Source organism: Nyctereutes procyonoides, unplaced genomic scaffold (assembly GCF_905146905.1).
Source record: "Nyctereutes procyonoides isolate TBG_1078 unplaced genomic scaffold, NYPRO_anot_genome, whole genome shotgun sequence".
Classification (NCBI taxonomy): domain Eukaryota; kingdom Metazoa; phylum Chordata; class Mammalia; order Carnivora; family Canidae; genus Nyctereutes; species Nyctereutes procyonoides.
In genome coordinates, this window is record NW_026575121.1 from 20680106 (window position 1) to 20752194 (window position 72089).

General features: G+C 33.9%; 1 non-coding gene and 1 pseudogene across 1 annotated transcript; one reads left to right on the forward strand and one right to left on the reverse strand.

The window, feature by feature from the left end:
• Positions 1 to 23273: 23273 nt before the first annotated feature.
• Positions 23274 to 23376, reverse strand: LOC129516719 (U6 spliceosomal RNA). Its single transcript, XR_008665850.1, has one exon. It is a non-coding gene; the product is annotated as a U6 spliceosomal RNA (small nuclear RNA).
• An 18650-nt stretch (positions 23377 to 42026) lies between these two features.
• Positions 42027 to 42508, forward strand: LOC129516443 (ubiquitin-40S ribosomal protein S27a-like; annotated as a pseudogene).
• Positions 42509 to 72089: the final 29581 nt, after the last annotated feature.

The window sequence follows — 72089 nt, forward strand, 5'->3', positions numbered from 1 at the left end:
AATAAGTGGGCTGAAATAATGAAAAAAAAAATTCACCATTAAGACACAACTTGTAGGGACACCTGGGTGGCTCAGTGGTTGAGCATCTGCCTTTGGCTGAGGGCATGATCCTGGAGTCTTCGGATCAAGTCCCAATTGGGCTGCCTCGAGGAGCCTGTTTCTCCCTCTGCCTGTGTCTCTACCCCTCCCTCTGTGTCTCCCATGAATAAATAAATAAAATCTTCAAAAAAATTTCTTTGTTAATCATGAATAAATCACAATTCTAAGGAGTACAAAATACACACACATGCCTGCTTCTGCCCTCAAACACAATCTGGCTGGAGACTAGACAAATATATAACATATAAAATAAACACATAAGTTTAATAAAACATATTACATAATTAACATAATTTACCATAATTGCTTTTGTTCCCTAAATATCTTGATGCAGTAACTGTAAAATAATGTTCTATCCTAACTTCCTTAAAAAGAGAAGTCTCCTCCCTGCTCCTTTAATCTTATCCATCCACTCCACTCCCATCCATCATACCCTTCAATTTACAAGTTGCATCTTTTTTTTTTTTTTTTTAATCTTGTGAGGCTCCCTCCTTGGCAGAGAGTCTGCTTCTCCCTCTCCCTCTGCCTCTCCCTTTCACTTGTGCTGTCTCTCAAATAAATAAATAAAACCTTAAAAAAAAAAGAGGATAACATTTAAACCAACCTTTAGTTATGAAGAGAAAAATTAAAGAAAGTTCAAGTTGATGTAAAGTTGGAGAAATGGAAGGGGGTAAATTGCTTAAATATATAATAAAGAACATTGAAACATTTGATACACGTTCAACTATGGTAGTCAAGACAGGTAAAGTATAACTTACATAATTATCTTACTTGTTGGTAAAGTCGGTCTGATTTAATTCTAAATTTATGTTATCCTTGCTGTATTTATAGATAATACTTTCATAGTTAAATCATATTATTTCCACGATCAAGGTATATTAACCCTTTACCTTTGTTTTGTTGAGAGCTCAACGTTTACAGAACACATTGGCTTCCAAGTGAATACATTAGGGCCTCCATTATTCTGTAAAGACTATAACTACATAGGAGAAGAGATAAAATTTGTAGCAGAATTTTGAATGAGGGAAAGGCATTTACTTTGGGTTGAATAAGACCTTTTCATTTAGCATAAATAACATTGTAAACTGGTGACAAAGTGCATGTAGGGAATCCTTTATGCAGACTATCCAACTAAACACAGAAATAGAGTAAATGTGAGGACTAGTTGAGAAATGTGCATTCTTGTAGTAATAAGAACATGCATATATCCATGACCTCTATTTTTCCAGCTGTATCTCCAGTGCGATTATAAAACAAATTTGTCTTTGGAATTCTAATGTTTCATTTCTCTTATTCCCTGAGGTAGCAAACTTTTCCATTTCCAAATATTCCAAACCCATGGTGAATTGTACATTGAATAATTTGATGTTACTCTGCAGTCTACATATTTGTCTCCCTTTTATATATTCCTCAGATCATTTAATAAACAGTTACCCTCTTAATCAGAGCTAAGTCTGGACTAGCCTATCTTGCTCGACTACAGCTAAGTCTGTTATACAATGGGCTAGAATAATAATTTTGGTTTTATAGAAGACATTCTTAGAAATGAAGCATTGTAAATATTTTTGACATCTGTGTAGGAAAACGAGCTGCTTTTCTGTATCAGTAACTTTGATGAAATTGAATTAGTGCAATATTGCATTAGTCCTCTTTCCCACTATTATAAGATGTGAGTTCTTAATAAGATAATTTTGTACTGTATTAGATAAATTTAATATTCATGCATTATGAAGAAACATTGCTAATATGATAGAAAACTGCTAGGAGGAGCAAATGATTTCATTAAACTTAAATAAAGCTCACTTTGCATTTTTCCCCTCCTTGAATACCTGTCTATACTAATCAGATGGTAGGAAAGGCAGATTGGGCCCTGGAGAGTAAATTGTACATAATCTATATTCTCGTCACAATCAGATGTCACCTTTCAGGCACAAAATCTTTCCACTGGATTGTAGCTGGAAATTTTTAGTGCAGAAATATTTAGGATGTTTTAATTTAAAATGATCATGACTTGCTCTACTTTGTCCTGGCCTTGCTAATTTATGTCTGTCATAACTGCAGAAAGAAGACATTTGTGAGCAATACAATAACTCGCTGAATCTTCATAAGCTCTGAGTCAATAAAATGATGACACAAATTTCACATTCTTTTAATGCGACATCTGCTTCATCAGTTGAAAGAATTACACCCTTGCTTTGAAGGAGCCTTAATGACACAGACCAAATCTTAATGGATAAGTAACTAAGATGAACACACTCTTTTCTTCCATGCATAAAGAGAACACTGATTTAATTGGAACTGAATCAGAGTGTATGCTGGATTTTGTAGATAATCAAATATTTTATTTAATTTAGGTTTAATAAGATCTAAAAGTGAAAAAAAATAAGGCAAATTTTTGGAAAATTAAAATGAGTAAGAATATTAATTTGTTTCAGATTTTTTTTAAGAAAATCAAAGATTAAATAACTTTTCTATCCACAATATCTCAAAGGTTATTTAGCTTGTGTGATTTAGCTACCCACAGTCAAAATGCAGAAAAAAAATATATCAAAATAAGCTTTAGTTACTGTGTTTCTTTTTTTTAAAGATTTTATTTATTTATTCATGAAAGACACACAGAGAGAGGCAGAGACATAGGCAGAGGGAGAAGCAGGCTTCCTGCAGGGATCCCGATGTAGGACTTGATCTCAGGACCCCAGGATCACCACTTGAACCCAAGGCAGACGCTCAACCACTGAGCCACCCAGGTACTCCTAGTTACTGTGTTTCACACAGGTAATAAAACAATAACACAACTGGGAGTACATACAAAAGACCAATTGGTTATTTGTCCTTTGGAATATAGAAAACTTTTAGTACAGAATAAATTAGAAAGTAGTAGACATGTGTTAATTCTGGGAACAGTGCCTAATAGACTTTGTGGAAAGTTATTTTTTTAATTTGTGTGTATATTTTGTAAAACCATCAATGCAGTGTTTTTCCAAAATTTAAAGCTATTTAAGTTTATTTCTTAACTATAATTTTGTATAAACATAACCATAGGGCTGAGGTTACCAATCAATAAACAACAGAGAAAATGATAGACTATGTTGCATTCACAATGGTTCTTACAATTTTTAGGTCCTTAGAAAGTCATTGAAGATATGTTTTACTATTCTTTAAGGCTTAGCCTCTCAAAATTATTTACCTAAAAAAAAAAAAAAGGAAAACAAAACAAGCACATAAGCACAACATAAGGCTTAGAGGTGACAAATATATATATATAATGCCTATTAAGTACTGGTGCCAAATATTTACCAATTATACATATATATGATATATACAATATAGTCACACTTGTTTGTATGTTGATGGCCAAACACACAAGTGAAAAAAAATCTGCTGATAATGGAAATCAAAAATAGCAACAACCACCACAACAAAAATTTCTGTTGTCATTTTATTGCTACTCTAAGTCTTGGACATTTCTTCATGCATTCCAGCCAAGGGAAAGTTTATCTCATTACACTGAAAACCCTAATTATATTTTTAAGAACTTCTCAAGTGGTATTTGAGCTTTTTAGATCTCAAATGTTATTATTCTAAAAGATTCTAGATTTAAGCAAATTAGGTATTATCTATAACCTAAATATTTTCAAACACCAAGTTTTTCTCACACACAAAAACTTAACTCATCATTGATACATGATATCCGAGCTGCTTACTATTTACTCTTATTGCCTTTATGCTTCTAAACAAACAGACAGGTTATGTAAGCAAAGAATGAAAAAAAATATTTATTTTAAGCTCTAGAAGAACTTTCTAAACAAAATACAGGATCAATTTTATTTATCTGTTGTAATGTTTAGCTCAACAAAATAAAATTTGATTAGTTTTTAGGAGTACAAAATCAATACAAAAAAAAGAAATGTATGTAGGTATAGAAGACAATACCATATCCAGGAATAAGTTTAACACATATATAAAATAGAAACATGGCAAACCATTAAATTGTTGTGAAGTCAAATTATAAATTTGATATGTGATAAATCAGACAGATGTGATAAGTTAGTCAGCTGACAGTCACATAAAAGAGGTTGCTACACTTCCAGATCTGTTGTAATTTCATTGTTGGGATAAATTTCGAAATAAATTCTATAGTTTAAAAAATAATGAGATTCAGATCAAAAATCCAGTCTATCTTCCTATTTCTTAAAGAATAAATTTGATAGGCATGGTATTTAGGTAATCATTTTGTAATTTTTTTCAATCCAACCTTTAAAACTTGCATATATTTTATGCATATATTGTTATTTTGATTATTTATTTATAGTAAGCTGCTCCAATTAGAGCAAATTGTAGCATCTGTGGTTTCATTTATGGTGCCTAAGGAAAGTGATTACTGTATTATGAGGCAGCCATACTCTAGAGTATAACAAAACATGAAATACGACTAGGCTGAGCAAGTTCTTATTTTCCAGCGATGTGGTTTTCTCTGAGGAGCCACATCTTGTAGTTACCAGATGTTCCACAATAACAGTAACTCTGGAGTTTCTTCGTTGTTATAACAAGACGATTTTACTACATAGGAAAAGATTGGCATTTTCTCTGCTGGAAGAAAATGAAATTGGCAATTTGAAAGGCAGTTTTAACTGAGCTGTGTGGTTTACATTGATTAATCTATCTCATTAGAATATTAGCCAGCCAATCAGAACACACTTCTATCCATTTTCTAATCTATACCATATGTCTAGGTCATAAAAAAGCATTTTCTTTAATTCTGGCTACTATGGAATCTGCATTAGAAAAGAAGCTGACCTTTTCCTCTCAGCCACCAAAAGTTTGGAAAATTAGCTTTATTATTTTAGGAAAGGTTTTTGTTCTGATTTGAGGTGCTTAGCAAGCACAGGAATAAAGACAATTGTGGAAAATCATTTGATTTCTCTATCTTGCTTCTACTAACATCTCTTCTTTTCCTTGGTGGCAGCTGAAATGACAGAAATTGTTTATCAACATGTATGGCTGGTTTTAACATACACTCATCATACAAATGTAAATGCCTACCCCCTCCAAAACCATGGGTAAAGGAGACTATGAATCAATTCATCTGGAGAAAAAGCATGTTATGTTATTTACAGAATAGACAAATGTCAGAGACACAAAAAGGAAGAGTTCTCACATTTCATTCTTGTAAATATGGATGGTTTCTTTTAATGCCATTGTAGTGTGACAACATTAGGTGTCTTATTAATCTGAGACAAAATAGACTAAAAAAGGCCAGTAAAGATTTTTCTTAAAGATGTTCAGGGATGGTTATCCTACTGGAGAACACATGTCATGTCCCAGCTCTTTCATAAGGGACATTGGCCAAATCTATTTAAATCACAAAAACATGTACACATTGATTCATCAAGAGCTTCTGCAATAGATCTCAAAATAAAAGCACTAATACATAAGCTTGATTATAAATATGTTTGATACAGCATTTTTTCTTATTCACAAAAACTGAAAATTTGTGCTCAACAGGTTTTTTTTTCACCCCACGGAATATTGCACAATCTTTAAAATGCATAGGTTAGAATTATGCCATTTAAGTTAGACAGGTTTTTCCAAGTTATTTTTTAAACAAGATTTAGACAAGTGAAAATAATATGATAAATATTTTTTAAAAGCAGTGATAGAGGGGCGCCTGGGCAGTTCAGTTGGTTAAGTGTGTGACTCTTGATTTTGGCTCAATCCTGATTTTAGGGTTGTGAGATCCATCACCCCTTGGAATCTGCACTGGGCATGGAGCCTGCTTAAGATTCTCTCTCTCTCTGCCCCTTCCTCCATCTCCCCCCAAAAATAATAATAAATTAAACAAATAAAAGCAGTGATACATAAATGTATATATTGTAAAGGCACAAACAAAAATGTGAAAGGATATACTAGGTCATAGATGAAGGAGAAATGATAACCAAAGTGAAGGAAGTGTAGGAGAATAGCAGGAAGAAACTAATGAAAACTAAATGTTTTAAAAAGACTACATAAATTTGGGGCACCTGGGTGATTGAGTCGATTAAGCATCAAATTCGACCTTGCCTCAGGTCTTGATCTCAGGGCTGAGAGTTCGAGCCACATGTTAGGCTCCATGTGGAGCCTAAAATTCTCTCTCCCCAACCCTCTGCCCCTCCCCCCTCACATGCGTGTGCGCACGCGCACACACACACACTCTCTCTCTTTCTCTTTCAAGTAAATAAATAAAATCTTAAAAAAACCGACTACATAAGTATTAAAAAAATCCACATGATATGATCATGTAATGCATTGTTTATGTCACAACTATAAATGTCAGAGCATATGCATGTAGAAATGAATTAAGTAAAATATTGAGGTCAAAAATAACTTAAAAATTGAGTCCATTATTGACTCCTACCTAAAATTGTCTCTTTCAATTCATACCTTTCACAGAATCCAGATCTTCTCCTTTACAGTAGACATCACAATTTTTATGTTATCATTGTCCTTCTTCCTCAGGGTATCCTCAGACTGAAAGGAGCAGTGACAATTTTGTCTAGTTCAGCACCTGGTGCAGCTTATAAATACTTGTTTCATGAATATTGTATGTATGAATGAAAGGAAATGTAGCTGTTATGTATATTATGAATGGCAGATAAATAGTTAATAATATTAATGTATGTCATGAGGGAACTCAAAAGTTTGGAGATCAAGAAAAAGAGAAGCTACTGAAAGTCTCAAAGGAAACTCAGAAGGATGTGGTGTAATAGACCTTGGAAAGCAGAGACCCTCCAGACAGAGGGGGAAGCCACTTGTGATACTATTGTAAGGGAAGGTTGAGGAGGGGGAACAAAATGACCTATAAATTTGGCATCATGGACACAGCTGGTGACATGGATATATGCGGAAATAATATTCAGTATAATTAGCAACCAGACTAGCCATATTACCAGTTGATCAGAATAGACATTGTTCTAGTCCCAAACAGGGTCAAGAAGATCACGTCTTATGCCAAGTATTAACCCTTTAAGTGCTAGATCTGGAAGGGATCTGGTATCTTGAGAGAGGGGGTAGGACAGCCACATGGTGAGAAGGAACTCAAAAGCTCAGGGTGGCAAAAATGCACCAGAATGGGAGTTGCTTTGTGGCTTAGCAAACGGTAAGGGTTTAGGTATGCACAGCAGCTGAATAACAATCTGAAATGAAGCAAGCACAGCAGAATGAAGGAGGCTGAGGCCACACTGAAGTCAGTTGTAGAGTGAACGTGGGACTCCCTGTTTGACATTGCAGCTGCCTAGATGGCATAAAGATTGATAATGAAATGAACAACATGTAACCATCTGCAGATGAAGAAATAGAACATTACTAGTAGTTTCGAAACTATCTGCTTGGCTACAAATATCTCACATTCCTTCCCTTTTCCACTGCCCTTTATTGTATTTTGTTTCTTTTTCCTTTTTATTTGTTTATTTATTTATTTATTCATGAGAGATTCACACACACACACACAGAGAGAGAGAGAGAGAGAGAAAGGCAGAGACACAGGCAGAGGGAGAAGCAGGCTCCATGCAGGGAGCCCAACGTGGGACTCGATCCCGGGTCTCCAGGATCATGCTCTGGGCCAAAGGCCGGCACTAAACCTCTGAGCCACCCAGGCTACCCTTCCTTTTTTTTTTTTTTAAAGACTTTCTTATTTTGTTCTGATAGTTGAATAAAAGTTTCTTTTTTTTTAATCTTTTTCCTGGGAGTGGAAGGAGTAGGGATTTTTGAACTTTTGATTCTATTTGATACAAATAGAATCATAATATATCATTGTTTTTTTAATGTATTAATCGTTAACTAATTCTTCCTTTCTCAGGAAGGTTCTGGATTTCTTGTTCTGTAACAAAGTAGACAATGCATTTTCAGTGAGACAATCATTTTCAAGGGGGTGAAAATTAGTTCTTGGGGTAGGAAAAAAATTAGCATTATAATTTAAACACACTGTATCTGTAGTATTAGAATTCTGTATGGGAGGGAGATTGAGGTAGAAGATGTAAAAAAAGGTTTTTTGGGTGGGCAATAATGAAAACAAGGTCTAAAAACTCAAGTAGATGTGTAAGAATGGGTAAACCAAGAAAGAAAACCAAACACTTTCTTTATATAAAAACGAAAGGAAGGAGGAAGGAGGGAGGGAGGAGGGAGGGAGGGAGGAAGGAGGAGGAGGGAGGAAAGTAAGAAAGAAAGGAGAAAGAAAGAAAGAAGAAAGAAAAGAAAGAAAGAAAAGAAAAAGAAAGAAAGAGAAAGAAAGAAAGAAAGAAGAAAGAAAGAAGAAAGAAAGAAGAAAGAAGAAGAAAGAAAGAAAGAAAGAAAGAAAGAAAGAAAGAAAGAAAGAAAGAAAGAAAATAAGGAAAAACAGGAATGACAGCCTGCCCACAGGCTCAGAACCCTGCCAGTTTGGATCCAGTGAGGTGAGCAGCCTCAAGACATCCACTGCTGAGAAAAATGCCATCTGTTGCTGAGAAAAATAAACGCAAATGATTTCTTGATGTCAAAACGTATTGCAAGAAAGGAGGTGGGAAAAATTAATGTCTATGGGAAAATGTGCACGTGAACATATGATGACAAAGTAAGACAGGCTGAAGCATATGGGTAGTTGAGGAATGACAGCACCCAGAAAATTTCTTGGAAGAAAGCACAACACAACACAACACAACTCAGTGATGCTATCCAGACAAAAAGTCATAATCAAAATAAAGAATTGCTTAATATGCCAGCACTGGTAAAAAAAAAAATGTGATCTTTGTATTTATTTAAATATACAACTGACGGCTAAACGGGATTAATAAGGGGAAGCCCCAGAAAGTGTATGTTGTTAAGCTTAAAAAGATACACAGATACATTTTTTAACAAATATCCAATGTTGGAAAAAGTGAGACAGCAAGAGGCATATCTTTACTATCTCCTAAATTTTCAATTAAGAAGGGACCTGATATGATTTTGAAAAGAAAACAAATCACATATTTTCAGTAAAAAAGTCAAATTTCCCTTATCTCTCTCCATATGACAAGTTGTGGTGAAGGTTGGAAATCAAGATTCAGTATGATCTCTTGCCTTGACATCTGCAACCTGGAGAGCCTTGAATGGCAGAGCACATGTTCCCCTCCCACTGAACTCTCGTGGATAAGGACCTCTAGCCAAATAACCCTTCTCATGAAGGGCATCAGGCATGACACCTGCTGACTGCTGAATAGCAGGCTTTGGTTCCCAGCCAGACTGCTGAATTATTCAAAGGCACGGCATCTTCCTGTGGGAACCAGAAATCACCTCACTCTTGTTCCTGTGCTCCCACAGCTCCTGCTTGTTCACTCTGTTCCAGAGTACATGGTAGACAGTGTCCTCCACCCTGGGCTGTGAGAATGGGTGGACTGCTGTCACTCTCCTCTGACCAGAGCTGGGTGTCATATGTTTGGCCATGCCCTAATTCTAGGACAGGAATCTCTCCTTCATCAACAGAGTGAAAGGGAAGTAATCAAAACACCAAGCTCAAGCCAGTCAGATTGTTCTGTTAATTTTATAGAGTTGAGACAAAAAAACAAAAGCAACCCCCCCAACACCTGTTTTCTTTATTTGCAAGACTTAAGGCATATGTCATAGAACTTTTTCCATAAAAATTTGGGATATTGATTAATTTCTCTATGAGAAAATAATTTATTCTCTTTGCATTTAAGAATTGAATGTGAATAGGTGAGTAACTAAAAATATGATCTCATAATAACCATAAAGGACTTTTAAAACTTTGAGTTTTTTTTTTAATTTTTATTTATTTATGATAGTCACACAGTGAGAGAAAGAGAGAGGCAGAGACATAGGCAGAGGGAGAAGCAGGCTCCATGCACCGGGAGCCTGACGTGGGATTCGATCCCGGGTCTCCAGGATCGCGCCCTGGGCCAAAGGCAAGCGCCAAACCGCTGCGCCACCCAGGGATCCCAAAACTTTGAGTTTTTAAGGTATTAAGAGGTTGTTTATTTTTGTTGTATATTCACATCAGATTTAAATACAAGTAATCACCAGATAAATAACTGTAAACCATCATCTTGGCCGTTTACCCGTATAAATGGAATTTATGTACAAAATATTTATTGCCATAGCCTATATTTTTAAATTACCATAAAGTTCTATATTATCTCAAAATCTTGAATGTATAGTTTTGATTTGAAATAAAAAGAAAAGAAATGCTGTGTTAATAACCGTGATCATATATTTTCCATTTTGTTTAAAAAGAATAACTATCTCATTTCACCCTTTAGAGAGAGTAAGGAGGACAAGAGAGGGGAGAGGAAGGGAGGGGACAGGAAACAAGATTCTGGGAGTTGGGGGGACAGAGCAAAGATTCCATCTATTGCAATTTTATGCATATATTTCAAAATAAAAATAATGGAAAAAATCACAGTGATTTATTTCTAATAATAAGACTTTCTTTTAGTGAGAGTCGCTAGAAAATATGCTTTCAATCCTAAGTAAGGGCATTTTACAAAGACTACGGAATTGATTTACTATTTCCCATTGATCTTCCTGTCAGTCAATCCTTGCCCTAAACACAGAAGAAACAGGCCTTATGAGACAGGCCAGTGGCAACTAAATTGATAATTAAAGTGTGGTTGTACACGTATGACCTGAAAATGTAAGCAGAGTCACCAGGGGAACAATAGAGGCTGATTGATATGGTTTACATTAGCATGCAATTTGAAAGTAAGAGGTTTGAATTAGGGCATGCCCACAAGGATATGAGTAGACAGATGTTAAAAAGGAGACACAAATCTCACAGAGCCCAAGGATGCAAGAATTCAGATGAAGGACAAATTCATGATATTGATATAGAAACCACATTTTCCAAGAAGAAATAAAATGCTGTGGAAATCTAATCTGAACATAGCAGACAACTGGCATTATACTTAGCATCCAAAGCCACAGAACTCCCTTCACTACAATCAGCTAGTGAGTTGAGATTTGTCAGAGCATTTCATTCCTGGGATATTTCCATACATTAGCCATTGAATTTATGAGGAAACAGGCACTTGTTCTGCCTGTAAGGTCAGAATGATGTTCTAGTCATGTAATATAGTAAGTTGGGACACCCCAACATGCATTACACCTAAGATAAAACTTGAAGACTGTTAGGAGAGAAGACACCTCTAATCGTAAAAAAACGTTCCATTAATTTGTATTTAGGCAGTCACACAGAAAAAAAGATGTAATTTTATTTACTCATCTTTTACCATGGTTAAGGAAATGACATTTCTTTGATGTCCACTTTATAGTTAAATTTAACCTTTTTGCCTGAAAAATCCCAAAAAACTTTGTAATTTAAGTTTTAAATTACAATGTAAATTACTAAAAATCTCTTTCCATGCTAACAAAGAAAGGAAAACAAAAAATGCCAACATTAGGAATGAAACAAAAGGCATTGCATCACTACTGCTTCCCCAGATATTAGTAGTATAGAAATATGTTGTGAGCGACTTTTTATCCACGTAGAACAGAGGGACCAATTCCTTGAAAGTGACACACTAACAGAACGAACCCAAGAATAATTAAATAATCTGAATTGTTCAATATTTCTTACAGAAATTACATGTGTAGTTCAAAAGCTTTCTGAAAAAGAAAACTTGGAGCCAAGATTCTTTTACTAGTAGATTTTACCAAACAGTTAAGGAAGAAAAGATCGCACTTCTGTAGAAACACTTCCAGAAAATAGAAGAGGAAATATTTCCTAACTCATGCTATGAGGTCAGTGTATCCTAATACCAAACCTAAACACACACACACACACATACACACACACACACACACACAAGTTGATCCATTCACAAACCACTGGTAGAAGTGCTGATGCAATCTTGATAAATGGCCTAAGTGTCTGGTCTACTTGTCTATACTGCTGGCATGCAATACTTGCTGCTCATGCCTGATCCTGATATATCACTTCTATTTTCCTATTGAGTGCTGCTGGGCTAGTCCAATTTTATGACTCTACGGTCTAAGACAGCCCTGTTCATCATAGGCAGTTTGGGATGCATGAATATTTGATGTCCTCCAGTCAAGTTCACCCTCTCTACCAGAACCCAATATCAGGCCAACTAGTGTTTTTAAGAGGTGCTTAGCTTTACTCAAATAGCAATGCCTAGCTCTGTAAGCCTAAGGTTTTGCACCGTGATTTTTCTACTGGGGCTTGCCATACATTTTACAAGTTACCTTACCATTCATACTAGAAGGTTATGTCCTAACCTTTTAGGTGCTTTATACTTTAAGTCACCTAACCTTAAACTGTGCCAGGTTATAGAGCTCAGGTGGACTGGTTGCTTGTATCACAACACAGTCTTCCTCCAGCACGCTTTGCTGGAATAGGTGGAACTCAGTTGGCAGTTTTGCTTGTCACTTTGTAGAGAGGTCAGAACAGTTTCCCTGTGTGTGGAGTACACTAGCTTTAGAGATCAAAGAGGATGCCCAGGTTTGTGCTCAATTCTTACTGATTGAAGGAAATTATTTTTATTCAAATAAAAATATTTTAAAATGATAATTTGACTTTTTTGATGTATATTTCTATAAATTTTAATATTTGTGCAATAGACCTCAAAGTCAGGATACACAAAAGTTCCATTGATCAATCAAAATTCCTTCATGCTGTATTTCTTTACAACACACTCCCCTGATCCATAATCTCTAGCAACCACTGATATATTCTCCATCGCCATAGTTTTATCTTTTTGATGGTGTCCTATAAATGGAATCATACAATATATAACTTCTTGAAATTGCTTTCCTTCACTCAGGAAAATGCCTTTGAGATTACCCAAGTTGTTGCATAGTCTATTTTATTAAATGCCAAGAAAATTTCTCTTGTGTGTTGTTTAAAGTTTCCTGGACCAATTCCAACACAGTAGTCAGGGGGTGGGGGATCCATCCATACACACACAAAACAATTCTTAAATACCAGCAGGATGTCCAAGAATTCAACCCAATTTGGCCACTATCTACCCAGAGATAGTATCAGATTCCATAGGTCAAAATTTGAGACCTACAAGACTGTTCCCCCATTCTCCACTTCAGACATTGATTACACACTCCTGACTCTTTCCAGTGCTTATGATTGACTGGCTACGGATTGGAGTTTCCACCAACCTCTTCCTTAGATTTATTTAATTAATTTACTAGAGCAGCTCATAGAACTCAGGATAACATTTACATTTACCAATGTATTAAAAGATATGATAAAGATGATGGCTCAACAGCCAATGTGGAGATACACAGGGCAAGGTATGGAGGAAAGCCCTGGAGCTACTTAGCCTTCTCCAAGTGTATCAATCTTCCTAATCTCCACATGTTTACCAACCTGGAAGCTCTCTGAACCCGGTCCTTTTGCATTTTTATGGGGACTTTATTATGTAGGTATGATTCACTAAGTTGTTGGCCATTGGCTGATTGAATTGAACTTCCAGACCTACTTTCCTCCCTAGAGATCAGAAGGTAGAACTGAAAGTTCCAATCATCTAAATACATGTTTGGTCTTGGAAATCAGCCTCTGCCTTTGTGGGGGGTGTTCAAAGCCACCTCCTTTAATAAACAAAAGACTCCTTTATGGCCCTTATCATAGGAAATTTCAAGGGTTTTAGGAACTGTGAGACAAGAACCATGGACAAAGACAAATACTTATGAAAAAATATATTTTGATCATTTGAATGACCAAATATAGATTTCTTATAAACCATAATATTGCCGGTGGATATATCAGTTTGTTTATCCATTCACCAATGAAAGACATTTGGGCAACTTCCAGTGTATTTTATTATAGTTATGAAAGAGTTGCACTAAATATTTGTGTATAGGTCTTTATATAAATATGTATTTCCATTTCTCTAGAGTGAATACCTAGCAGTGAGAGTTCTGTGTCACACAGTAAGCATATTTATCTTTATAAGAAACTTTAACCATTTTTCAGGGTGGTTGCACCAATTTTGCATTCTCACCAACAATGTGTAATATTCCTAATTCTATAACCTCACCAACAGTGAGTGCCTGGCATGGCCTAAACCACTAAACTCTAAATACTTCACTGATGTGACATTATCCTAAATCTTTTCGTTTTTATTTCTTATTCTATAGAGCACATGTTTTTTAACAAGGCTTCCAAGGCTACTTTTCACTTTCACTTATTGCCAATTAACATGGTGCCATCAGTACATCCAGATGGTTTACATCCCTTTGGATGATGATTTGCAGAGGATAGGGCAATAACATAGCCCTTGGGCATGACTATCAACAAATCCTATTGTCTGTCTTTTGTTAATGAAAACTGCTCTTATCCTACTGCATGGAATATCAGAGAACAAGTTTGTTTGATTAATGGTCTCTTACCTGCACCTGCAGCCATGTTATTCTTTTGTAGAAAAGATAATATATTTATCACTGCAACTGCAATTAGAATTACTACTTGGTTGACTTTCCTGAAATCCACTGTTTTTTTCTAGTATCCATCTTGTTTTCTGGGGGGACAATGATTAAATTAAATGAGGTCCTGATTGGGAACATGGACCCTGCATCCAGCTGGTATTCAAGGATGGCAATAATTACTATATATATATATATATATATATATATATATATATATATATACACCCACACACACACCATCCTAGGATTCAAATATATATATTTGATATATATTTGAATATATATATATTAATACTGATATATATATATATATATATTTGAATATTCTGACCGGAGTGAGAGAATTATCATAGACTTCCAAGTTGCCTTCCCTATTGCAAAAATCCTTACGCCATTGACCAAGTGATCAATGTAGGAAGTCAGCCAACTCCCAACTATTTCCATTATGTTTATACATTTGGCAACCAGGGAAATGAATAATGGATAGATCTGTGGACCCAGAGATTCACCGTGAGCTGTACCTCAGCCAAGTTCTGCCTTTTCTATAACAAGTATATTTAATAATCTTTATAAAATTAGAATAGTGAAGGCAACATAGTAGGTGCTTAATACATGTGTATTATTTCAGTGACATTGTTACAAGGTATTCTATGCACATCTTCGATTCTTATTGAAGAGTTAAAATGACAGCTTGAAAAAAAGATGACTTCAGATGTGTATAAAATCACTTGCCATTGTGCAATTTAAATTAGCCAATAAATGCTCCAATTGTAGTCTTCCATTTGGTTTTTTTTTAATATTTATTTATTTATTTGAGAGACAGAGAGACAGCACGAGTGAGTGCAGGGAGGGGGAAAGGGAGAGAATCTTCAAACACTACCAGCTGAGCACAGAGCCATTGTGAGACTTTATCTCACTACACATGAGATCACAACCTGTGAACCTCAGAAACCAAGAGTCCGACGTTTAACTGAATGAGCCCCCAGCCACCCCCCATTTACTTGTAGTAATTGTTGCTATTTTATGCCCAAATTTTAAGTTTATGTCCATTTTTTTTTACTCTCTGTGTTTTCTGTCTAGTTTTGCTTTATACTCTTTACTTTCATTTTAAGCTTATTTCAAAACCATGAGTAATCAAAATTTAAAGGATGTCACTTGCTAGTGGTGTAATTATGAGAATACACAGATGGCTTGTTAAGAGAGGAGGAAAAAAAAAAAAAGCCTGAGCAAAGCTGCAAATGCTAACTTTCAACCTGGGAATCTTACTCTCTGTAGCATAAGTTCACTGCCAGCAAGTTACATGTATAGAAACCACACTGACAGCTCTAAATAAGAATCTGGATTTTAATAAGACCAATATCCAAAATGCATTGATTCTCAAGTACAATTATCTATTGCTTCTCTACTAATTTTGAAGTTTTCATTTTCCTTTGAAGTATGTTTAATAGAAATCAGTGTAGTAAACAGCAAACCCCAAACTAAGTAGTCCTGACTTTAGCAGATGTTCTTAAGAAATTTGGGGGGAAAATATGGCACAAAAATATTTTATCCTTAATTCTGAAATAAGGGTGACAGTGACTGTGGACCCATTGTCATAGTATTTAATATACATAATTCTTCAAAAGGCTTTAATCTTACTTCAGAAGCTGCTCATTGTCTAAATAGGAAGGCATGAGACTAAAGTTCCATTTTTTTTTCACTTTCTATCAAATTTGATCAAGTATATACAAACAAAGTCAGTCAATTTGGCTCTCATTTGCCTCATTTTCTGCTAACACAATCACACCCCCAAACAACAAATGACTGTCACAGGGGTAAATGTTATTTTAAAAAATAAATATTACTCTTGAAAATTTAAGGCACTGTCTTCCTCTTTTTGTCTCTGGAATCTTTTAAAATTAAATAGAAAGAAGAAAGGAGATGCATTTTCAAGTGATATATAAGGCAAGAAGTTCTGATGTATTTGGGAGTAAGGAAATGAACATAAAGAATATGACTATAGAGCATTATATTTTATCGGTTTGTAATTGATAAAATACTTTCATAAAATGCTTTAATTATTTTTACTTATGTATCCTCTGAGTGGATATTTCATTTTGTGTGTTCATTTTCATGATAATCTGAATACATCAATAGTCTATGTGATCCTTCAGATGACTGCCTCATCGCTGGGGACTGCCATGAAATTTCATCACCAAAGTTTACATTTCTATTTATCATGGCTTGGTTTATACTATATTAATTTTTTAGATTATTAGAAAGAAAATAAAATTGTTCTAAACAAGCTACCCAGAAATAACCTAAGAATACTTCATCCATGCCTTTGCTCATGACATCTCAAGTGAGATGATCTGATCATGCAAATATATATCAATTAGAAAACTGAGGTTTCAAGGCAGATTCAAGAAAGTTTTTGTTTTGTTTTTCCTTCTGCTAACTTGGCCACAACTTCTACTGGCTGCCATTAGGTGTTTGTGATACTTATCAGAGTAAGATCAACCAAATCCTCAACAAATTTTCGACTTTCTCAGAAAAAAAAAAAAAAAAAGATGCTCTTCTCAATGCTCTTCTCTCTCTAGATATTTTTTGAACATTGAGAACAATGTAAAGTATTTCAAACCCAGCAAAGTAAGGATTAAAGAAGAATGGTTATCTTCTGTGTTTTCACATGCTGTTGGAAATATCCATGAAGATTGAGAAAGAAAGAAAAAAATACTTGTCTCAGGCTTCTTGAAAGGCCAACCAAATTTTCTTTGATAAGTCAAATGACTTTCAATTGAATGACTTCAATATAAAGAGCGTGTTCTGTTTTGTTTTGTTTTGTTTTGTTTAGAGGTGAGGGAAGGGAATGAGCAAAGGAAGAGAGAGAGAATCATAAGCAGGTTCCTCATCCAATGCAGAGCACGACTTAGGGCTTGTTCTCAAAAACCTGAGATTGTGACCTAAGCCAAAATCTAGAGTTGGATGTTTAACCTACTGAATCACCCTGGTGCCCCAAAAGTCATTTTTTTTAAAATAAAAAAAATCCATTTAAAATCATATAAATCCTTTTGAAAGTAAATTTTTTGATCTTGATTAGCTGTGATCACTTAGAAAAACAACCATCTAATGATAATAGTACACAAAGAATTAAAATTAAAAAAAAAACCAAAGAGTTAAAATTTGCCAACTTCATGAGTAAATCCAAATCCATATATTTGAAGAGTTTTAATGATCTTTATAAATGATACTTTTAGAAACCCCATACACATTCTTTAATTGAAAATATATCAATTTTAATAAATGTAAATAATCCTTATTTTTATAAGTGTTATTTGCAATGTAGTTCTCCCTTATGTTTTAGTTCACATGGAACTTTTAAACACTTCATTTTTTATTCAATTATCACTGTAATTTTTCCCAGATCCTCTCTAGCATTTCTCACTTCTTTCTGTGCTTTCTAACTTTGTTTAGCCTGATGCTATGAATGTCTCAACATTTTCTCTAGCTTTGTTATTATTCTTCACCTTTCTTTATGCTAAAATCACACATCCTTTCCAATTGTTCTATTTCATATGATAGCCTTTCCACTTTCTTCCATTGTCCTCCAGCATACTTTTCTTTGCAATTATTCATTTGCTTTGCCAGCTACTATCTCCAAGAAAAGATTTAGGTTGTGGTGTCCTACATTTTTAGAAAGCTTTTTCCAATCATTGGTTCTTCTGATAATTAGTACAAAAAAACTTACTAGCAACTTTCTTTGCTTTTTAAAGTCCTGATAATGAATTATTTATGCAGCATATGTAGGATGATTTTTGGTATCCATCTCATTCTTTTATGAAGCAGGGCTGCTATTCAGATACTATATTAAATACTTCATTCAAAATTACCACATAATTAAAAGGTGAAATGGAATCTAGAGGAGAAAAATATTTTTTCCCAAGAATATAGCATGATCTAGTAGAATTAGAAAAGGGAAAAATCACAGGTGTAACAAAACTAGATTCATATTTTCCAAAGCACATTACTACTCCTCATTTAGGAAGAGTTGTTGCTTAAACTAATTCTGTCTCTGAATAAAAACTGTTATACATTTATATCTGGCAGATATACTCTACATTATGTTACATATATATTTATTTCTGTTATATCTGATGTTATACCTATGTTTGTTTCCTCTGCAAGATATTCCTTTCTTTTTAAAGTCAGGTTCTAAATTCCATAGGAACATTCCTGAAAAGAGCATCTGTTCAGAAGAATTAAGCATGACTGTACAATGACAACTAAGGACTGAAGAACATAAATAGAGGACAAAAAAAAGGGTACAACTATTCTACCCCCACTACCACAGTCACCCTGTGCATACACATGCACTGCTACTACTGCTACTACTACTAACAAAAACTAATTAAATACACAAAATGTAAGAAACAGCCCAGCCACAATCATCTCAGTACTTAGCAAGTAGACACTAACATAACGATTAGCAATTGAGTTTTAATCAAATATTTTGTAGGTATATATATGCTAGGATAGTTAGGATAAAATATCTAAAAGAACAGGAGATAAAAATAAAATAAATAAGAGAGAGAGAAAATACAGATAAATTTCTTGCAAGGCTCATGTTTCATTCCTAGAAGTTTTATTTGACTTTATATCACTCAGCTCCTCATTCTAGAAATTGATTAAAGGTAGTATTATCATATTATACATCCTTAATTTTATACAACTATATATGACAGTGGCATACATTTCAAAAAATAGTCTTATACATACATTTAAAGGAACCATTAATATTAAAACAATAAACTGATAGTGTCTGACAGATTGAACACAAGGATATAGAAACAATTGAAAGCAGTTGTTTAGATAGAATATGAATTTTCTAATCAAAATAATGTTGTTTTTCAGCTATGAGTCATTTAGTGAATTTACATTGAGCATATGACATAAATTAATATTTACTATTTTCATCTTTATTTTATTTATTTATTTTTCCAAATGACAAAAATTTATTCTCTCATAGTTCTGGATGTTGGAAAACATCTTTAAAATGGTGATTAAAAAGTAGCACCTGACTCATACTGCCATTATGAACATGATGCTTTTGTCATAAAAAGTAAAAGTATTTAGCCTTGGTGACTAGGACCTGATAAGAACTGAAAAAAAGACAAAACTATTTTATTATTAATAATGGCTCTAGGACCTTCTCTAAACTGTCAGTCAAAAATCCAACCATGATATAAAATTGGAATAAAGCACTTTGAGTTCTTTCAAAGAAAAAAAGGTTTTAAAGATGAGGCACATTACATGGTAAGGTCTTTCACCTCAGGGCAGTACCTTTGTCTTTTCCATCAGCTGGTTGAAGCTAACACAATGCTTAACATGCAGTAAGTACTGTCCTTTCTTGGAGGATGAATGAGCTCTTTCATAAGAAAGGCAACCCAAGTTACAAAGAATTATACTTAATAGGATATGCTTTGAATAGTAGCTTATCTGGAACAAAACAATACAACAAAACAATGCATATTTTAAAAGGTAGGACATTTTATTGAAAACTGTGAATTAAGAGAGAAGTGAACTAATGTTAATGGAAAAATATGCAGTTCAACTCACATTTTGCCCTCTGTTAAAAAATATGACTGAAAACAATGTTTTCTCTAAGTTTTTCAATTGTGGATGGAAAATCTTGACAAACTGACTAGCAAACTTGGTAAAATGAGCAAAGTATGCTTTTTATTCAACTATAACTTAAAACCTGACACATATTGATAGATATTCATAGCTCTAAATACATTACAGAGTATTAGAAAAAAATAAGCTCTTCAAACAAGTGATTATTATCTATGTTTGCTTTATACAACTAGAGCAAAATTTCAATTTTTCTTATCCTGTTTTATTTAATTTTTAGCATTCCAGTTCTGGGGAGGAGAAGATGGACATTCTAGCTCAGGTGGAAAGAGACAGAAGAAAGATTTTGTCCTTCCTCCCCTTCTGCTTTTTTTTCAGCCTCCAGTGGACTGGAGATGCTTATATTGGTAAAGGCAGACCTTCTTGACTCAGTCTACTAGTACAAATGCTTATTATCTTTTTCACAAACGTTTTCACAGACACACCCAGAAGTAATGTTTTACTGGCTATTCTTTTTTTTTTTTTAAGACTTTATTTATTTACTCATGAAAGACACACAGAGAGTGGCAGAGACATAGGCAGAAGGAGAAGCAGTCTCCCTACAAGTAGCCCAATACGGGACTTGATCCTGGACTTCGAGATCACACCTCATGCCAAAAGCAGACACTCAACCGCTGAGCCACCCAGGAGTCCCAATTTGCACATCCCTTAATCCAGTCAAGTTAACATATAAAATTAAGCATACAAGGTAATTATCATCATATTCTTACTATTACTCCTTTGTAATCCAAACATTCATTCACAGATGAACTACTTTTGGGGACCAATCAATGTGAGGCCCAGGGGAAGAAAAAGAGTATTAGACTGCAGAAAGTAGGCTCATTTTTGTCCACATATCTGGGTGTTGTATTATGGTGACAAATACTAGACATGATTTTATGTTAGCCAACATGGAGACCTTTCACCATCACCTATCTATCCTTACAGATACATCCTCTTACTTGCTCTTGGCTAATATTTCTGAAAACTTTTAAAGGTTTATTTTCTAAATTAGAAAAGAGGATTAAAGTGAAAATTTCTATCATCATTAACATGTTGAAGTTACTTTTGTTTTTTAAAACGTAAATCATATCTGATTGAAAATTTTTATTTTTACATAACAGCTTTATTGAAATATTCACAATCACACTACATACATTTCAAGTGAAGAACCTATTATTTTATTAGGTCTGCTATCTTCAGGTTTTGTTTGCTCCTCTTTTTTTGTTGGTATAAGGTTAAGACACCGATTTGGTATTTAAGAGGCAAAAACATCATCTGCTTTGATTGAGAGTCAGAGATTGTATAAAATTAAGAGAGAACTTTGGATCCCTGGAATCCTACTAGCAAGAAGGACTCTGAGAGATCTATCAGTTCTGTCCTTGGCTAATCCCATTCCCTGGCTTCAATTCTTGAGATCAACCAAGAAAGAATTCAGAACCAAACTCTTAAGCAAGCAAGCAAAGAAGCATGTATAGCTGTTAAAGCAAAAGTACACTCTGGAGGTTGGAGAGCGGGCAGGCCCAGAGGTGACGACTACATGGGGGCCTGGGTCATCTTTTCTTTTTATGTTTGAATAGATTATGGGTTATAGCCAGGGTAGTCTCTGACTAAGGTTGCCTCCAATCATTTTAGGGACTCTTCCTACTGGTTGGTATAGGAAGTTTTCGGCCTTATACAGTGCGTGTTGGAATGGTCATGGCAGCCATCCTCCACAATGGAGGTCAGAACTTCGAAGTAAATGTATTACCATGAAACTATAGATTACTGTAGGGCCACAGTCATAAAAGAGAGTGCATGCATATTCCCCACATTGTCTCACAGCTGTTTGAAACTTCTTAACAGTCACAAAACCCATGTTCCCTGCTCACATCTAGTTAACTGCCTACTCTATCAGTTGCAGATGTGTGTTATGTTTTATGAAAATAAGAAAAGAAAAAAGGAAACATGACTAAGAGGATGGTACCCAGAACCTTGAGGGCTGAATTGAAATTCATAAAAAATTATTCCCTGGCCTGAAACCTACTCTAAGAGCTGCCTATATTTGTCTGATTGGATGTTACAATTTCTATGAACTAGTTTCTCCCTTTGTCTTCCCAATGGGAATCCTTTTTTGTTTCTCTCTTGCTCTCACTTTAGTTGTCTCTATCTCTTACTCTGCTTTGGAGAAAGAAAGGTTGTCACAGTGTCTGTATTCCCATGGAACTGACCACATGGCAAGAACCTGTTGTCTTAAGCCAACAGCCATGTGAGTGTCCTTAGAAGCAGCTCCTCCTCCATATGAGCCTAAAATCAATGCAGTCTCAATAACATCTTGATTGCAGTTTTGTGAAATACCCTTAGTTAAATTCATTCAACTACATTGTTCCCAAATTGTTGCCCTACAGAAACAGTAAGATAATAGGTGGTCTGTGCTTGCAGCTGCTAAGTTTTGGGCTAATTTGTTACACAGCAATGAATTATGAATACATTGGGTTATGAAATATCTTACTAAACCTCAGTTCTGGCTTCTGTAAATTATTTTAAATAACAAAAGAGAGAGAAAATGGCATGTTATGCCTCCCGGAAATTATGGTTCTCTTTAACTGTAATGCATTTCTTTTGCTAAAACATAGAAAGTGGGTATATTCATTCATTACCCATGACACATATACTAAAGCAATATTTTTATTTGTAAATACTGCAACAAGTTTTAAACATATTATCTAAGAATCTGTTCAGTGTTGATAAAGCTGGTCTTCAGTTGTCCCAGAGGGGATTTAAGAAAAGAATAAGATTCAAACACAAATAAATTACTTAGTAATAATATATATTACTTAATCTTATGTATATATATATATATGTATATAATATATCAACATATATACTTTATGAGATCAAAATAATAAGATAATCAAATCCTCAGCCTGAATTCATTGGTCATTTGAGAGACTGAATTTCATTGTTCTGTCTCGAAATTTAGAATACTATTTTTTCACTGTGAAGTTACACATAAAAAATGGATCAATTATACCAATGATATTTTAAAATCATTGTAGCCTTGGCTACAAAATAAAATGCCACCCCCAAATCTGATTAAATTAATATAAAAGTTTAATTGACATTTCTTATGTTATTTTTTTAATATGAAACACTTCTTGGATTTGTGTGTCATCCTTGTTCAAGGCCCTTACAAATCTTCTCTGTCTAATTCCAGTGTTAGTGTATGTGCTGCTATAACAAGATGTTAATTTTTGTTCCAACAGAATCTTTATTCCTAAAGGAATTAATAAAGAATATAATAAAAATATACTATCACTAATTTGAAATTGAATTATTTGCTACTTCGGTTTTTATAGCTACAGTGCTAAATGGGAATATTAGTAATGTATGTATTATTTGCCTATTTACTATTTTATAATTTGTTTTTCCACTCTTCTTATTTTTTGTGTGCCTGGAACTTAGAAGATAGATATGTGTATATATTTTATTTATTTATTTATTTATTTATTTATTTATTTATTTATTTATTTATGTTTTTTGGTCCCAGAATGTGTTCTTAAATTATTGTTTCTTATTATAATACTCTGCTTCTTATTGATTTAATATTTTTTACTGGGCAAGTTGGCTATATCAATAAATCTTTAGACTGAGTTATAACATTAATAGAAAGATATAAGTATAAATACAGTTAGTGCCTTCTTAGTGCTAAGTAAATAACCATCATATAAATAGGCAATATCCTTGAGGCCAAGGATCATAGAGTCAAGGAAATTAAACAATTAAGCAAAGATTGTGATTAAGTGTCAGGGGAATAAGTTAAATAGAAAGGATTTAACACTATTTGATGATGGATTATAAAATTTAAGTGAGTTATGGAAAGAAGTGAAGACAGGATGTGAGAAGACAGAACAATGGTGAGGTAAATGGATTAGAGAGATTGACAGAGTCAAAATATTGTGAGTAAGGATCTTGATTTTAGCACAAATTTGCTATGGTAACTGTGTAACTGGAAGAGGTACCCAAATAAGGAAAGGCTTCTTATTTATGAAAGAGGGCTTCTTCGTCATGCTAATACCTATAGGGTGATTTAGAATTGCTCTGTGAGTCAGAGAAGGGGAGTGTGTGTTTGTTTCAACATTCTAGGAAAAATCAGAGCATATATCACTATATCATACCCCCACTAGCTTGCAGTAGTGAAAGACAGAATGTGTGGCCATGATACCATATGATTTATGTATATGATACCATCTTTCTAGAACTAAATTCCCTTGATTTAAAAAATATATATATATATATATTTTTTTGCTTTTTGTCAATTAGCCTTCTATTTTCATTTCAGTATTCTGAATTGTATACTCTCATGTTCCATGGTCCTTCTCACAACTTCCATTATGCTCTCTAAAGCTCTTGATCAGTAACCACCTAGTTCTCATTAGCTTAGAATAAAGTGGACAATAGGGCCAATTCTTGTCTGGCCTTCTTCTGCACCTCTAATGTTATTTCACTCTCTCCCCAGCTCATTATGTCCCCATCATTGGTTCTCTGCCTGACTCTATATCATACTGTCTTCTTTCCTACTTCAGGTACTTTTCATTTGATTTCCCTTATGCCTAAAAACGCATCTCCTGGCTCTTTGGTGATCAACTCCTTCCATTCCTTTGGGTCATGATTTAGGTTATCTCTACAGAAAGTCATTCCTTACCTCTTGTCACCTTAATTTGCAGCCTGTCATACTCAATATTATTATCTATTGAATTTTCTTAATAATTCCCATTTGACAGGGATCCCTGGGTGGCGCAGCGGTTTAGCGCCTGCCTTTGGCCCAGGGTGTGATCCTGGAGACCCGGGATCGAATCCCACGTCTGGCTCCCGGTGCATGGAGCCTGCTTCTCCCTCTGCCTGTGTCTCTGCCTCTCTCTCTCTGTCTCTCATGAATAAATAAAATCTTAAAAAAAAAAAATTTAAAAAAAAAATAATTCCCATTTGACAGACTTGGCTTTGTTGTGTAGTGTGTGTCTTGTTAATTGTTTGTCTCATTGATAATGAGTATAAAACTTAAATGTTTAATGCAAAAATTGCTTTCAATATACCATTAGCAAACATTTCTGTATTGTCCATTCTGTGTGAAGTAGTAGCCATTGAATAGTATAAGATATTCAATTTCTTCTCCCACAGTTAGTCACCAAAAAAGAAAAACAAAGTAAAAACAATTTAATACATGAAAAGCAATATTGCATTAAACATTTCTTAATGGTTCTGAGACAGCTAATATATTCCTGAAACTTAGATTATTATAAATGAGTCATTTTCAGCAGGGGAACATTCTTATTTTTCTGCAAATTAAAGTCTTTTATTCATGATACCATTATTTTTAGGATTCTTAACATTGTGTATTTTGTTCTTCTCTTTCTACAAAGGCAAAGAAATGGGCACTATAAAAGGAACAATAGTATGTTCTGATCCCTTATAATCATTCAAACAAGCTAATCATTAACATGTGCCTTTTCAAGCCTTGAATCTCCAAACCCACAAACTTTGAGGTAGAAAAATGAAATAATTAGACGTGGTTTCTGTAAATATTCCCACTTATGGAATACATATTATGGGTTACATTGCTCAGTGCTTTGTACTATCTCATTCTATGCCATTTAATTCTTGGTTTGAACTAACAATGTTGTAATTACTAATAATGATAAGAAGATAAAGAAAACATGAAGATAAAGTAAAAGATGAAGAAACAACTTTAACTGTAGTTTGAGAGATAGGATGTGCCTGGAAGCTTATACCTGCCTGGGGTATTGTTAGCTGAGGACTAACTGGTGCAGTAGGGTGAAAATTCAGCTCATTTGCCTTCAGGACAATATATAAGGCCTAATTTATATTCTAGAACTTTCCTCTGGGATAAGGCCATGCTTAGCCAGAAATTACACCTTACTTGGTTTCTTTACCTTCCCAACCTGCTTCCTCCATTTCCTTCTGGTTTCTCCTGGGAACACTTTCTAGATAAATCATTTGCTTAATAATCCTCATCCTAGTCTCCTTTGTGGAAAATTGAATAAAGACATTAAGTTTCTCATCTCTATAGTCTTTAATTCAAAGGCTGTTGTGAGGGTTAAGTGAATTAGTACATAAAAAACACTTTTAACAATAACACATATAATGTGATAAAGATGTATTAGTATATATATTATAAAATAGTGAAAAATACATGTTCAATTAATACAACAAATAACTTGTTGAATGCTTACTGCATAGTGTATACATCCTATGCATCAGAAAACAAGTAATCAATTATCCCATATTTACTCTCACATATGTTTAATCTATATATAGAGATAATTAAGCCAGTATTAAGAAGTGAAATCTAGTCAATATGATGACATTAGCACATAGTATGTGCTAATGGTTTTCTATAAAGTAATATAGAAGAGGCTTCTTGGACACAAATCTCAGTCCAGCTAGTCAAAGAAGAGATTTGTCAAAAAGACTAAGTAGGGAGTATGTAATCCAAAATGCGTGAAAGATGCGATGCTGAGTGGCTCATTGGGTTAAGTGTCAGTTCAGCTTAGGTCATGACCTCAGGGTCCTGGATGGAGCCCCACATTGGGCTTCAAGCTCTGAGCGTTGTCTGCTTCTTCCTTCCCCTCTCCCTCTGCCCATCGCTCCCACAGCTTGTGCTGTCTCTCTGTCAAATAAATAAAATCTTTAAAAAAAGCATGAAGGATAATGGGGAGTGAAATAGAGACAATATATACAACTTTTGAAAGATTTGGAGGAGTTTTACAAATTATTAATTTTAATTTTATGTACTAAATGTACTAAATTTTAATTAAGTACAGATGTGTGTCTGTGTGTTTGTCTATAAATGTACGTTAAAGTATATGTGTGTGTCTACTGGGGAGTGTATTGTGTGTGTGTGTGAGAGAGAGAGAGTGAGAAAGGGAGAAGGTATACACATATGTCTGTGTTGACATGTATTTTGGGGACTAGAATGGCATTGAGGCTGAAGAGATAGGCAGAAGCTGTGTTAGCATTCTGTGCTATATTCAAGAGCTCGTACTTCATCTTAAAGGCAATGTCAAGTCAACGATGGATTTTAGTAGGGGAATGGAATGTTAGAAAGATAGGTTTGGCAACTGTGTTAAGAATGGAATTGAGGGCAAAGATGGTAAATAGGTTTTCAACTCATATGCCAACTCTGATCAATTGGTAGTGGCTGCCTGGAGTACTTCTTGAGGATTTTTGAGGTCTTGTCCATGCTAAGTAAGAAAGAACTCCATGATTGATTATCAATGTCTTTCATTTATTTCTCACGTCCTAACCCTTTCTTTATTGAACCGATCCTTACCGTGCATATCTGTTATAAATATCAGATGTAGATCAGCTGATATCAATCCAAAAAAAATGCTTCCAACCTCGGAAATACAGTAACTTTTTTACTTGTCTTAGAAAAAAGTATATGGGTTGGCACAGACATTAACATATAGATATATTAAAATTATTAACTTACTGATTTCAATTAATTTGCAAAAATATTTGGAAACAGAGCTCTAGTAATCTATATTTGTAGAATCAGAATAAAAAGAAAACCAAACACATAAATAAAAGGAAAGTTTTAAGACTGAAAACTATGAGATTATTGTGGTTTAAGTATAGAGACTTTGCCAAAACTTTCTCCCCTTCTACTTCAGTTAGACTAAATACCTCTCTCTCTCTCTCTCTCTCTCGCTCTCTCTTTTTTTTTTTAAGATTTTATTTATTTAATCATGAGAGACAGAGAGAGGCAGAGATACAGGCAGAGGGAGAAGCAGGCTCCATGTAGGGAGCACGATGTGGGACTCCATCCTGGGACTCCAGGATCACGCCCTGGTCAGAAGGCAGATGCTAAACTGCTGAACCACCCAGGGATCCCTGACCCCTCTTGCAATGTGTTTTACATATTACCCTACTGATTTAGACTAAATGGATTAAATGTTATAAAAGATTCCAGAGCCAGCTTTAAATAATAAATACTCTCTCATAGTGCAAGGAATAAAGCATTTGGAACCAGAACCAGACAATTCTGCTTTAGAATTCTGACTTTGTCATTTACCAACATTTGGATCTCAGGCAAGTTTTCTTTGGTGTGTCTCCTCTCTAAACATATAGTACTAACTTAATAAAGTTTTTATGGGGCTCAAATTCAATATTATGTATGCACAAAAAATGCAATTGATGGAATAGTGTAATAACACGTGACGAACTTTTAAAATATAGTTCTTATATTACATTATATTATTTTAAAAAAGCCTAAATTAATTTTTAAATCATTCACATGCTAAGAAATGTTTAAAAACAAAAAAAATCCATAAAATGCTCATTTATTTTTAGTCCATCATATAGCAAAATGTTAGATATTGGGGTCACAAATTTAAAAATTTATGGTTCACCTAATAATAAGCTAGTAGTACAAACAGATATATGTGTGCCTCACTCTCCATTAAACAAATTGCAACTGGAGTAAGATTTCAGAAGAACTTCATAAGAGAAAATCACATAGTGAATATTAAATATAAATTTAACTGTAAATTGATTTTTATAGAACTATTCTGAATTGCTTTTATAGCACATGGTTATTGATACATGAATTCTGAGTTGAAACATGGCTTCAAATACTATTACAATTTCCAAGATGCCCACACAGGAGATCATATGTGGGAATAAATAGCTCTTTTCACTTTTTAATGGCTAATAATCATCCTTCTAAATGACATCTTCATTGATGGTATCATTTTAATTATGAATCGTGTTTGATTCTTTTAAAAAGGATAATGTTGGGAATGGAAATAATGATCTCACATACATTAACGATTTTCATCATGCTTCATGTAACTTAAGAGAACACTGAGTTGAAGTGTAGTCAATTTGAAGTATGTTCAGTTTCTTTCTACTCCATCAGGTACTGCATTCACATGACCCCAGGGTCTGGAGTTTTAAAACCTGAGAAATAGAACAAAACTTGTCAAGAAAATGGCCCCTATAGCAGTCAAAGACTTGGAAAAATATTGCTCTAAAAACTGGTGTTCTTGGCCCAACAATAAATATACAGTGATTTTAATAGAAATAATCCAATATGAAATAATTCTTCTAATATGGATGCTCATGTTATAAAAAATTCAATTTTTCAGGAAGCGTTTCTTTTCATTTTAAAGAATATCACACTTAATGGATCACCATTTAATACACCATCAGTGCATCATTGTTCAATTATGAAGACCAAACTACTAGAGAAATGATCCATTTTATAAATTCTTACTATATTTAGAATTAAAATCTGTTGTTTTGTGATCTCTCACAACTTTATGTCACACATTATCATCTTCTTTTCATTTAGTAGAAGCATGGGGAAAGAAAATGTACTATCCAGTCATGGTTGAGTTTCTTTATGTTTCACTTCAGTTTTCTGGGCATTACTAGTAGCTTTTATTTCACAGTTGTTTCTTGTTTAAGTCTCACGCAAGATGACAACAGCATGGGGCAAATCATTTTTGGCTTAATTTGAAATGCTGTTTTCAGGGTATTTTAACAGCGGCAATTCTCATATGAGCAAGTAAAGATCATAAATGTTATCTGTATCTCCCCAGATAAACTACAAATAGAAAAACAAACACACAACAGAATTTGTAAAGTGATAAAAGAATTTAGTATGTCTTAGCCATGCCAGTAGAGCTTGAACATGGATAAAATCTATATATATGAAATTTAACATACTCTTAAAAAGAACAAAGTAAAAACAAAGAAAATAAAAATGCTTACAAATCAGACAAACTCTACAATGGAAATCCGATCTAAACTTATGTTATTCAGGTGAAATATTTGCTAACTGTCAAAAAGTTAACAATTTCAAACTCATTGCTCTATGCCTGTGTCCATGTGTGTGCATGTGTATGCATTTGTGTATGTGTGTTGGAGAAGGAGTATTCTTAAAAAGAAACAATGAAAAACAAAGAAACAATGAAAGTCATCTGGTTAACTTACTGAAAAAGGTACTAAAATTATTTCAATAAAAATAGATTGATGTAAAAAAAATAGATTGATGTAAACTGGGGAACAGCAATTGTGCCTTATAGCTTCTTATATCTTTTACCTCAAGCAAATGACCATCCCTCTGGTGGCTAACAGTGAGAATGAACTGATAGGATGGCCAATCCACTCTCATTTAACCACAGTCTACCACAAAGATTGTCAATCTTAATTTTAATATTGTTTTAAATATTTGAAAAAGGTTATATTGAGCAGATATCATTTTTTCTAATATCATTTGAGATAATAATTAACCTCCCATTTGTCATGTTTTAGGTGCAAATCCTTATTCATTTCATCACTATTTATATATTGTTATAACATTTTACATCTGGTATAATCTCTAAGATCTGTCTATTTACTGATATCTGATTTAGAGTGAGTACTTGAAGGTCACAAGCAAAAGTATTTTCATCTCTTCACCATCTCAAATTAACATTGTTAGTGAACTCTTTGCCTGTGGAATTATAATGAGACTGCATGCGGGCTTTTCTATATCATCTCTAGATAAATTCTAACCATCAAACTTTAAATGAGGCTATCTTTTCACTAGATCTATATCCTATTCTTATATAACTTAAGTCTGAGATTACATCTACTTTTCTAAGAAGCCATCAAATTATACTGACAATTCATATTGTTTGTTTTAAATAAAAAAAAACCAACCTTTTCACATGAAGAAATCAGGTTACATTTTCTTTTCTGTATATATGAAGTTGATGTTTCTGAAACTCATTGCAAAAAATTACGTTTAAGTCAAATGAAAATTAAAATTTTGTTTGAGAAGATAACCCAAGGCACATAAGTATTTAAAATTCATTTATTTATAAAAACAAGGGGTACTATTTTCTAACTTTATGTATTAATGAAATTATTCTGCTGAGACAGAAGTGAATGAATTTGCAAGAGTTACAGTACTTTCAGAGATATTGTTTGAGAGTCAGGCACGCATAAAAAAGTGATAAGGAACCACCAGCTGAAGTATAACAGCTCCTATTAATTCTTACTAAATTTTCTTTTATTTGTTTGGGTTTTTTTGGTGTTGACTTTATAAATACTTCTCTTAATCCATCATTCGCCTTAATGCATACTACTTCACTCCTATACATTCTATACATTTTCTTCCAACAAAAGTGGGACCGACTATTGTCCATATCAGTAAAAGTGGGACCGGCTATTGTCCATATCAGTATGGTAGTTAAGTGAACAAATATAAGCTCAGATAAATTAGATTTGATTTCCATGAATTTGCCATTATAATGATATAGTGAATATTTGCAGTCAAAACAGTTATTTCTAAAAATCAAATGGAGTATAAATTCTTTAATAAAAGTAAGTTTTAAAAACAGTAATGTTTTGTGGGGAAGTAAAGAAGAAACAGATCTAAATTAATCATGCAAAAAAAAAAATCTATTCCAAAAAGTTTGGTTGTGATTGGGTGGCGTTAAGATTTAAATGCTTAAAATGGAGTTTTGTTTTGTTGTGTTTGTTTTTTCCTTATGAAAATAGTTCTTAATTTGTATTTCTATATCTAAATATAACTTTTGAAACTTATTGTAACAAGTTATTTTGAAGAAGGATTTGTATCCTGTCCTCTCTTACTTTTTGCGGATCCAGTAATGCATCTTACCTTAAGACAGATCTAATCAACAATGTTATTGTATCTCCTCTGACTTCTCATTTGAACTTAACATTTTTTTCCCCAAGATTCACAGATATTAGTTTTTGTTTTTCTACATGTCTCATATAGCTTTTTCAGTATTTATCTATTTTTATAGTGTTCTCAGCTTACTTTGCCAATCCCCTTAAATCTATTAATAGATTGTTTCTATATTAATTCTTTCTCTAATAACCATGTTTCCAGAAACAATGCATGTTTCTGAAATATATCTTACTCATTAATAAATGCTTTGTTGTGCTTAAATCAATATTAAAATAAAGATAGATATGTCTAGGAGAATAAAAGAAGCCTGCTTAGGGCAGCATTCCAAAATCAAATTCTAAGTTCACTTCCTTTACTTATTAAGAGTAAAAAGAATAAACTCTCTAAAAGAGAGAATTAAATGATATAACTAAATACAAATGCAAATTAAAGCTTTGCTTATACACCATATCTTATCTATATGATTGGCAAACATTCAAGAGTTTGCAAAAATACTTTGTTGCCAAGGCTACGGAAAAGCAAGAACTCATACATTTTTGTTGGGAAAGCAAAATGGTACAACCTTATGGAAGGGATTTGGCAAATTACATATGCGTTTCCCCTTTTACACTGAGATCTCATTTTGAGAAATCTATTCTAAAATACACTGGCAAAAATCCAAATATATACATATGCAAGTATATCTTAATGCAATACTGTCTGCAATTTTAAATAGTGCATTGTGGATACAACTTACTGTCCATCAATGGACTGAATAAATGATGGCACCACACAACAGTGGGGTCCCACATGGGGACTTTATCATTGTAAAGAGTAATAATTTATATTTCTATATGCTTTCATGATATAATATCTGGGATTAGTCATTTTAGAAATAAAAAATAGAGTAATAAAAGTGTGCATAAGATGTGGGCAAGGTTATCAATTTATTGTCTCTCAGCTCCTAATCAATACTTCTTTGTCTAGAGCAATATCCTCTTCCTAAAAATCTCTTCTCTATAGCTTGCCAAAATGTTCAGCTTTGTCAAGAGAAAGCACTAGAGTGACACTCTAAGGAGACAGAGGTAGGATGCCATTTCTTTTCCCAGTTCTGGTCCTGCTTCCAGTTTTCCTTGTGTTAAGTATGGTTGCTGAGGTCCATTGATGCTCATCTTGTAAGAATAAATTCAGATTAAAAATGGGGCTTAATTCTCCTTGCTAAAAATAAAGAAAGAGACTCCCATCCTCCCTCTCTTTTAGAATATGTTTATTTTTGAAGACTTGTACATTTTTTCTTTGCCCCTTTAAATTGTATTCAAAGGGTGAGAGTATCCCAGGAAACTGGGAACCATCAGGTCAACGTCCGGGAGCCATCTTTGGAAATCCAAGACGTCAGCCATATCTCCCAGTTTCCTGGCTCTAAGTTGTAAACCTAACCTTTCTCCTCTCATAAAGATACAAGAAATTACTTTTTTTCTTTTAAAAGCATTTAGCAAAACAAGTGACTTCTCCAATTACAACTGATTTAGAATAAGCTATATTTAACAAATAGTGGGGTCGAGTCCTCTTAATCAAGAATTTTTTTTCTGAAAAAAAATATATTTACAATATAATGTATCAATTGGCTATATACAAGGGTAAGATTTTCTAGCGTTGTTGCAATCTCTTTAGGAAATGCTGTGATGCACATAACATTATGGCTTAATATTCTTTCAATAATAAAACTGTTTTTTTCCCTTCTACTTGTCTTGGGTGGCAGGAGATTTTGTTTTCAGTTAGATTTCCCCAAGAATATAAGTTGGCCTCACAGACTTTCTCGACACAAAGGTGCTTTTATGGGTAGATTTTATTCAAGTTCAAGGGACATTTTTCTACCTACCCCTAGGGCCCCATGTAAAAAACCTTTCTGCCTACAACCTCAGGCCACAGTCTCCCAGTCGGTGGGCCCTTTCTTTGAGCAAGCTCCTACCACCACTGAGACAATGACTTCCCTACCTAACAACTGCTTCTTATTATGTGCATTAACTCTTTCCCTAGCGAGTAGCCCCATTCATGGCAGCCATGGCCGTACTCTCCATCAACTCTCCCAATCTAGTGACCACATCTTGAGACCTGGTATGTCCATCCTACGCCTTGTGACAACTGGGGGTGACTCCAACAGCGTAGCTCCAGCTTGTACTCTCAGGCAACTTGCTTTGAGACATCAGTAGGGCTATTGGCTTCTGAGTTGGTCTAATCCTCTTCAAAGAGATTTAAGTCGGTCTTTGGGTGGGTTTCTTTTTCTCATCACTCTCCCTTACTCTACAGATAGTAGCTTTTTGTTTGTATTCACTAATTTTAAATCTCTTTGAGTATTGCCTTACCTCTTTACGTAGTCCTCCACCTCTGTCTAATTGAAAACTCTTTATATTAAAAATTCCTTTCTCAAAGTAAGAGCTTTTTCCAACCCGTGATTAGATCTGACTGATAGAGTTGACACAGGGAAAGATTCTGGCAGACAGCCTCTCTATGACGGGTTGGATTGGGTTTCAGTATAGTGTTGTGCTCCTTGTAAATTATTACTGGGAAGCTGGTAATGCATAGCATGCAATGGCTTCTCATTTGTCAAGTCATCACATGTGGTCAATCATGATAAAATTCTAACTGAAGCAGGTACCTTGAGAGCTCAAGAGGCTGCTCCACTTGACTGTTATGGAGGTAATTATAGATCACTGTCTGACTGTGGTGTTACATCCATCCCTTTGAATTCACTGCTTACAGAAAGAAAATGACCAGCTCAAGTCTTATCTCTCAGTTTAAATCCAGTCTGAAAAATAAAGAACTTCTGTGATAGCCATAAAATGATGTTATTTCTTGTAACATCAGAACCAATATTGCTAAAAAGAAATCCAGTATTTAATTGTGTGCAGCAGAAATACAACATCAGCTGGATTCATAGCCTCAACAAGTTTCCCATGTGACAAAGTAGGGTGTAGGTTAGGAAAAATAAGGGGCCCTGAAACTTGGAATGGAAACTTTGGACTCAGATGAAACTGATGATTTTGGACCCTAGTTTACACAGCCTTCCTTGCTACTGGGAGTATCATCATGCCCTCTCATTTCTTCTCTGCAACTTACCTTTCTATACTTGAAAACCTGCAACATGTGTCCCCACCTCCCCCCAACCCCCCACCCTGGGGAGATGCCTTGCAACAACATGTTCATTCTTCTCAAGCCTCTCACAGTCATATTCTATTACCATGAGACTCTTCCTCCTGCCCCTCCCTACCAGATAAACAGAAGCACTGCCGTGTCCTTGGTGAAACTGCAGGTGTTAATGTCATGATAAATGTATTTTAAAAATCATTGGTAGTAATATTTACTAAACTCAATGTATGTCATCTGTTTAGTCCACACATAAGTCAGAGAATGAGTAAAACTGAATTATTTCAGACTTAATCTGGTTTTAACTCTTGTTGCAACTGCTGTTTTGATGTAGTATCTTTATTGGGCAATTCATCACTCCTGGCATTTGGTATGCAGCTATTGGTTTGGCTAATACTGGCTTCCCCATATCAGTATGTAAAAATTATGAGATGCAATTTTCCCTTACCTAATAGGGCCAACAGTGCTGCTTCACAACAGTCTCAGGGAAATGTCAATTCTGTTCTCTGCCATATTGTTGTCTGTAAATCATTTGATTTTTTTTTCACTTTCCACTGCTCATTACTGATTGCATAATTTTGATTGGATCTAATGAGATTAGGAAGTACTTGAATATCTTAGTATGACATACTCCAACTATAGGAGAGATTGACAAACTCAATCTTTTATAAATAAAGTTTTATTGGAACAAAACTATAATCATTTGTTTATATAATGTCTTTGGTTATTTTTATACTAAAACAATGGAGTAGTTGTGACAGATGTCATATCTACCACATATTTTAAAATATTTATTAATATGTCCTTTACAGAAAAAGGTTTCCAGCCCTTGAAATAGAGGGTAGGAGATAAACACAACAAAATCTTAGGGGCTTGCTACCTAAATTAAGCCTTTTTACCTAAATGAACCCTTTTGGGGGTTCAGTGGTCTGCAACATGCCAAGACATTCCCTCTAAGGTGAAGAAAAGTTGCTGTACCTCGCAGCATAATACGTGGTAAGCTTTTTTGGATTGAAGGCAACCTCTGCCACATTTGAATGTGAGAAGAGATATGTGGGTGAATCTCTTAGAATAGTCACAGACTTTAAAGATATTTGAATGCCCACCAAAGAGCATCCACTGAATCAGAGAATTTTAGTAATCATAAAGACAAATAATATGCTCTGGGATGTGAGTCATACTTTTTCCCCAAATATCTTGAGTGCTTGTTCAGTTGGCTCATAAACAAAGTGGTCATGTTGGCAGAAAGGAGTCTAGTAATGGTTTTCACAACATAGACTTACCTCTTACCACTACTGCTCAGCTACAGATCTACCAAGAGCAGAGTCCAACATTGAGCCCATTATATGGAACTATTACCCGGAAAACTAGCCAGCAACCTAGTGGCTGATTGCATTGAATCTCTTCCACTATTAAGAAACAGATTTATCTTCACTAGAATAGATGCATATTCTAGATTTGGTTTTGCCTTCTTTGCCTGTAATGGTTCTGCTGGCACTGCCATCCATGCAAATCCAAAGTGATTATCTATCATTATGATACTATACAGAACATAGTTTCTGGTTAAGAAATTACTTTTATAGAAAAGAAAGAAAAGCAATGAGGTTACATCCATTAAATTAATTGATATTAATACAGATCCCATTAATTAGAACTATCTGAGTGAATGTCTTAATTCAGACTCAGTTATGACACCTCTCAGGACACAACACTGAATCGATGGGGCTTTGACTCACAAATAAGGATATGCTTTCAATGAAGGACTGCAATATGGTGCAGTCTTCCTCACAGTCTGAATGTGTGGGTCTGAGAATCAAGGAATAGAAGTATATGAAGATCTTCCATTATTCCTAATAACCCATTCAGAAAGGTTTTGCTTCCCATACCAATGACTTTTACCGCTGATAGTTTGGAAATCTTAGTTCTCACTTGGGCAATGTTTCCACTAATGAATACAAGGATGGTACCATTGAACTGGAAGATGAGATCAGTACCTAGTCATTTTGAGGTCCTTACACCACTAAATAAACATGTCTAAAAAAGGTGTCTATACTGGTCGGAATAATTAATTTTGACTATCCAGGAAAAATTGGATTACTGCTGTATGATGAACACAGGAAAGAATATGTCTGGAGACCAGGGGATTCTCTGAGGAACATCCTAGTACTTCCATTCCCATAGGAAAAATCAGCAGGAAGCTACAGAATCCAAAGTAAGGCAGAAATTCTAAAGCCAGACCATTCAAAAATGAAGATTTATGTAACTTTACAGAGTAAAGAACTCAGACCATTTGAAGATTTTACCAATGTCAAGGGAAATATGGAATGGGTGGTAGAAGAAAGAAGTCATAGCTATAGACTATGGCCTCAAAATGATGACCTTAGGGGCTTTGTATATTTTCTCCTTGCTTGTTATGTGTATATGTATGTGCGTGCATATATAAAATTTTATTCCTTCTGCTTTTTTCCATGTTTACTTTATATATAATTTTTGTTAGCTTCCACAATTAAATCTTATCAATTTCTCCTAAATTTCTGATGAAGTACTAATGAACATTTGGATATCCATGTTCAATAATACTTTGACAGGGATGCCTGGGTGGCTCTGTGGTTGGGTGCCTGCCTTCGGCTCAGGTCATGATCCCAGAACCTGGGATCGAGTCCCACATCAGGCTCCCTGCAAGGAGCGTACTTCTCCCTCTACCTACATCTCTGCCTCTCTCGCTCATTCTGTTTCCCATGAATAAATAAATAAATCTTTAAAAAAATAATACTTTGACAGAAATTGAATAATGTAACTGGAGATGAATAGAATTACTACTGAGACTTTTTTGTCTCCATATTTTGGGAAGAAAGTGAAATTATCTATACTTGAAAGAGAAATGGCTACATCTAGGTTTCAAGAATATATATGTGGAAGGTGAATGGCCAAAAGAGTGGACCATGTCAGTTTCTATTTGTTTCAAATCCATCATTTTCCCATGTTTTATGATACTGATGCTGGACCTACAAATAAATTTTCTTTGTTAGGCTTTGTTATTAGAGTGCTGTTTTGTTTATTGGGATGCTACTGTAACTCAAAAGCCTTGATAAAGAGAGAATAGTAAGGAACTACTCTTCTCTGCAACCCTGACCTCTTCCTCTCTCTCTGACCCTGATGTATATCCAACCTGCTTTAAGATGATTAGAAGTAAACCAAAGATACATTGCCCACAATCAGAACTGAAAACCATATATATTGGTCCATGAGTAACTCTGAGTAACTTTGGAGAGGAGAAGAAATAAAACTTTCATGTCTGTTTTAGATGCAGGCAACAAAGTTACAATCCTGCCTTGTACCATGGGTGCCCAGATTCAGTGGATGAAGTTTGGGTAAATTTCACAGTGGGGAAGGGTGACTAAGATGACCTGGTATGGGAGATCCTTTAGGATATACTATTGTTGCTTCTACATCTGAGTGCATAATAGAAATTAATGGGTAACATGTTTGAACTTCACTCTACCATGAGTACCCGAGAGTATTATTATTTTTTAAGACTTTTATTTATTTATTCATGACGGGGGGGGGGGGGAGCAGGCTCCATGCAGGGAGCGTGACATGGGACTCGATCCCGGTTCTCCAGGATCACACCCTGGGCTGAAGGTGGCGCTAAACCTCTGAGCCACCGAGGCTACCCATATTATCTTGATAATGAAGAGTTTCATAGAGAAGTGTTAGTAAAACAAATCTTTTTGGCATTTTCTCCCCAGTGGGCCAGTCAGAATTTAGCATGAGTGCTTCTATCTCTGATGTCATTAACATCTCACTCTATAGATGATGTCCTGTTAGTTGACAAGTCAGAAGCTTCAGCTGCATCAGTCCTTACTGCATTGTTATCAGATCTCTACTAGCAGAGGTAAGTAATAATCCCTGACACAATTCAGAGGCCTGAGCACTAAATATAATTCCTTGGGATTATGCGGGCATATTTACAATACTTGATTTTTCTGGCAGTCCAAAAAACCCTGTTACAATCTGAATGGTATTTTCTTTAACTTTTGAAGCATCTATCAGAAACAAAAGGATGGCCGTGGATCCTGTATGTCCTCCACAAAATACCTGTCAACGCCTCAGGATGTTTTTCTCACTCTCATCCTCTTGGCTGTTTCTCTGTCTTTTCATGGGAAAATGAATGCCATTTAGTTGGTGGTTTGGGTGAGTTAGGCAGCTTGGAATAATTATCCCTCCAAAAATAAGAACTAAACTCAATTATTCAATTGAGCTGGAAACCCTAAGATCTACCATTTGTGAGGTTATGTTGGACGTACTCTTGACTTGTGCCTCTTAGCAGATATAAGTACAACTTTCAAGGCCCCAACAGTTGTAACCAACACTTTCTTTTTCTGGGCCTCTGGAACTGTGCTTCTTCTCTGGAATCAACCCTAGGAATTAGTTTATTTCCTTCCTAAGATTGTGACATACACTTACAAGTGATTATGAAACATTTGCAAATATTTAAACATTACTAGTAGGTCATGTGGCCCTTACATGACTAGGATGATTTCTCTGAAATGAGCCTAAACACGGTTCCTGGTGAACTTCTCTTTGAGAAATTCTGGTGCTTGGAGTCCTGTAGAAGACAGCCTTAATTAATTAAGTTCTCTGTGAGATATATAGAACAGATTTGATCTCAACCACTGTTGATCATATTATTCAGAATGCCCAACAGCAGTTTACACATGAGAAAATTCAACTGAAGCCAAGAGTTGTAAAAGCAATAGGCGATTTTTATGGGGAGACACTTGGGCCTCTTACATTTCTGCATGTCTTGTGAACAAAGACACAAACTTCTGTTTTGCTTGTTTTGTTTTACTATCTTTCTGTTGTATTTGTATGATGAACAATCTTGGAAAATATAGTGTCTCTTTCAGAACAAATAACACATCTTCTTACTCTCTATTATAGAGGATTCAGAATCTTTATGCTCTGAGTTCGTCTTCCGTAATGTAACAACCTGTGGGTAAAACTATCTTTCTTGGCTGATCACTGTTGCCCCTGCAGGACTCAGCTTCAAGCAGAACTGAGGCAAATATGCTAATGTTCATGGTTTTTTGCTATGCCATCAGTAATAATGTCATTTACCTTTGACTCAGGCGTCATCTCTTTAATCAACATCCATAATATTGTGGTAAGCTAATGCATTGGTTTGCAAGCAGGATAAATATTTGGACCCATTACATTTCTTGAAATTCCTATTCCTTTTCCCTATCTTACTTATTTTTTTCTCTTAGATTTTATCATACAACATATTTTGCTTCTTTATCTTGCTTTCCCCTCCCAAATTTCTTCCTGGAATATGCAATCCATTAAATTAGGGATTTTTACCTGTTTGATTCACTGATGTAGTCTTAGTTCTTAGAAAAGTATCTGATACATACTGGGTGATGTATAAATATTTATTCATTGAGTGAATAAACTCTGTAATAACACATATAATAATAAATAATCTTCTCAATAACAATTAAATTTTTTTAAACTACCAGAACAAACTAATATGATCTACACACAAAGAGTAAAAAAAGAAATAGCCTTTTTTGAACAGAAAAATAAAAAAATACATAGTCTACAATAGAAATCAAAATACTTTTGAAGCAGAACTGAATTTCAGTGAAGTACTATCAGTTTTTGTTCCCATTTAAGGTTCCCATAATAAAACCTGCTAGATAAAGCAAGTGTAAATTACAAATAAATCAGGGACTTCCATTCTCATAAAGATATATTTATTTATTGAAATATGTAGATACATAAATAAATGTGACAATAATGGACATAGAAAGTCAAATCAGAAATCTAATGAAAGGCACACGTGGGTGGCTCAGCCATTGAGCGTCTGCCTTGGGCTCAGGGTGTGATCCTGGGGTCCCAGGATTGAGTCCTGCCTGTATCGGGCCTCCCACAGGGAGCTTGCTTCTCCCTCTGCCTGTGTCTCTGCCTCTCTGTCTGCGTCTCTCATAAATAAATAAATAAAATCTTAAAAAAGAAAACAGGGGGAATCCAAAATTACCTACCATGACAGAATCTTAATGGAAAGACCTGGAATTTTCTAACAATATATATGACCCCAAGAGGAAATCTGTCTAATTTTGAACAGGAGAATTAGCAAGTCTACGTGAGTAAGAAAAATAAGCCAAGTATCCTATCACAGTCTTCTTTGGTAATATAAATAATAATTTGATTTCCTTTGATCTGCATTCTTAATTGATCAACCAAAATTATTTTTTCCAAGTTTTTAGGTGAGAGAATTATTATTTATTAACTTTCAAATATTCTACCCATATCACATTCAGCAGTGTTTTTCCTAAGAACCTAAGGATAGGTAAACATGAGAACATTTATTAATAAACTCTACCTCATAATTGGTTAAATATAAAACATAAAGGTAAAATCAAGGCAAAAATAACTAAAGCTTGTATAAAAATGATTTTAAATATGTATATCTTTATTTTTAATTCTTTAAAAAGACTTTATTTATTTGGGAGAGAGAGAAAGAGAACACAGGAGCTGGATGGAGAGGGAGAGAGAATCTGAAGCAGACCCTGCACTGAACATAGAGCCCCACTAGGGGTTTGATCTTAGGACTGTGAGATCATGACCTGAGCTGAAACCAAGAGTCCAATGTTTAACTGACTGAGCCACTCAGACACCCCAAAAGACATACACAGTTAAAAACTAAGAATAGAAGGGAACTCCTTTAGCTTAGTAAAGGGGATCTTAAAAATGTAGAGCTAAGGTCATCCAGAGTGATCAAACTTTAAAAACATTTCCATTCAGCTTAGTGGGAACAAAAACTGATATTCCTTAGTCATTTCACATTACAGTAGAAGTCAGCTAATTCCATAAGACAAGAAAAGGGAAATTAGGATCATGATTATTGGCAAGACAGAAATGAAAACGTCATTTGCAGAATATATAACTGCCTAAATTTATAAAATTGCAATTACTAAATAAAAAATATAATAGAATCCCTTTTTGATTCATCATCTGTGGTGGAACCTCTGCCAAGATGCAGATTTTCATGAAAAATCTTATGGGGAAGACCATCATTCTTAAGGTTGAACCCCCAAATACAATAGAAAATGTAAAGGCCAAGATCCAGGACAAGGAAGGAATTTCTCTTGATTAGCAGACACTGATTTTTGCAAGCAACTGGAAGATGGATGTATTTGACTGCAATATTCCATAGGAATCCACTCTTCATCTTGTGTTGAGACTTCCTGGTGGTGCTAAGAAAAGGAAGAATAAGTCTTACTCCAATCCCAAGAAGAATGAGGCTAAGAAGAAGGTTAAGCTGGCTGTTCTGAAATACTTAAAGTGGACAAGAATGGCAAAATCAGTTGCCTTTGTGGGGAGAGCCCTTCAAATGAATGTGGTGTTAGAGATTTTATGGCTCATGGCTTTGACAGACATTATTGTGGTGAATGTCTGACCTATTGTTTAAACAAACTGGAAGACAAGGAATTTATACAGATTAATAAAAGACATTAACTAAAAAATATGCAATACAATAAATTTTCCATCAACAATAACACAAGCTTCTTAGAAAAAAATCAAATTAGGAGACATTGATGGAGAAATTGCAAATAACACTTTAAAAAGAATCTTAGAGGAGAGATTGTCCATATAAAGGATGACAATATTCAAAGTTATGAACAGATCAGTATATCCAAACTTTTAAAAACATTCCAATAAAAACTCCAATGCTACTTTTCCACAACACTTAGAGAAAAATGTATCTTAAAATAAGTAAAGGACATACAAACCTGAGAGAAACAAGATAATTTTTTTAAAAATTTAAAAATTTTAAAACATGCGGATATTTTCCACATCTAATAGCAAGATATCATAATGCTATGATACTTTGACTTCAAAAATATAATAAACTACGTGTCTGAAAACCCTCCTGCTACTAAAACCTAGTAATACTGGCATAAGAAATACTGGACAGAGCAAATATCCTTCAAAGTGCATATCTAAACAAATTAGAAGGTAAGAGATATATAGATATAGGAACCTAAAATAAAGCTTTACTTAATCCAGAGGGTTAGGGAGCACTGGGGACATGATTTGTATTGTTGAAAGTGATGGAGGAGAAAGTGAAGCCTCTGGCCCACATCGGGTAAAACATGAAGACTTACAAAAAGTCTAGTGTGTTTGAAAGGTTACATTTTGAAAGAAAAGGTAAACTTGGAAGGGAAAAAAATATCACATTTTCAAAGGAAAATTTTGAAATAAGCTAGTATGTACCAGACTGTATGTATGTGTGTGTGTGTGTGTATATATATATATACACACATATATGTTAAATTATATATAATTATTATAATATAATTTAATTATATATAACATACATGTTTAATATATAGTATGAAGATATTTATTTCATTTATTTAATTATATATTTAATTATGTACTTAATGTAGTATATATTTAATATATTTAATATACTAGATATACTGTCTATTTTCACAATCATTGTGACAATTCACAATCATAATACTCCCTCCACGTTTTTATTTTTCCACTTGCATTTCTTTTGGATCCCCAAAAATCTTAAAGTTGTTGTCAAGGTTGATAGGACACACTAGATACTTAGTAGAAGGAAATACATTTTTTTTTTTGTCAGGAGAGTTTTCTGAATAGAGTCTATCTTATACTAGGACATGAGACTTCATGAGAAGCTGAGAAATTAGTGTAAGGACAAGATATAAAAGAATTTGTCAGTTACGGCTGAATGTTCACTATATTCAAGGAAAATATAAATTTCGTTTTGCAAATAATTAAATCAAAATTACATACACATAAAATATTTGTTATTCAAAATGGTATTTACACTAATTTTTAATTCCTCAGTACTAACTAGCCAAGTATGTTTAAGAGATGTTCAATTCTTTGTTGTTTGTAACTGATCTGTTTTGTTCAGTTTATGAGTGGATATTGTCATACTTTGTGAGTACCCAAACTGAAAAGCACTTCTCCCTTTGGATAGAAACATAGGCATCCTGATAGGTAATTTTATTCAGTGTTACTCCTTTACCCATCAGCTCTCTCTGCTAAAAAGTTTATGGATGTACTTACAAAAAAATATAAAAAACTCACCATAAAATGCATTATTTAAGGCAGTAGCATTATAGTTTATAGTTTATTGTAGAAAATGAAAATAATAAATAGAAATAAATAAAATAAAATATATTTTGGAAAATAAAAACAAAAGCTCATTTTTCATTTTCTCAAAGTTTTCCTAATCAAACTAAAGCATCATTGTATTCTTAATTATTTTACACTGTTTATATAACTAATTTACTGTCTGAGGCAGAAGGCAAGACACATGCAAAGTCTTCACTATGTTAAGGTCAGGTAATCAATTTCCTATCCCCAAAGACAAAGCTAATAGTACAGAGGATTATCACTAAATACAAGCAGCTGCTTTTGTAAGACTGGAGCTTTTCTAGGGAATCCTGCAATAATGGAGTGGGTAGGAAATAGAATCCCATGTATGTCTATCTTTGAATTCTGCGAAAACTGCCAAGGTGTTTTTTAAATACAGATAAAACAGGGATTAATTTTGCTTTGATTCAAGTAATTGCTATTAAACATCAATGCATTTGAAGCGAACATGGAATGTAATGGAGAAAAGAATGTTTCTCTTTGTTCTGAATGTCATGAAGATTTTATTCTTAATAAATATAACTCTAATTCTTCCACATTGAAGAATTTCAGCTTACCTGATATAAACCATTTAGTGTATGTATTAACTCTTGTACTTGCTATCTCTAAATATTATCACTTAAGCTAACAGAGTTTTTATGCCATATTTGATAGAACTGATAACAATCCCAAGTAGTATTTTCTTTTTATAAGTTCATAAAATGTTGTAACACTATGTAAAGACTGATTAAATATAAACAATTCCTAAATTTAATTAATGCTATAGATCAATTTCATTTCATAAGAAAACACATATGCGATTTTATTAGTCTCTAAGGGTTTTATCTAAAAATCTACTGATGCAATGTTACTCATTAATATTTCAAATCCCCCTTAGTTTTAATTCGAGGCATGATACATGGAGGCAAATCGTATAAGTCTTTGTCTAGAATATAAACAAAGTAATCAGTAATCTTAATATTGAAATTATTTCTTTGGATATTTAGCCAATTAGTTTGACATCTTAACAACATTCAACACAGCTGAATGAACATTTCTTTTGAAATATTCTCTTTCCTTAATCTCCATCAGATTACGTTTTTTTTTACCTCAGTTTTCTTTCATAACTCTTACTATTCAACCTGATGTGTCAATACTGGAATTCCTTAATACGTAGACTCTTATCCACTCTATTTCTAGGTGAATTTATTTATTTATGCATTTTAAAAATCATCTGGTATCATCTCTTAATTTATATTTTTCATCTATGAAATTCCAGACCCATATATTCAACTATATTCTTGATAATTTCAGTGGTACATATATTTCTTAGCCACTTTAAAATTAATGTGTTCAGAACTGAATGCCTGATTTACTTCTCACTCTACTACTTTCTCATCCCTACTCTGCACCTGGCCCCCCACCAATTTAGTCAAGCAATTCAGTCTACCTGTGGTCTCCATTTCAATAAGTTTTATTTTATCTAATAGGTCGATTCTTCCGAAAAGCTAGGGATTATCTTTGACATAATGTTATATGTTCACTTCCTTCCTATTTTGGTCTTTAAAATATCACCAGTCTGTGAATATCTAACATCTAAAATAGGTGTACCTTCTCTGTCCTCCATGGCTCCTGCCATCATTATAGTACAATCAACATCATCCTGAATTACGTGTGGCTTTAACATGTTTCTTTCATTCTATTCTTAGAGTGGAAAGCCCACTTCCAATTTATTCTCCATATAGTGGAGAGATTTTTCAATAAGCATAATGCTTCAACCTGTCTGTGATTCAGACAATTCAATATTTCTCAGAGTAATTAAGCTATTCACAAAGCCTACATGTTTGCTCCCTACTTCTGTGCCATTTTCTATTTATGCCTGATTTACCAATCTTGTCTCTCTTGCCGTGGCTTTCCCCTTCATATGTCAGTTCTACTTACTGTGGACTTTTTTTTTTTTCAATTTATTGAACAGAATGAAGTATGTATGGAAGCAAAGTAAACATTCTTCTCTTTTCATAAACTATTCATTGTTTAGCTACTTCCTATTAGTGTTTCATTTTCAAATAGTCTTAATTTGACTCTCAAATGCCAAGGAAGTATTCCTGTTATACTCACTTAAATTTATCTTCAATGTGTATTCATATTGATTGATCTATCTAACTACATATCTATGTCTGCCTATCAATCTATCTATCCATATATCAGTCTGTTCATCCATCATGTAGGTAGCTATGATCTAGCGCTGTAATCATTTGTTCAGATTCTTGATTAACTTTTTAAAAAGATTTTATTTATTTATATGAGAGAGTGAGAACACAGAGGAAGAGTGAGAGGGAGAAGCAAGTTCCCTGCTGAGCAGGGAGCCTGATTTAAGGACTCAATGCCAGGACCCTGAGATCATGACCTGAGCCAAAGGCAGAGGACTAACTGACTGAGCCACCCAGGTGCCCTAGGATTCTTTATTAATTTTAAGCATCATGAAAGGGTGTTTGTATTTGTTTTGTTTAACATTGTTTTTTAGTGTTTTCCATACCGTTGGAAAGTCAATATATATTAAGTATTTGTTGAATGAGTGAAAAATTGACAAACTAATGAGCAAATTCATGATAGATACATATATAAATTGCCAAATTTCCTAATATGAGCACATTTACACTTACTAATATTATGCTTAAGTTTTCAGAAATTGATTCAATGCAAAAAATTAATTTACTTAACATCAGCTCCATATTTAATGCAAAAATATGATTGCAAAGGTTCAAAATAAAATAAAAATCACACATAAAAGAATAATATTATCTTGGGCAGCCCAGGTAGCTCAGCGGTATAGTGCGGCCTTCAGCCCAGGGCGTGATCCTGGAGACCCGGGACCGAGTCCCACGTCAGGCTCCCTGCGTGGAGCCTGCTTCTCCCTCTGCCTGTGTCTCTGCCTCTCTCTCTCTCTCTCTCTCTCTCTCTCTCTCTCTCTCGGTTTCTCTCATGAATAAATATTAAATAAATAAATAAAATCTTTAAAAAATAATATTATCTTAAATCACAAGCTTTTGTTTTACTTAAATTTGTGAACATTATACTCTCATATATTGTTAGTAAAAACTATATTATCTAGCCAATTTTGCATTTTTACTTGATAAATTATTACCTAGTGAGAATAATAATTTTTCAAAATGTCTTTGGGTCTGAAATTTTCAACATTCATCTTCACATAACTATGGATGAACATTTTGCAATATAAGAGAATAAGAGAAAATATACATAAATGAATATTTTTGTGCAATCTCAATTTTAAGAATATTTTTAACACTTACCATGCTTTTGTAATTAGTAGAATCTGTTGTAGAACTAAATGATTACACTTACTTTACTCACCAAAAGTAGCAACAATCCTACACACTTACAGTAAAATGCTTTTATCCTCTTAAGGTTTTGGTTTATTCAATATTTTAATAAATATTTACTAATTTAATAATCATTGATAACAAATAAGCCCTAAGTACCCACTAACCTGTTTGAAAGTCTTTTCAGTGTTCACTAAGTCAGCAGGAGACTTTGAAGATGTTTTGCCTCTCTCTTGGAGCAGCCACTTCTGTAAAAGTTGATAGCAGAGAAGCATCAAATATGCCTTACAAAACATCAGGAATGCAAATAGGACCAGTGATGCACTCTGTTTATGATACTGAATCCCCCCAAAAAAGAAAAAGAAAAATAAATTGTAATATTCAATAATAAAGTATGATTGATTTATTATCATTATGATTTTATCATATTCTCCTCAACATAAAACTGTGCATTAATTCAAATTCAATAAAGAAACGATGAAACCTATTAAGCTTGGTACCATGGTTCACAAAATTATGTAATGTAATCTCTAGCTTCAAGGGGCTTAAAATCAGAAATGAGCCAGAGTCACATAGAGTTACAATCAATGTATATTGACTGCTCTCAGATATTTCAACACACAAAAACAAGGCACAGAAGGAAAAAAATATACATATAGAGTGCCCTCAGGTTCTAGCAAATTTAGAAGAACTAGTTTTTGAGCAAAATTTTAATAATGAATGTTGTATGAGTAGAAATGGTGAATTAGGATATTTTTAGAAATGCAGAACTATAGACAAAGGTCTGAAAGAGTAAAAAAAGTAATAGCAAGTGGTCGAATGTAGTTTTAATTTGAGGATCCAGAAATTGTTAGTAGACAATGAAAACAAAAGGAAATATTAAAGCTTGATCTTAAGCTTATATTTTATAATAAAGTTTTTGAGTTTTATTTTAGGGGAAATAAAAAGTTATTAAATGCTTTAAAACAAAAATGTTTTAATCAGTTCTTGTTTTATAAAGTGACTTTATCCAAACATGACTCTCCTGCAAAAGAAAATAGGCTCATTCCCACGGAATTTCACTGGCCTTATTATTCTACATCATCCAGGGGCAGCTGGCATTGGTGAAATGGCCAGACAATATTAATTTACAAAAACTATGCAAATGAGTTGCTGTCCCACATGATAGAGTGTATTTTTTATGTATTTTATTTTTTAATTTTTTTTACTTCAATTCCAGTTAGTTAACATGCAGTGTAATGTTATTTTCAGGTGTAGGGTTTAGTGATTCAACTCTTACATATAATGCCCAGAGCAGTTTGTTCTCTATCATTTAGAGTCTATTTCTTGATTTTCCTCCCCCGCTCCGTTCATTTGTGTTATTAAACTCCACATGACTTCACTCTTGATTTTCTCTGACTTATTCTGCTTAGCAAAATACTCTCTAGTTCTGTTCACGTCATTGGAAATTGCAAGATTTCATTCATTTTTTTGTGACTAATTTTCTATTATGTATATATTATCTATACCTCTCTATCTATCTATCTATATGTCTCACCTCTTTATCTATTCATCAGTTGATGGACATTTGGGTTCTTTCCATAATTTGGCTATTGTTGATAATGCTGCTATAAACATTGGGGAGTAGGTGTCCCTTCAGTTCAGCATTTTTGAATTATTTGGGTAAATAGATAGTAGTTCAATTACTGGATCATAGGATAATTCTATTTTCAACTTTTTGAGGAACTTCCGTAATGTTTTCCAGAGTGGCTGCACCAGTTTGCATTCCCACCAATAGTATATTTTTAAAATTACAGATATCTTTATGTTGATGTCTATCCCACAGACAGAATATATAAAGACCGAGGGAGATAAAAGGATTGGCTCATTACACTATTAAAATATCAACTGACTAAAGGAAATATTTTTTTTTGTCCCTACAATCTTGATGGGAGGAGGTTCTAGTGCCAGAATGATGAATTCTTCTCTGAGAGAAGTCACATTTCTGACAAAATAGAAGCTAAGGTTGTCATATTGGGCACTTGGGAGTCCTTGTCCACTGAGCCTACAGCATAGGAGAAGGTTGTGTATTAACTGTACTTAGAAAAAGTTGAGGGCAGCCTGGGTGGCTCAGCGGTTTAGCGTTGCCTTCAGCCCAGGGTGTGATCCTAGAGACCTGGGATCAAGTCCCACGTCAGGCTCCCTGCTTTGAGCTTGCTTCTCCCTCTGCCTATGTCTCTGTGTCTCTCTCTGTGTTTGTGTATGTCTCTCATGAATAAATAAATAAAATCTTTAAAAAACCCCCACTAATCCTGTAACAGGGTTTTGTATAAAAAAAAAAAAAGAAAAAGTTTACTGTTTCACAATAAGAACAGTGAAGATTTTTTTCTAGCCAGTATGACTCACTATGATGCTTTTTAATTCTTCCTATTAGTCCTGATAAAATGCAACTCAATAAATATAGAGTTATCAAGGACTCAAATAATGCAGGAGTGGAGATTTGGTGGGTAGAAGACCCTATCCAGCTAAAGTTAAAGGAAATATAGAGGAGTTAGATGGTGAATATGATCACAATATTAGGCCTATGACCAAATATAAAAGAGAGGATTATGGCAATATTCTTTATGTTTATAAATTATTTCATTTTATTAACCCCTCTCCTGCTACCTCATATGAAGAACCCTGGAGCTAATATTTTAGGTTTCTGGAATAAGTATGTTCAAATTAATATCACCTATGATTATACAATAGAGGTGAAGACTGAACTGGGAACACAGTATTTCACCTGAGGTAAAAAAAAGAAAAAGAAAGAAAAAAGAAGAAAGAAAGAAAAGAAAGAAGAAAGAAAGAAAGAAGAAAGAGAAAGAAAGAAGAAAGAAAGAAAGAAAGAAAGAAAAGAAAAGAAAGAAAAGAAAAGAAAGAAAAGAAAAGAAAAGAAAAGAAAAGAAAAGGAAAGGAGAGGAAAGGAAAAAAAAAAGGAGATGCCTAAGGTATAAAGGATGAAGGCTATGGGATATCATTCACTTGCCAACCCGAATTCACTCTCCATCCTGCTATATCTTACTTGGTGCCCAAGGATGTTGGCTGTTTATTGTATTTAATTTGGCTCCAATGCTTTCTTGCTTCCAATTGATTGAAACCAATGAGTGAGACCAGAAATCAAGCAGGAGATCAGAGGGTGGGAGGAGTGGGAGGTGGGATTATTACTTTCATCTGTTTCCTGTCTTTGGGTTCAACTTATTTAAGCAGAACCCCTCCACCAAAGGCTGTAATCACTGCATGAAGATCTTCCCACCTTTCTCTTTCTAGATTTCGTTAACCAAACCCTCTTCTTGACCTTTCAGACCTCATAATGGTAAGAGCTCTTCCCCCATTCAACATTTCTCCTCACTGCTACTGTCCCTGTGGCTTCCCTATATTTGTCTGTAAACCTTGTGTGCTCTGTTTGTCCAAGGCACTAATCTTGCTGGATTTTGGTTTGTCTCTTTGTAAAATGATAAAATTGATTATTGTGATAACTAAATTGACAGAGTCAGGGTCTTTAGGATTTATTTTGTCTTGGTAGCAGTTAATTAGAAGGCTGACAATCTGTTGGACCTCAATATACAACAAATGGATTTTTTTTTAAATCATACAATCTACTGCATCCTTCATTTAAAATTGGAAATGTGGGGATCCCTGGGTGGTGCAGCAGTTTGGCGCCTGCCTTTGACCCAGGGCGCGATCCTGGAGACCCGGGATCAAATCCCACGTCGGGCTCCCAGTGCATGGAGCCTGCTTCTCCCTCTGCCTGTGTCTCTGCCTCTCTCTCTCTCTCTGTCTGTGGCTATCATAAATAAATAAAAATTTATAAAAAAAAATTGGAAATGTGACAAATGGATCTGTGAGTTTTATCTTATAATATACTAATCAGTATTAGAAAACATGTTTATTTGCACAGGCTAATTATTTTTGTATTTATTATGCTGATAGTTTATCATAAGGTGTATGGAGAAACTTTTTGTGATTTGTCAGTATTTCTTTTTTTTAAAGCTTTTTTTTCCTAAAGATTTTATTTATTTATTCATGAGAGACAGAGAGAGAGAGGCAGAGACATAGGCAGAGGAAGAAGCAGGCTCCCTGTGGGGAGTCCAACATGGGACTTGATCCCAGATCTCCAGAATCATGATCTGAGACAAAGGCAGACATTCAACTACTGAGCCACCCAGATGTCCCTCTTTTTTTTTTTTTATTTTTTTGAAGACTTATTTATTTATTAGCACAGAGAGAGAAGGAGAGTGCAAGAGAGTGTAGGGCTGGGATGGGCAGAGGGAAAGAGAGAGAATCTCAAGCAGTCCCTGCTGAGCATAAGCCCAGATGAAGTAGTGGGACTTGATCTCATGATTCTAAGATCATAACCCTGAGATCATGACCCTGAGATTATGACCTGAGCTGCAATGAAGAGTTGGATGCTTAACCGACTGAGCCACCCAGGAACCCTGATTTGTCAGTATTTTAAATGCTGCTACTCTCTCGCTAAAGATCCACAAAAATTATTCAGTGTGTTTGTGCTTTCATTTTTGCTTTCAACCTGATATTATATTAATATATCAGAACTTATAGCATGTGTCATTTCATCAAAAACTATTAAAAAGAATCTTCAAAAGAAATAAAAATAAAATAAAGTGGACGTAATAATTTGTAGGATCAACATTGTTATAAAATAAAGCCCGTCCCTCATGACAGCAATATTACACTATATGTTAACTAACTAGAATTTAAACAAAAAGTTGAAACAAAAAAAAAACTAAAATAAAACAAAATAAAGCCTACCCAATATCAGATTCTTAAAGTTCTAGATATGATATATATTTGGGTTGTTTTAATTTAATTTCTAATTAATCATTGTATTGATTTAATTAAGTATATTTATAAACACAAATGAAGACATAAAAAGATGCAGATACATAATGAAAGAATATTTTGGAGTATAGATTTGGTTTTGACCTTAGTTGAAGCACAGCCCTTTTTGTGGAAAAGTAAGGCCCCATCATAAATTATTTCTTTTAATTTTAAATTTATTTCAATGTTATTCCTCACAAGTTCAATATTTAATTAAAGCAGTTGATCATTAGTGTTTACTCATTATTGTAATTTGTATATATTTGTAAATATTTTGAATTTATATACGTATATTCACTTTTAACATGGTTATCTATAATTTCTCATATCTGAATGTTACTGTTTATATTCATATATACATACTCTGACAAGTTTTTAAAACGTGTGCAAAATTTCCTGGCATCCTTCAGTATCTATGACTGAATATATTTGTTAAACTAGGAATAAATACGTAGTCCAAAAATCCACCTGATTCTTCTAAGAAGTACATGGGAGAAACAATCTACTAGGGTCCTATTAGTTGGAACAATCACAAGCTTATAAATTCTTATTTTTCACTTTTCTCTATTATTTCCCCAATGTGTAGTATATGAAATGTACTGATCTCACATGAGAAATAGAAAAATCTGGGCTGATATAATAAAGACATCTGGTGAAAATATAAATTATTTTATTATTAAGTGGGGATATAAAATATACATGAAAAAACATTTTATTATTTGATTTGAAAATAACTTTTTGATGGTGTATATTGTGTATTTCCTTATAATCTCAAAGGCATTTACTTAAAAACAAATTCCAGGAGTGCCGTTCTGGCATATGCAACTCAGAAAACTAATTTCCAGAACAACAGTCTAGCGAAATCCCCCTCAGAAATATCTCTGAATAAAAGCAAATTGATGGATGTATAGTTTCTATGCAATTCAAAATCAAATGAATCTGTCACCGAGAATTGGAGGAACTTGGCTGTAGTCATTTTTTTTTCCTGTTTATATTATTCTACATTGATAAGTTCTTTCCTCTTTCTGGTATGTCAGTTTCTTAGCAAATTACAGAATCAGTTCTCTTGTTTCCCTTTTATCTGCATTATTTGAAAGTGAGAGTCGGTCGCTTTTGCTTTTTAATATTTTTAGCTATTTCATGCAACTTTTACTTTGTGCCAAATGGGCCATATTTTTAACATTTTTCACCTGTATGCTTGTTAGCTTAACAATATAACCTTGCAATTTCAACAGTATCTGGCACACAGTAGACCATCAATACATTTAATGGGTGAGTAAATGACATAATTCTGCATAAAGCTAATTGTCAAATCACTTACATTATGAACTGACTTTACATCTGTCCAAAATCTTGATGTCCTAATATCAATACTCTGATATCCCAGAAACAAAACAAAAACAAGCTATCAAAAACAATTCTATTATACACCAGAAGATCATTTGTAACATTTTTAAACTATACATATGTCCCTTTGTAATTATTTTGAATTCCTTTAAAATTTTACATTCTGTCGGTTTTAATCCATTCTCTTCAGGATGAGGGAGATACTTAAATATATATATATTTATATATATATAAATATATATATATATATAATAGTGAAAGGGAATATAAGGGAAGGGAGAAGAAATGTGTGGGGAATATCAGAAAGGGAGACAGAACATAAAGACTCCTAACTCTGGGAAATGAACTAGGGGTGATGGAAGGGGAGGAGGGCCGGGGGGTGGGAGTGAATGGGTGACGGGCACTGAGGGGGGCACTTGATGGGCTGAGCACTGGGTGTTATTCTGTATGTTGGTAAATTGAACACCAATAAAAAATAAATTTATTATTTAAAAAAATAATAAAAAATAAAGGGTTAAAAAATGAAAAAAAAATCAAAATGATTCTATCATGTTTTATACATCAAGTATCAATCTGCAACTACTCTGGGACCCAGCTTTATTTTAAAATAACATTAGCAAGATATGAGCAAATTAAGAAAAAAATGTCTTAAGTGTGATTATTACCAATATATATTTTTGCAAATATGGAATGAAACACTGAGTTATTCATTTCAACACCCCCCCTTTATGTCCCATATGATGATCGAGGCCTGGATTTAATTTTGAAATCAATAGAAAATATATAGATGGAGTTTAGTGGCATGAGCAAAAACGTAGATGCACAGTAACTGTGACCTTCGATCTTTAAGGCTAAAATATGAGAAAAAGGCAATAGATAGACAAACGATAATGGTTTTCTGCAATAATTCAACTTCAAAGTGACCTAAATTCATAAGCTTAGAAAGAGAAATCTCCTCAAAACAAAAGACTGCCTTATGAACCAAATATGCAAAGTTTTTAGCATTTCTGTCTTAAAAAGCATGTTGCACATTTATAGAAAAACAATGAAGACCTAAAATAGATCTCTAACACATGTACAAATGAGCAAAATAGCATCTCAGTTTTTATGCTAACTGCAAAGTGTGGCAGCATTACCACTGAGTCTGAAGAGCAGAGTGACAAAGCCTCCATTTCCTAAATGCCTTTTTCAGTTGCTTGTTAAAAAAGTATTCCTTACCCTATCTCATTCATATGTACATCTTTACAACCACAACTCTGCCTGGAGCACTTTGTGGTGTCAGAGGCTACCATCTGGAAGATGGTTGTGTATAGTAAATGAGTTTTAACAGAACCAATTGTGTTGGTTTCCTCCAGAGGGAAGAACCCCTAACTGCAAAAATTCTGAGTACAGCATTGAATTTTGCAGAAGGAGAGTCTGTCCTACCTATTTGCTATATACACACTTGCCACCAGCTGTTTTATGCACTCTTGGCTCCCCAGCTGAGACAATTAAGGGAACAGGATTTGGCATTCTGTATAAATATGAGATAAGACTCTGGAGCAGTTTCCAAGTTGGCAGAGCATGGGGTAAAAAACAAGGCTTTGCTCCAGAATAAAGACTTTTTAATCTTATAGGCAATGATCGAGGAATGAAAAAGGCAGATGCTAAGAGGATAATGTGGGAAAATATGGAAGCCTGGCCATCAGCAAAATATTGTAAATTAAATTAAGTACAGAAGAGTAGCTGCATCCTACAAAACAGTATAGAAAGGAGAAAAAATGCTAAATATTTGGGTAGGGGGAACATATTGGGATATTTTGCTCTATGTGATGCTTTTCCTCAGCACTGCATCTAGCTAAACATTATCCATAGTAGCAACATGTCACTTCTGCTTCTATCATGTACTGGGCTGTTGAGTCTGAAGTCCTATAAAGAAAATAGCATGGGGGATAGGATTTTGGAAATGATGAGTGAGGTAAATATACACTCTTGAATAGAACTTCTATTGGAGTTACAGGAAAAAATAACTTCCTAATTAAATTAAAGTTGTTTGGTGATATTTAGTTGCAACAATGTTACTCAGTTGAACATTCTCGCCTTTATAATTTGTTTTCTACATAGAAAATCTATAAATAAATACAACAAATTGCTAACTATTATGCTCATTCGTGGTGAGATTGTTGCTTTTTTCTTTGCTTTAAAATTTCCTATAACAATATACTATAATTAAATAGAAAAAATAAAAAAATAGGATTTTTTTTCTCATCTCTTATAAAACCATGATTGAACCTATTTTAAGTAGACTTATAGATTTGTTTCTTGGAAGAAAAAAGTGCATGCATGTTAAGATGATTCCAAAAGATATTCCAAAAGATATATTTCCTACCTTTACTTCTAGTCCAAATGTTAGATACATATCAATAATTACTTGACACCTCAACAAGGCAAACATCTCAAAACTGAAAAAGCCAAAACAGACATCTTGATTCTGCTATCACTTAAATCTCATGCTTACCAATCTCTAGATTTTTTTAAAAGGCAACATTAGCATCCAATTATTAAGGAAACACTAGTACCCAATTGTCAAGACTAAAATAGTTGTGTTCCCCTTGACACGTTTCTTTTCCCAGCTACACGCTCTGAAATTTATTTTGTCAAAAAATCCCATTTATACTACTTACAAACACATATGGACTCTGCCCCTGTTTTTATATATGTTTTACCATGATCCTAATAAAAGCCACTGTCAACTCCCACTGGGATTATTGTAGTAAGCTAAAAAAGAGAGAAGAAAGGGAAGAAGAGAGGGAGGGAGGAAACAAGGAAGAAAGATTAAAATTCCTTCCCCAAGATTAGAAAGCTTTATGAGGTCTGGTCCCAGTCAAATACCTCATCATTTTTCATCTTACCTACTACATTCAACTCACACTGTAGTTTTTCAAATATAATAAATTTTTAGCCAATTAAGAGTCTTTTAAAGAGGTGTTCTGATTTCCTGAAATATTCTTCCTTTTCTTTTTACTATGGTTGATTCCTTAACCTTCAAATTTCTTCTTAAATGTCACTCCTTTGCCCATCCAATCTAAGAAAATAAAAAAAAAAATTACTATCACATCACTTAAATTTCCTGTACAGCACTTAAGAATATCTCACATGTGTTACACACATACATGCATGCACACCAGTTTGTATCCCTCTACTGGCATAGAAGCTCTTTAAGATAAGAGACTTCAACTGCATTGAGTACCACCAAATTCTGCTCATTTACAACAATGGCAAATAATGTTTATTCAATAATTAGTAGTTGGGTAAGTGAATGAGTAAGACCAAAGATTAATTATTCTAACACTTAAAAATTTTACATAATTTTGATAACCAAACTAAAACCATTTTTAAATTTTATTTATTTATTTATTAAAATGTTATTTATTTATCCATGAGAGACACAAAGGGAGAGGCAGAGACATAGACAGAGGGAGAAGCAGGCTCCTCACAGGGAGCCCAATGTTGGACTTGATCCCGGGATTGGGATCATGCCCTGAGCTACAGTCTCAACCACTGAGCCACCCTGGTGTCCCAACACCATTATATTTAATTCCAAGTTTCAATTCAAGCCAAGTATATTAGGAATTTTTTTTTCAATGAGAAACTTGTAAAATGCACTCATTTTAACAAATATTATGCAACTTCTAATACTGATGGATTATTTTAGACCCATTTTATTTCATTTATCTAACATAAGGTAACCTAATTATGTGGTTATAAATATATTAAAATATTTTTATATTTGCTTGAGTTATTACTAACTCTTTAAACCTTAGTATTGAAATTCCAGTTACTTTAATGTTTTTCCAAACTAACATGCATCAAGTGTTTTTATACAATATATTACACTAGTGTAGATGTTGCATTTATCAGAATTCTGTGCTTTCTCCTAGATAGATTTGCTGGGATGGGAAGGCATAAATCAAATGGTAACTTGCAGCTATTGTAAAGGATATTGAAGAGTGTCAACCTCAAGCAGAATAGATAAATTTAAAATGGTGGCACAGAAAAGCAAACTTCTAGGAAATATCAAATAACCTAATGTATCATAATCAGAAATTGATCAAAATACTCCCTTCTAGAGGTATTTGTTAAAAAATAGATATTATTTTCCCATGATTAACTGTGTTTATCAGCTAAGTATAAGTCAACATATTGACTTAAACTACAAATTTTGTTTCCCTACTTTATATGTGACTTTGCTTTTTCTCAAGGCAAGGACAATAACTTGTATTTCATGACATAAAGTAAGTCTTAATAAATTATTTTTACAAAGTGCCTTCAATCTCCATTTATAAAAAATACATTAGTTCTAAAGATTATCAGCAACTGAAGAGCAATTAAGTGAAATGTTCCCACTTAAATGAAGCACTTCTGGCAATTAGCACAAAGAAAATGATTTCTTAAGACATAGTGACAGCACAAAAAGACAAATCCCTAATGCTATGAGAAAGCAACAGTGTGCATAAAGTAATTTTTTTTAAATGACATTAATACTTGTAGTCATTTTGACCTATCTTCATAGACCTTCATAGCTATACTGTCTAAAATTGTCATTACCAGTTGTTATAAAAGATAAATTTCATCATGTGAATTGCTCAAAAAGTAAGCTAGATGGTGCTAAAGAACATCATTCTATTTATTATGTGATCATATTTACAACATAATTGTTGGTAAGACTGAATAAAAAGGTTGAGACCCATTACATTGATCTGCAATTTGATATTGTACTGAGTTAAACACAAAGGTCCACAAAGAAGACAGACTTAATAATGGAGTGAGAGTAAGAGGTAGTCCCTATCCATAAGCTTACATTTAAGTAAACACCTCACAACCCACGATCACAAAATAATAATCGTCATTGTGTAACAAGTCTATGCCAGATTTCTACTGCAGATATGTTAACTATTTTTCTGAAATCTGTGGTACATGAATATTTTCATTCTTTTGGATTAACTTTTTTTTTCTTACACATTATTTAAAAATTGAGCAGTAGGGTTTAAGGTTACAACTGGGATATGCCAAATGTTTAGTTATTACCTGTAGCTTACCTTGGTATGGCTTTTAACTTCATTTATATTTATGTCTGAAGGAACATTGATGTTCCACTAAAAGTAACTCCTCATTTTCTCAAAGAGTCACTTTTGGGTGAAATTGGCCTCCCTGAGGCTGCTTCACAAGTACCGCCTGCTAGTTTGAATAAATGCTATAGTGTGAGAAGGGTTTGAGAGTAGTTGGCTGCTTGGGCTTTAACTTTAGCTTTCTGGGGTTCAGAGTCTTTAAACCCAAAAAACCTCGGTGTAATAGCACTTTTTAAAAAAAAAATTAGCCACTTTGATGGCTATATAGCAGTATTTCATTGTGACTTTGATTTTCATTTCCATAATGGCCATTTATCCTAAACATATTTTTACTGAATGTTGCTTTTTAACAGCAGACACTGACATAGTGCTAAATACACTGTACATGTTGCACACATATCTGTTTAAGTGCATAATAAATCCTCCATCCATGGACATAGTGTATTATCTTATGCTCACAAGGCCATCCATGGTGATGTTATACTCACATCTGAAGATGGCGTTGGTTCAGAAGAAACTGAAAATCTTTTTAAGGTTGTGAAAAAAGTAACAGCTCATCATCAGCATCAGGAGTTATAAAAATGTGTACTGTTTTTCAAGTTGGTGGGAGGTTATTATGTACTTTTGCAAGGATATAGGCTGCTAGTATATACCATATTCTCAAACGGACCAGCAACTGGCTTTGGGAGAGAGGGACAGGAATTGAGGAAATAAAATATTTCCCTAAGAACAGCCCACGTTCTACTATTGGAAACATGGACTCTATTCTCTTGTGAGTTTTGCAGTAAAGAATATTAAAAACTAAATTAAAATTCTGGTTACTTAGAATTATTCTTGCTTAAAAATTGCATAGAATGTTTTGACAACAGGTACACAGTTCCTATGCAGTACTTGTAAAAGAAGAGATAAAGAATAAATGCAAGGACAAGTATATTTTTGAATTGTGTTGAAATTTTAACCTAATAAAACATACTCTTATATAGTATGGCCATTAAATCCGCCTGCCCACACACCCTCTGTAAATACTACAGTTGACACTGTTTTTGTACTTATTCTGATTTTGTTTCATTCAATACAGTTGTAGGAAGTTTTCAGAAATAGAAAATTTTTTAAAGATTTTGTTTATTTGTTCATGAGAGACACACAGAGAGAAAGAGAGAGAGGCAAAGACATAGGCAGAGGGAGAAGCAGTCTCCCCATGGGGAGCCTGATGCGGGACTCCATTCCAGGACCCTGGGATCACAACCTGAGCGAAAAGCAGACACTCAGCCACTGAGCCACCCAGGTGCCCCAGAAATAGAAATTTGTAATTACTTTCTCCAGTCACTTTCTCCATCTTCTACATGGAGGAACAGATGAATAAACTGATGGCATCTCTTACTGTGTTTGAAAGGTAACCAAAGCTTTTTTGCAGAAGCCAGAATGTGAATGAAACACACACATACACATATAAAAGTGAATTGTAAAGTGCAAGAAATTGAGAGCAGATGGATCAGTTCTGCTAGTAAGACCATAACAGAATCATCTTCTCAGAGTCGAGGCTGTTGTTTTTTCATTCAAAGCATGCATCACAGACCATCCCAGAAGTTTAAAATCAAATATACAGATTAAGCTGGGTGAAATGTTAATCATGTAAAGCAAAACCGAAGGATTTAGGTTTCACACAGCAGTATGCACCATATGCATGTTAAGTATCGGAAGACAAAATTCCATCCAGCTAATTGAAAAATAGATATTGAATAAATTTAACATTAAGGAACATATAATTATAGTGATGCCCCCGAATGCTTGATTTAGTTAATGAGAAGCTGTTTAGCAAGATGAACTCTTACAATGGAGTGAATATTATTACAGATCATTTCTGTATCATAATTTTCCTTTTATGATTTGCACCTATCAAGACATCTTAAAAAGCAAACAAACAAACAATGGTGGTAGAATTGAGCTGTACTAATCTCTCTAAAATTTTAAGAATATTTTTAATGTATCTTCAATCCTCATATAAACAGTTAAAATAATAACAGTCCTTCTAAGACACTGAATTCTGTAAAAAAGAAATATAATCATGTTCTAAAGTGCAACAGATCCAAGTACATGTAAGCGATGAAACTTAATTTGGTAATGGCAATGATGAATCAGAAAACTAGAGACCACATTAGTTATTTGCTATTTAGTTTTGACCAAGTAGTGAAAAACAAATGATAGAGCTCCCAATATATTGTTGAAATAGGGTGAGACTAGTAAGTGTACTTCATGTGACAGAAAAGTTAATTTAGGATTCTTCTTCTACCTTCAGGGCATTTCTTAGTAGACAATGGAAGAGAATTTGGTAACATTATAAATCACAGCTTACTAAATGCAGTTAATTCCAGCCTTCCTTCTCATGTAGAAGCTTTAAAAGTCCTTAGTAAATTGTTAACAGATTGAAACAGTATGAGAAAGCAGTGTTTTGACTTAATTTCGTTCCCCCTACCTAAACCTGCAATTTATTTTATCTGTTGGAGGAACTGCATGTCATTTCACATGAAAAATATTAAATGTTTAATTGACCACCATATTTTAGAAACAACACTGTATCATATATAAAATAAACACTATGTTTGATTTGCACACTTTCTGGAACAATAATCTTAATCATGTCATTTAAAAATTTTCTTTTAAACTTACATGGTAGGCAGAATTATAAGATGACAGCAAAAATTTCTGCCCCCTGAATACACATCCTGTATAATTCCCTTCTGCTAAGTATAGGCTGGACCTGTAAATATGTCATAGCCCTCCTTTGCCTAAATTACATTATATGGTAAAGTTAAGTGGATTTTGCAGATGTAATTAAGATCTCTCATCAGTTGACTCTGAGTTAATCAACAGAGAAGTAATCTCTGATTGTGGTTTTGACACAATCAGGTGAACCCTGTAAAAGAAACTCTAGAGGTAAAAGACAGGAAGTAACTGTCACTAGTCTTGACCTTGAAAGAACAAATTGTCATGATACGGAGAGGGCCATGTGGCAGGAAAGAAGAGGTGATCTCCAGAAGCTGAGAGTTTCAGTTCTCCAACTTCTAGAAACTTACAATAACCGGTGAACTTGGAAGAGGACCCTGAGCCCCCAATGAGATTGCTGCCTTACTATTACCTTTCATTGAAGATTTGGGAAGACTCTGCCTGGATAGAGGACCCAGCAAAGTAATGTTCAACCTTCTGTCCCACAGAATGTAAATTTTGTTTTACGCCACAAAATTGGTGGTATTTTATTACATAGCAAAGATAACTAATAGCACTTTTCATTAAAAACAAAATATTAATAGACTAATATTCATATGTCAGGGACTTCAAAAGGACATTTCAGCAATGTTGAATTGTATTGATGAATATGTAAACACTCTGGGCCATTTTGAGAACTCTGAATGAAATAAAAATAGATATTTACAACTAATTTTTCCTGGAATTTAAGCTGTACTCTCATTGATACTCATATGAAATAAGAATCAGAAATCCAGAACATAAGTAAATATGATTTTTCAGTTTTGTGGTCTGTATAGATTTACTCTAAATTTCTCTGGTAAGTGAAAATCCCTAAATATAAACTGAAAACTTATCTTTTGAGTATATACGCAAAGCATGAAATACACAGAAGTAAATTCTACTCTCAGAAACAGGAGAAGGGAAAGCACTCAGCCACTCATGCATTTGTTAATCACCTTTAACTAAATACATATTTGGCTGAATAAGGGTAATAAGGAATTTCAAAAATTAGTGGAAAGAAGCTTACAAAATAAAAACAGTGTACTGCTGCTTGGCAAAGAAGTACTTTGCTAATCAGTTGAAGTAATTCTTATTTTAGTTTCACCTTCCATTTCCTGTTCTTTCAGTGTACTTCAGAAATTAATGTATTCCGTATCACTGAAGAAATGTTACCAGATTATTATTATTTTTTTTTATTTTTAGAGACAGAGTGTGGGGAAGAGGGGTAAAAGGAGAGGGAGAGAGAGAATCTCAAGTAGGCTCCATGCCCAGCATGAAGCCTGACTCAGGGCTCAGTCTCACAACCTTGGGATTATAACCTGAGCTGAAATGACGAACCACACATTTAAATGAACCCAGACACCCCTAATGTTTATCTTAAAAAAATTTTTAAGTAATCTCTCACCCTACATGGGGCTCAAAATTACAACATTGAGTCCAGATATTTTATTTCAAATAGTCCAGATATTTTATTTCAGATGGTTCAAATATCATGTGGACATTCTAATTTATATTTAAAAACAAAATTTTGTATGTTGGTAGTTACTGTGTATCCTCAGATCTGAAGTTGAGTTTGGTTATTTATAGGGTCTAGAAGAGAAAGCCTAAAAACAGAGCCAAAAGGGAAAATTTTATGATGATAGATGATAGATAGGTAGGTAGGTAGGTAGATAGATGATGATGATAGATGATAGATAGATAGATAGATAGATAGATAGATAGATAGATAGATAGATGATAGATTGATCTGTTCCTTTTTGCACTTACTTTCCTGCCAGTAAAAAAAGGAGAAAATCCGAGAGAAAAATTTTAAAACAAACTGAAAGCACAACAGTGTCAGCAAAAGCACATAGAAGTTGGAGGACATTCCACCTTTGAATGAAGAGAAGCATTATGGATGATATCGGAATGTAGCTGGCTTTGCCCAGGTTGGCACTGTGACTAGAGCATCAGCACAAGAGGGCAGCCTTATTGCGCCGAGGAGACAGAGGTTGACACAATTGCATCAGAACACAATATTAAGCACAGGTTTCCCTATTTTGAACAAGTGAAAAATTTCTTCTTTTATTACGTGTTCAAGAACAATTTAGTGAACCAGAGCTATCTGGTCCTGGACTAACACCCTTCTTTTCTAGTCCTAGCTCCAATGACATTCTTACAGTGTTTCCTTATGGGTTCTTCTCCTTATACTCCAGAGCCACTTTGCATAGTGACCCCTTCACTTAATTATTTTTCATTCTGAGATCTCAGCAAGCCCTTCATTTCTTTGGGAAATTTCCCCTGACGACTCCAACAAGGACTGACTCATTTCATGGTATCAGGTACCTCTTATTGAAAAACTTATCATAGTTTGTAATTTAAACTCATGTAAATGATAGTTTTGATGAACGCCTGTGTTCCCTGCTGTCCTATAACTCCTATGACATGATCTTGCACATGGTATAAGCGCTAAATCTAAGTGCTAAATTACCATTTCTTATATGTTTCTGTGCCATTTTAATCCTTACCAACAAAAATGTAGTAATATGCACTTGTAAGAAAAATTAAGAATACTTACAAATCATCATTTGAGGTGAGATTGTATTTGCATTCTTTCTGGACCATAATAAGGAAGACTTTGAAGTAGAGAGTTATAAATTTAGAATAGGACCCATTTGCTTTGTTATGGAGTTTTCTTTATTAGAGCTTAGCTGCTTTGGTGATAACATGGAGAAAAGCAGCCTGGTGAGTTTATGGGAAATAAAGTTTCTCCAACAGGGCCACCAAAAAGTAGAAAGCCCCAGAGTTTATTTTGCTGTCTCTCTCTTATTATTTTAAATAATACTGCAACATTATCTCATTTTTTTATACTCTTATACAAAATCACAATCATAAACAACATATGCGGTTTTAAATTTTTTTTTTAAATTTTTATTTATTTCTGATAGAGAGAGAGAGAGAGGCAGAGACATAGGCAGAGGGAGAAGCAGGCTCCATGCACCAGGAGCCCGACGTGGGATTCGATCCTGGGTCTCCAGGATCGCGCCCTGGGCCAAAGGCAGGCGCCAAACCGCTGCGCCACCCAGGGGTCCCAACATATGCGGTTTTATAAGCAACTACTCTGTAAAGTAACAAATAAAATGTTTGTCCTATAGGCATCATTAAAGAGTTTTGTTTTGCCATGCATACGAACTTCTTCATACTCATAGGTACAAATTTTGAATCATCGATTTTCCAAAAATATAATCTTGAGAAAACTATCCAATCCAAAGTCTATGTATTTCTACACAACCAGCATTGAAGAATATCAGAATAGCTCACATAAGCAAAAAGTATGGTTCATCATAAATACTAATTATCCATAAAATGAGAAGACCTCTTCAACCATCACAATCCCTGTTCATTTACACTGAACCCCCTCCTCACTGTCCTAAGAAACCTCCACAGATGCCAGAGTATACTCTGCAAACTACCACTCATTGGAATATTTAAGTGTCTCGGGAAGTTTCCAACTGTCCTGAAGTTTTTTCATCATCTGAAGGGAACTCAAAAGGATCCTCTTTATTCATTAGCTCCACAAATCAATGGAGAATTCTTCGGGTGTGCTTCATGGTAAATGTAAATTTACAACCACCAGAAGAGTGAAAATACTCCTTTAATTACACTGTCAGAAAGTGCACTCTAACGCCTAGCAGTTTGAATGACCTGTGTGAAATTTCAAAATACTGTAATGCTAAATCACAGTTATAAATGTTATCTGAAATGATTTTATTCTGCTTGTTGAGGGTTCATAATGAAAATATGTATTTTAAACTTAAGCATTTTTTAGCATCCCTTAGAACAGGTTAGAAAATGTTAAGAAATCCAAAGTTTATGAGCTTTCTTAAGAGTTTTTGCTGTTGTTGTTGTTATGAGCTACAAATCACAAATTTCAGGAATCCCTAACCAAGATCTTCAAAGCAAAACAACAACACATTCCATTTAGTTTTAATTTATTGCGTGGCCTCCACCTACTTAAAAAAGCAGCAATTCAAAATATTTTCACTTATTGAAAAAATACTTAACCTGATCACCATAACTAACAGATGCTGAAGATGAGAACATATGGTTTATTCATAGTACCTAAAATTAAACTTTAAAACTCTACTGTTTGTCTCATTTTTTTCTATGGAGAATCCCTTTCTAGCTTTTATATCTCAACATTACATTGTTACGTTTCATTGTCTACTTTAGAGAAAGGATCTTTTCAACGACTTCATCAGTCATACTTTGAACAATCACAGAGAAAAATGATAGACTTGAAGTTAATAGGAAACAGTTAGAAATTATCCTTTTTAATCCTGGCTGCTTATTTAACTTTAATGCCATTACATTGAATTAATGTTATAAAAATCAATCATTCTATATTATGGCTGTGTTGTAGAAGATAATAGAAACTTAAGAAAATCAATTTAGCTTTTGTGCCATTTGATATGATACATGTGGTTTGTGATAGCTAAGGAAGTAAAGAAAGGTTTTTGGTAACTACTAATAGTAACAGTGATAATTCAAATTCACATTATTCTAAGCAACCTGTGTTGTAATATGATCTTTTGTCAGTTGAAAAGAAAAATCCCTTTGTATTGTTTAAATCACTTAATTTCACATACTGCAGATGCCTTTTTAAAAACTATAGTTTAATAATCATATTCAGGCATATTGCTTTAATTTGTATTTAAAACAATCAAAGATATTGGTTTTACTGGCAATCGCAGTGCCTAGGGACAGATAAAATAACTGAAGTTTCTGATAATGGCCTGACTTTTAATTTAGTTTATTGAGTGATATTTAATTAGAATCATAGGTTAGGAAGTGATTTAAAGAATTCATTTTGTCTATTATCTTTTCTTCAGATAGGAAAATACTTAAATGTACTTCCAGCATAACTATGACTCTGAATTGTAGGCAATAAATAATGCTTAACAAATTACTTCATGTGTAATATTACCCATTTTAAATATGCAAATAGCATAAATTTTATGATTACATATACTTACAAATAGTATTTTATATTTATAGATAATGCTGTTGGTAAAGTTTATTATTCTCAATTTTTAAATTTTCTCTACTTGAGGTATATGGATAAACATTTGTGGTAGAGTATCCCAGGTACTTTCTTTGAGAGATCATGGTGCAGGAATTCAAGAGAGGAAGAAATGAAGGAAGGAAGGAGCGAGACAAGGGAGGGAGGAGAAGGGGAGGGAGAGAGAAAATGTTGCTTTTAATTAATAAATATATCAGTACTGTTAAGCAATAATTTATTATGTCATATTTGCTTAATTAATTTATTTATTTTAAAGATTTTATTTATTTATTCATGAGAGACACAGATAGAGAGAGAGGCAGAGACACAGACAGAGGAGTAGCAGGCTCCATAAAGGGAGCCCAATCGGGACTTAATCCCCTGACCAGGATCATGCCCTGAGCCGAAGGCAGACACTCAACCACTGAGCCACACAGGCATCCCTAATTTAATATGTTTACATTAATTTGCAGTACTTAACATAAGCTACTGCTCCTCTCCTAATGGTAGACTTGTATATGTTTTCTATCCATTCACAAACCTATTTAATTATTTTTTTTCATTATTGAAAGAATGCCTTCTAATTTTCTAATGTAAAGCTTCATTTGTGAATATTTCCTATTAAGTTCTATGCCTTGATCTACAGTAAAAATTACTTAAAATTAGCAATAACATTTACTTAACACATTATCTGGTGGTACTATTATTTGCTGTTGCTAAAATGTCTAGATGTAACTGAGGCAATGATTCCACAGGAGACCTAAGACATTATCTTTTATGGCACAGTGTATCATCCATATGTATCATTTTTTTTTCCATCAAAAAACACTCATAAGGGGCACCTGGGTGGCTCAGTGGTTGAGTGTCTGCCTTTGGGTCAGGGTGTGATCCTGGGGTGCTGGGATCGAGTTCCACATCAGGCTCCCCTTAGGGAGTCTGCATCTCCCTTGCCTATATCTCTACCTCTCTCTGTGTCTCTCATGAATAAATAAATAAAATATATTTTTAAAAAATCTCATAAATCATCAAATCAGGAAATGAAATAAATATTTATTGAATATATTGTATGCAAATCAGTAGGTAAATATCATAGGTGTAGAGAGTTATAAAACAGGTAATAAAAGAAAAATACCATGAAATACTTTGGATAACAGTTCCTTATCAGATATATATTATGCAAGTATTTTCTCCCACTGTGGAGTGTATTTTTATTCTTTTAACAGTATTTTTCATGGAGCTCAAGGCTTTAATTTTAATGAAGTCAGGCTTATCCATGATCCATGGATCATGCTTTGGGTATTGTATCTGAAAAAAAGGCATCAGAAAACTCAAGGTCATCTAGATTTTCTCTTATGTTTTCTTCAAGGAGTTTTAGGTTCTGGAGTTATGTGTTAAATTCTGTGATGCACTTTGAGTTCATTTTTATAAAAGTACAAAAATTCTGTTTAGATTTACGTTTTTTTTCTAGCACCATTTGTTGAAAAAATTATCTTTCCTCCATTGTATTGCTATTCCTCCTTTATTAAAGATCAGTGGACTATATTTATGTGGACCCATTCCTTGGCACTTTGCTCCATTATCTGTTTATTCTTTCAGCAATATCACATTTTCTTCATTATTGTAGCTTTATAATTAGTCTTAAAGTTGGGTTGTGTCACTTCTCCTTTCATAGTGTGGGCTATTCTGAGTCTTGCCTCCCCATATAAACTTTAAAATCAGTTTGTCAATATTCACAAAATAATTTTTCTAGGATTTTGAATGGAATTGCATTGAATCTATAGATCAAGTTGGGAAAACTTTCATCTTGACAATGTTGAGTCTCCCTATCCATAATCATGAAATATCTATTTATTTAGTTCTTCTTTGAATCTCATCAGAATTTTAGAGTTTTCCTCATATAGATTCTGTAATTTTTTTAGATATATACTTACATCTTTTATTTTTTTTGGAGTGCCACCATAAATAGCATTATTGTGTTTTCAATTTCAAATTCCACTTGTTCATTATTGGTATAGAGCAAAGTGGTTTGACTTTTGTATATGAATCTTTTATCCTGAAACTATACTGTAATCATTTATTAGTATGAATAGTTCTTAAATTGATTCTCTTGGATTTTCTACATAGACAATTATTTATCTATAAACAAAGAGAGTTTATTTCTTCCTTCCCATTCAGCATATATTTTATTTCTTTTTCTCTCCTTATTGCATTAGCCAAGACTTTTAGTATGATGTCGAAAAGAAATGGTGTGATGCAATGTCCTTGCCTTATTCCTGATGTTAGTGGGAAAATTTTGATTTTCTTACCATTAATTATATATTTATTGATTTCCACTCTAATTTCAATTCTTTTCTGAATACTTTGAACATAACTTATTCTTCGACTTACATAAGTGGAGGCTTAGCTTATTGATTTTACATCCTTCTTTTCTAGTATATGTATTTAATGCTATAAATTTCCCTCTAAGTAGTGCTTTCTCTGAATACCAAAAATTTTGACAAATTATGTTTTTATTTTCATTTAGTTCAAAACGTTTGTAATTTGTCTTGAGATTTATTCCTTTACACCTCTGTTATTTAGAGGAGTGTGGTTTAATCTTCAAGAAATTGAGAATGTTCCAATTATTTTTGGATTTTCAATTTCTAGTGTAATTGTATAATGGTCTGAGAGAAGATTGTATTATTTCTATTCTTTCAAACTTGGTAAGGTGTGTTTTATGACCCAGAGTGTGGTGTTATTTTGATGAATGTTCCTTATGAGCTTGAGAAGAATGTTCTATCTGCTGTTGTTGGATAAGTATTTTATAGAAGTCCATTCTATCCAGTTGGTTGGTTAATTAAAACATCAACAGTACTTTTTTCCCACAGATGAACCTAGATTTTAATCAATTTAACTTTACCAAAAAAATAACGTGTAAATTATATTTGATTAAAATCTAGGTTCATCTAAGAGAAACATCTATAATTTCTAACTACAATTTCACATCTTATTTTGAGTTTTATTAAATTTGAGGTAAAAATATGGTTTGCTAAGATAGCAGATATCTCAAATATTTGTACATTACATTCTATAATGCATTAAACATTATCAAAAATCACATTTATTAATATCACTATCAGAAAAGTTAAGTATTGAGAAGCTTGAACACTCCCACATTATTGTTGGCAACAAACACTGTGGTTGTTTTTCATGAAGTGACAGTTTCACCTTGTTCATTTTTAAGGAAATGTCTGCGGAAGATCCACAAGTGAATGATCATAGTTTTTGTCAAGTTGTTTTTTGAATAAAAACAGCTGGCCGTGGGTCGGGGGGAGGGGAACGTGTTTGAGTTTGCAACTCAAACAATGTCTTATGTACTTTCCCTGAAGAGAACTACTATAACTTTGTATGCAACAGAAGCACATTTCCTTACAGAATATTTTAAAGTAAAAATATATTAAAAGTTTGATATTTAAAATAACAGAACAAAACAGTTTGATATTTAAAGATATTAATAAAAAATGTGTATTCAGGGATGCTTGGGTGGCTCAGTTGGTTAAGTGTCAGCCTTTGGCTTGGTCATGATCCCAGGGTCCTGATATTGTGCCCTTTGGGGCTTCCTACTTAGCAGGGAGCCTGCTTCTCCCTATTCTCCCCTCTTATGTTCTCTCTATCTCTGTTGCTATCTCTTTCTCTCTCAAATAAAAATAAAATCTTTTAAAAAATGAGTATTCCATACAGAGATTTTAAAGTAATATTTGTTTCTGTTTCAAAGAATATTAAGTGAATGTATATTATATATGCTACATAAATAAAAATATAGAATATATATTATATACATACATATGCATAAGAAGGTACCCATTACATTTTTGCATAGGCAGTAAAAATATCAACAAAATGAGAAAGGCAAGTAATTCTTCACATTACTATTTTAAAAGTTTGACTTTGTCTCTAGTAGAGACTCAGGGTCCCACAGTTATACATTTTGAGATCCATAAAAAAAAAAGCATTGCTTTGTGATTTCAAACACATATCTCTATGCAAAAGATAATCAGAGACTATTATACAGAACTTATGATTACATTTACAAATGTAGATAAAATCAACAAATTCCTAAGAAAATATAAAAAATCAAGTAGAAGTAAAAAATGAGAAACTAAAATGTTGCTATAAACTTTTAAAAATCGAATCAATAATTTGCAATGCCTTTTCAAAGACAATACCACCACACTGTTTTAATGTTGTTTTCTTTTAAATATATAGGGAAGAATCAATCCTAATTTTATACAAACTCAGAAAGAAAACAGTTGGAAAATACATATAAAAAAGATTTAAGTAGGGGTGGCTCAGTTGGTTAAGGGTCTGCCTTCAGCTCAGGTCATGATCTCAGGGTCCTAGGATGAAGCCTGGACATGGGCCCCCTTCTCAGGAGGAAGTTTGCTTCTCCCTCTCCTTCTGCCCCTCCCCCCTTGACTCATGCTCTCTTTCTCAAATAAACAGATTTTTAAAAATTAAGTAAAAAAACAAACTTTAAATGTTAATATTTAATAAGCAGAAAGTCATAAATATCAATTACTAAAACTTACTTCTCATCTTCCCAAGATGATTATATCTAAAATGATTTAATGAAGAGTACTTTTCTAGAAAAATTTTTGACACACACTCACCACATACATTCACACACATCTATACCTATCAATAATACAGCAGAAGCAACCTGATGCCAATGTCAACTTTTCTGCTACGTGCTTTGCAACACCCTGTGTAGTGCAAATGTGTCACCTTGGTCCCCATTCAAAGAAAGACTTATCCTAATTGCTGAGAGTACTGTCAGCAGACATTTTATAGCTATCAGCACCTCAGAAATTGCCTTCACTGCAGATGCCACCATGCCTGATGTCACATCACATCTTTTTAAGGATTTCCCCTATCCAATGGCTGAGGGGCCCTTTTACCTCCACAAGTTTAAGTGAGGTTAGCAGAAGCTGTTGCACCTGCACTGTGCTCATTTTCTCTCTGCCCCATCCTGTTTGCTCGAGTCGCTTCCACAGGTATTGATCTTTTTTTTTTATTTTATTTTTATTTATTTATGATAGTTACAGAGAGAGAGAGAGAGATGCAGAGACATAGGCAGAGGGAGAAGCAGGCTCCATGCACCGGCAGCCTGATGTGGGATTCGATCCCGGGTCTCCAGGATCGCGCCCCGGGCCAAAGGCAGGCGCCAAACCGCTGCGCCACCCAGGGATCCCCACAGGTATTGATCTTAATAAATATTTGTACGTTCAACTTGGCACAGAAGTGTTTCCCAAAGATCCAGATATCAGCACTTATGCCTGACTAAGCATGCAAAAAGACATACATAAATATACCTACATAAAAATAACAGTGAAATTGTGAATAGATTCTTTGTACTGCCCTTTCCTTTAGAATTAAAAAAAAATGCAAGAAAAAAATATTTGTGACAGATATCAAATATAGTACTTTATGTTATGAATAAA